General features: G+C 32.7%; 1 protein-coding gene and 1 non-coding gene across 2 annotated transcripts; both read left to right on the top strand.

Moving 5' to 3' along the window:
• Window positions 1-34,012: 34,012 nt before the first annotated feature.
• LOC129305585 (protein DOWNY MILDEW RESISTANCE 6-like) lies at window positions 34,013-39,922 on the top strand. The gene is made up of 4 exons (XM_054945580.1): window positions 34,013-34,385; window positions 35,470-35,720; window positions 37,681-38,002; window positions 39,535-39,922. Exons 1-4 carry the CDS (start codon window positions 34,164-34,166, stop codon window positions 39,766-39,768), a joined length of 1,029 nt encoding a protein of 342 aa, XP_054801555.1. The 5' UTR covers window positions 34,013-34,163; the 3' UTR covers window positions 39,769-39,922.
• Window positions 39,923-58,484: 18,562 nt separating this feature from the next.
• On the top strand, window positions 58,485-58,591 carry LOC129296792 (small nucleolar RNA R71). The gene has a single exon (XR_008589961.1). It is a non-coding gene; the product is annotated as a small nucleolar RNA R71 (small nucleolar RNA).
• The last annotated feature ends 13,498 nt before the right edge of the window (window positions 58,592-72,089 follow it).

Here is a 72,089-nt window from a genome sequence, read left to right as displayed (position 1 = left end):
GAGCCAATCCAGCTTCGTCTATATAATAGTTTTCTTTAAATAAACCATTATATATACATTATTTTTTAGTAGTGATGCAATCACAATAGAGCACCAAGTATGAAGCAACAAAAATGTGGTGAATATATAATGGTATACTACAAAAAAAAAAGAATTCAGTGGTGAATCTAAAAAGTCACTACTGAAAATGAATAATTTGCAGCAATAATAAAAGTCACCGCTAAAATTTTGACTTTCTGTAGCGATATTAAAAGTCACTGCTGAAAGGGTGACTTTTTACGGCAACAATATATAGTCACGACTGATTATCAGACTTTTAGTGATGACAAGTGCATGTTGCTACTGAAGGTCTAAGTTTCAGCTATGACTAATAAGTTGTTGCTGAAAGTTGACAATCAGTGGCGAATTTTTAGAGTCACCACTGATTGTTAACATATTTTAAAATATATTATAATTTTTGGAAAACTTATGCTATAATAAATATGTTATAAGGTGTCATTGCTAAAAGTTGACAATCAGCGGTGACTTTTTAGGGTTGCTATAGAAAGTGAAACTTTCAACAGCAACTTTTTAGACTTGTTGCAGAAAGTGAAACTTTCAAAGTCGACATTCAAAGTCGCTACTAAATGTTTGATTTTGTATTATCATCATTATTTTTTATTTTTTGTTTAATCAAATATTTAACTTTTTAAGACATTAATTTTATTGTATTATCAAAATTTCATAATGAATATATAAAATACATAATGAGTTTTCATTTAATATATTTATGATTAAATTGTAACTTTAAAATAATGAAATTATTTTAAGATAAAGTTAAGGTATTATTTAATGTTAATGAGCCAGAGTAAAGAATTAAGCTAAATCATATATTTTATGTCAATTTTTGTTATCAAGTAATGTTTGGTTTGATTTAGTCCAACTACTTAGGCAAGGTTGGTTAATTACCTTTGCTCAATTAACACTAAATCCAACTGAATTGATAAATGCATCTTGTAACATCCTAAATTTCATAATCCTAAGTTTAGAGGTTAATCGAGGGTGAAGTGGAAGTTAGTGTGGGATTAGAGATTTGGATGATTAATTGGTATTTTGACTTGTTTATGTGTTGTATGAACATATATGGGTGATAGGAGTACGTTTCGGGTCAAAGCAAGTGCTCGTGGTGAGAATAAATCTCACTGTGCCATGCGTCGTGGCTTGTGCTTCATGCACTGTGGTGCATGAACTAGAAAATCACTTCTTAAGTCGTGAAATTAGGTGATATTCATAAGTGAAAATTTAGAAACACACGAGATAGAGAGAGGAGAAGGGCTAAGGAGCTAAGACAAGTTATTTTAGAGCGATGAAAGGTGATTCGGATTGATAGCTTGCTAGGTAAGCTACATATAACTGTTACCTTTCATTCTACACAAATTTCTTGAAAAATGAGTTATAGGGAAATTGAATCAGTGAAATTTGAGGGGTTTGATTCTTGCCCAATAGTAATAAAAAGGTTCTCGAAAGTTAAATTAGAGCTTTGCGACTAGTTTAGAGTTGAACAGTAGAGCTTTAAACCGGTAGGCTCAATTTTAGCCTTTAGAGGGAGAAAGTTAAGGCCAAAATTTGATTTTATCAAAATAAGACTGGATGAGGTGATGTAAAGTAGTAATTAGATAGTCATAGATATAGAAAGGATAAATGAAAAAGAGTTTATATATGAATATAGCCCTAAGTAGTAAAAATGATTTTTTGGTCAAAATGGACCAAATGACTAAAATATGCCAAATATGTTCAGATTGGCATATTGGACACATGAGTAGAAAAGGGACTTGAGATAAGCTTGTGTGATAGTTGAAATCCACGAGTAACCTTTCTAGTGACAGAAGGGTTGAGGTAACCGAATGACTTCCTTTGTTTGACTATTTATTGTAAATGTATGTTAGTATGCTATGTAATGCATGAAATGGTTTTAAACTAACCATGTTTTATAGCATTGAGTAATTTTTGTATGTGAGAAGACTTTTGGTTGAAATAAGCATGAAAATGTGTGTTTTATAATGAAAAATATTACTTGTATATATTATGTAAGAAAATGTGAAATGGTAAATGGGAACCTTAAATAGTTTGAGAAAGCATGATCATAAGGGTGGGAGTTCACCCGAGTATAGGAGATGATAAAGACCATGTGGCAAGGTTTCCTTAATACATGGTAGGGTGCGATGTTGGAAACAATTCTCCTTAGTGCCTTGAAAGGTGTGGTGTTGGAGATGAGAGACTCCCTAGTGTCTTAGTAATATGGTGTTAGAGTCAACGACGCCCCATTGTATGTATTAGAGGAAACCATAGTCCGTATTATGCATTAGAACATCTTTGGCCAGGTGATTCTATCACTGCAGGTGAGCTCAAGACTAATGAGAGTGTACATTAGTCTAAGATGAGCTTATGGCTTCGTGTCAAGGTGATTTGGAGGTTCAGTTGGTAAAGATCATGCTAGTATGTTATGTGATATAAATACTATTTTATGAGGTCTTGATGATATACTATGTTTGCTTTCATATTATTGCATGTGATAGTCAATAAGAGTGAGTTATTTTGTTACTAAAATTTTTATCTCACCCCTATGGTTACATGTTTACAAGATCAAGAAGTGATCAGGGTAAGGGAAAAAAAGAACCTAGACCAGCTTGAGTGTGAAGCCGTGTACTTTGAGGTTGTGTAATGAACTGAACTGAGGTTGTATATATAAGTGGATGAGTTGCTATAGGGTTGAATGCATGTATTGATTGAGAATTTTGTGAAATCAAGCCCAATTATGTGTGTATATGTTGTTTGAGACAAAAAGGGCTATGATTTGAGTATATTATGTTGAAATAATTTTTTGTTAGTGAATCTTAAGCTAAGGGACAAATTATGATGAAATGAGTAATTTTAGGGCTAAGATTGTATTATGAATATGATTCTATATGTATGGGTTGAGAATAGCCAAGTGGGTTAAGTTATACCAAGAAATGGCAAAGTATGTGAAGTTAGTAAATGGTGGAAATTGGCCGTAAAAGGATCAAATTTTGATATATGAGTATGATTGTGATTAATTAGGGTCAATCAAGAGTATTAGATCCTTTTGAACCTGGTTCAAGGGCTAGTGTAGTCTATTGAGAAAAAGGGATCAATTTGATGCTTGGGTGCATAAAATTTTAAGAAAAAGTAACTTTTTACACCCAGGTGTCCAAATTTTGATCGGACCATTAGATTATGTTCAAACTTATCTCATTAGTTAGTATATGTAACACTTTCCCGAGTATTATCCAAAAATCACATAATTCAAATAAACTAAGTGTGGTTAAGGAGTTGATTCTCTAACCAACTTAAGAAATAAATCATTTAAAACCTTTAAAAACAATTATAGGTTCTACCTATAATGCACAGAAGCAAGCTAGACGAAAGTGGAATAAAAAGATGCTGTCATGATAGCCCTCCTGAGCCAACTTTTGGGAGGCACCGTTCTACCATTCAACCTCCGATTGAAATAATTTTAAAGCTCACACATTACATTTAAAGGATACTATAAGTGTACCAAATTTTAAAAAAATCCAATGATCGGATTAAAAATTGAACATGTTACAAGTTTGGTTATTTTTGCTGTCATGACACCTTTTTAGCTGTCATGACAGCACTTCCGGACTAACTTCCGGAGTGCACTATTTCATCATCTAACCTCCAATCTGAGCAATTCCAAAGCCCACATATTAATTTTTAAGAGTATGATTAGCATACCAAATTTTGAAAAGATCCAACGGACGGATTGAATTTCGTGCATGTTGCAACTTCATCATTGTTGCTGTCATGATAGCACTTTTACTGTTATGACAGCTCCTTTTGACCAAATTCTAGAGTGCGCCGTTTCTTCGTCCGGTGTCTGATCGATGTGATTCCAAAGCCCACTTAAAGCTTGTAACAAGTTTTACTTGTGACCTAAATTTTAGAGAGATTCAATAGTCGAATTAAGATTTGGACACCCAAATGCAAAAGTACAGTTTTTTAATAAAAACCATTTTCAAAATTGTTCAAATCTCATCCTAATGGTCACAAACCTATGAAAATACTTTGGACATGTCAAATAGGACTAAAAACACTTGATAGAACATTTAAATGATAGAAAAACCCTTTATACCAAAATTTGACTAGCCGAGTGCTATTTTCCAAAATGGACCCTAAGTCTTCAAAATTCACAAATCAAATAAGAGTGGTCAAAAATCATTCTAAATATCATATACACATATGAATACACACGCTAAATATTTTCACTTGGCTTAGAGATGTCCGTGGGGCCCACGCACTCACTCTCTTTATCTAAGGTGTATGTTTGCCTATAGCACACCATTTGTAATGCAACCACTTTGCATTTGCTTGTGGAATCACATATATACCAAACTAAATATTTGCTTGTAGTGAAAACTTGGTCTACTAAATAAATTCATTAAAACCACACACCATAGCCAAGTTTCCTAGCCACAAGTCTACAAAACAATCAAAAATTCATACACAAGCCATACAATCCACATATACTCACACACATATACATAATCACATCCTACTGGTACCCTAATCCTAAATACATTACAATAGATTTACTTAAAAGAAAAGGGTTACAGTTCTTTACAATTCACAAACAACCCTTGGCTCTGCTCCTTTCCCTGTCCTCTACTAGTTCCTTCGCTTGGACCTGTAAATATTGTAAAGAAAGGAGTGAGACAACTATAGTCTCAGTAACAGAGAAATCAATATTCCTTATTACAAGGAAAGCCATGGTCATGTAAATAAAAAATGGGTTCAAAATAATATATAATTAACCAATTAAAATGCTTGAATGCATGAGATAGGCCAATATAGCCTTTCCTGACCAATAGAATGCCCCCTGACACTCTTTAGCTTGTAGGTAAACTTTGTACCCACTGTACCTCCACAGGCACAACATCTAAACCAAGGCATGATCTGATCCACCGAACCGCCTATGCCCCTTCGACGTAAATCTTGAGCAGTCAAAGCTAACTCCCTCCTAGAGCCAGCCCAACTTACTCTCCATGTGAGGGCTACCTTAGCCTAGGCACTCAACCTCACACTTCATATGTCGGATTTCTTCCCCCATTAAGAGGTGTCGAACACTCAATCCACTAACCATTTTAGTGTACTGAGCCCACAATACAAAAGGCAACACTGAGTACTGATAGTGAGCCATAGAATATCACAAGACCACATCTCCCCAATGGTGAACTCCTTCCGAGATCATGCCTCCTACCCTTTTTCTACCTTTCCCGAGTATTGACCACTTCAACACTCAAGGTAGTATAACACTCATAATTCATTCCTTAAGCGGTTCCTTAGCCTATCTAAGGTACCAAACCTAGTTGCACTTACCTAAGTGCAACTCTTCATTTTTTTTATCACAATGCATTGTAATAATCTTATTTCCATAAGTAACATTATCATTAAATAGATAGTAAACATAGATGTATTATTATTAAAGCAATACTCCATAAACCCTTCTAAAACACATTTTATTTGCATTCAATTATTTAAAACATGTAATGCATGTTAGATAATATTATCTACTCAAAAATAGCTAAACGAAGTAATAAGAAATATAAATTCCCCTGTTACCTTAACCCTTTGGTACTAAAAGGGTTTCCTCTTATACAAAATAGGACTTGGCTTGTTCCTTAACTTTTCAATAAGTTTCACCAATAACTCCTTACAATATATAAGTGATCCACATCATGTATCATGACAAATAGCATTAATGAAGACTATAACTCATACCACATAACTTAAGTTAATGAGTCATAATCCATCCTAATGGTCCATATATTAAGCCAACCATTCACATAGGATCACTTGACCACTAAAACTATTTATTAGTCATCACTAGGCTAATTTCTAATTTATATAAATTTTTATCAATTAAAAACCTTCACTTAGTGTCACCAACTTTCACCATTAGCCCTTATAATGAAAACTAAATTTTAATTTAAATCTTATTAGGCTCAAATAGCAAAATTATAACTAAATCAATAGACTTAGACCATTGAGGAGCAAAACCCAATCTCTCAAGGTTTAATTTGTACTCAAAACACCTCTTTTCATCCAATTATCCACTCAAAACATTAGATCACTCTATATAAACTCAAAACATCCTCCCTAGGATCCAAAAAAACTAAAGCTTATAAGAATAAAGCCTTTGGGATCAAAATCTAGAAATTTTCTCTTCCAAAAATTGAAGAAAGTCAAGAGGGAAGGAAGAGGAATGAAGTAGGGAGTTTTTCTATGGTGTAGCCAAGCTCGCAATGATCGTAAAAGCTCCTAGATCCAAGCCTAACTCCCTCTCTTTCTCCTTTCTTCTTCCTCTCTCTCTCGTGCGTTTCCTTTACTTGTTTCATTTTTGCATTTCTGCATTCTATTTCCTCTTAAAAATGCTGATCTAACACTTTGGGGAAAATTACAAGAAAGGGCCCAACATTTTTATTATAGCACAAAAGCTCGGGTCAACTTTGGTAAATTTTTTCATAGTTAAAAATAAAATAAAACCTAACTTTTTCTTAGAAAAATTCAAACTCTAGACCTCTAACAAATTATTCTTAATTTTAATTTAATTATAGATATTTTATTTTATTTTTTTTTAAAATAAATTCAAGTCTTAAAATTTCGGAACGTTACAGTATACGAGCTAAGATTCGTGTGGGCGCTTGAATCAATTCGATCAGATGTCACATGTGAAAACGGCGCACGCTAGAAGTTCATCATTTTTGTTGCCAAAATGACAAAAAAAATTTTGGATAGGCATGCTGTGGTGTAATGTCCACCTTAACATTATCAAAATTGACCATACAATCATAACAAATAATCATACTTAGGAGCAAAGATTTGCTCCTAATCTCACATTATATATACAAGGGTTAAAATTAATAATCTTTTAAAAATAATTGTGGAATATTTAGGATCCCATAAAAACTCTTCAAATTTATAGTTTGAGCTCAAACTTAATGATTTATAAAGGTATTGGAAGCATGGAAAAGTTTTAGGAAGCAAAACACTTCAAAACAGGGCCAAAAATGTCATTTTTGAGTGTTTTGGTCCATGCGCCATGGCTCATGGTCCATGTGCCGCGGCATATGGCATAGAAATGCAAGTTTTCTCATTGTACCGTGCGCCATAGTGCATGTGTCCATGATAGCAATGTTGTCATGACAACTTTTCTAAATAAATTTCGAACACATGCCATTTTCGCATTCAATGTCCGATTGGAGTGATTCAAGCACCCACACAAAGCTTATTCAATAAGCTAACTAATGGTACTAGTTTGTTACAATCCGACACCGTATGAGAATTTTAGACACTCAGATGCAAAAGTCAGTTTATGAGAATTTTAGACACTCAGATGCAAAAGTCAGTTTTTAAAGTAATTTTCAACCATCCAAGCACCCAAAACTCATAACATATACCATTAACCCATTGTGAGGCTTGAACCAAGTCCAATGGATCAAAATACACTTGATTGAGCATTCAAACACACCAAAACATACCAAAAATAAAATTTGGCCACTCAATGGCCCTTTCGCCCAATATGGCCAAAATACACAATTAATACTACATGCACTATTTGGCCTCTATTGCCACATAATACACTACATATACATTATCATCACATAGATAAAACATTCCTTGCACTTGTATTAGTATTTTAGCCCATTACCATAAAAATTTTCACATATTCATATCATATATAATATTGGGCTAAAATACAAAATAACATAGTATGAAACAAGTGCAACCATTCAAAATGATATGCATCCCTAGTTGGCAACATATAATATCATCCATATAAGTTTATGTACACGACTCAAAATGAAATCGAGCTTTACAATGAGAATGTAGCAAGTATGCTAGCCCTTGCCCGATTCCCTTCCTGGCTCTATCTCTGTGGTAGAACCTGTAAAATGATAATCACAGGGTGAGATAAAAATCTCAGTAACTAAGATAATTTACATTATTGATTAACATACCAAGTTATAAATAAGCCTTAAAATAGGTAAAATAACCACAACATATCAAATCACCACACGTTACATGCATGACCACTAACCATCCAGTCCTTCAATACTCCTGACTAAACTGGTAGGCTATTTCATGAAACCAAACCATATCCATGGTCCCTAAGTTCACCATCCATGGTAGGACTACCCAGCCAAGGTGTCCTAAACCACTTCTGGACTACTGGTTCCCCCTATTACAAGTAATTGGGGTATCGTTACTCTAACACTACATCCTATAAATGCTAAGAAGCATATTCTCCAACTCCACACCCTTTTAAGTACTACGGAGAGTAAGTCTCCAACACCGCACCCATTTTCGAGTAATAAGAAGAGTAAGTGCTACACCTGGCGTCCCGAGGTACCAGCAGTGCTATATGGACTTAATCTTTACTAACTCCATTAGGATGACCTCCCACCCTCTAATATGCCACATTTCACTACATATCTCCACTTGACCATATATAAACCACTTTTCTAAATAAATATAACAAATCTTTCCATTTACTTCAAAAATATAAAATTTCATAAACCAATACTCCACTCATTTTCTAAAATAGTTAACCTTTACAAAATTTATACATATATACATAACAAATCATAGAAAAGAAACTTGAGAATAACTTATACAAGGTAATAAATAATGTAAATTATCTAGTTGCCTTAACCCTTTTGTTACTAAAATGGTTACCCATGGTACTAAATCTCTTGTGTCAAGGTAAGTCTTCCCGCACCACAATCTGTATCAACAAGTACTATATGTTAATTTTCAATTAACACAAGCACTATTAGCTACCAATAACCTCCCAATTCTCCCACTTCTCACTCATTTACTCAACAAAGAGGCTTGTTAAGATTAGAATTTGTTCACACAATCCTTTTAAGCTTCCTTCTAACTCTCTCACAACATAACACTTAATATCTCAACTTATCACACTTCAAAAACCCATGATCAAGTTAGGGCTTGATCTAACTTTCACTAAACAACAAAGTAGCTTCATATTACCACATATCCAAGATTAATAAACCTAAATCAAACCTTTAGAGTCAATAGAAACCTTTAAAACATAGACTCATGGCTTAATCCATTCAGAGCAACTTCTCCCACTTTCAAATCCTATGGAAAATGAGATGAAAAGGTAGAGGAGAAGGGTAGGAAACTTAATCAAGAGTTTGAAGACTCAAATTATCTTTAAAATCCTCCCAAATTAATGCCCTAGCAGTGCCCAAAACTTATCCCTTCGTGCTCTAGGTTTTCCACCATAAAAACTTTCATTTTCTGATCATGTATGAAATTTAAAGTTACCTGCTATGCCGTGTACTGCAACATACGCTACACAAGCTGCGGCTCACGACACAACGAGAAAAATGTTGATTTTGCTCCCCTCGATGCCACTCGACTTGATCCGACTTCCATCCTAACTTAATTTAGAGTCAAATATAACCCAAAAATTCAATTAGTAACCTAAAAACATAATTAAATAAATTAATCATATTTTTAACTGATTTATCCCTTAATTAGTCTATTTTTCTAGATTTGAAGTTTTTAGATGTTACACGCGGCACATGGTGACACATGCCGCAGTGCATGGCACAGAAAGGGTGAGCATGTGGCTCTATGCCACATGCCGTGGCACACCGACTATATGCCGTGGCACACAGACCAAATTTTAGTTTTATTTTTGTGTTGGAATGCATGCAATTAGGATAAGAATGCTGGTAGGTTATGTCCACTGTGTATTTGAGGAATGTATGATTTACTTTCACTGTGTTTTTCTCTGATTGTATTATGAATTGATTGATCTTACAAAATAAGTATTTGGTCAAAGCATTTGAAAATGAAATTTGAGTATTGTAATTGATGAGAGGCAATAGTAACACCTTATTCTTCTTTTATACTAAGAAATATAAGAAGAGGTTACACACACCTCTATAGGAAGTGATAAATTCATTCAACAATTTAATGTTTGATATTTTAATTTGGAATGCATATAATGTGGCAATGAGTCTCTATTTTCAAATGTTTTATGATTAAATTGATATTTTAAACAATAACACAACTTGTTTATAATATTTAGACATGTGATAGTTAAATTTATCATTCATAGAATGATATTTCATCTAATCTAATTTTTCAATTCAAATTCTACATTTAATACTAGTAACTTTGAAGGTTGATGCCAATTTAAATGTTTCCAATTTAATAGCAAATGTTAGGAAAGAGAAAGATGAAAAGAAAAAAATGAGATATTCTAAAATTCTACTTTTAACTTTTACAATATATAAAATATATCTATGTATGTGATGCTATATAATTTTTTATTTGATGCTATCTTGCCACATAAATATAAAAAAATTAGAAAATCTAGTGTATAATTTTCTTATAAAATTATCATTAAAAAATGAAAACTAATTAAAAAAGTAAAATGTAATCTAAAAACAAGTCAATTGCATTACTTAAGAGTTGTTGTTAATTAAAAGTAAGAATAAAATTTTAAATAAAACTAGCTAGAAAAATAAATAATTATGAACTAATGTATAATCATCTATATTTTTACTAGTTATTCTTAGATATTTTTTATATATTATAATTATAAATATGAATATTAAAATAAATAATATAACAACCTCAAGAACTAAAAAAAATAAAATAAAAAATACAAATGATATTGTATCAACTATATTTATAGTTTACTTTAGACAAAATAAATAATATAATTTGCAATTTTAATAAATTAAAAGAATTAAATTGAAGTATTTAATAATAGTAATGATATTTTATAATATTTAATATTTAAGATATATTTGTGTTTATATAGTTTAATAATATATATATATATATATATATTTAATTATGGAATAATAGACTATAGGTTCATTCCAGCTTCGTGGCAAAATAGTGGAATACAAAAGGAAGAGGTCATGGGTTCAAACCTTAGAGGAGGCAACTTGTGAAATGAAAATATAAATTTGTGTCATGATGACATGTGGCGTGAGGTGGGAGCAACACGTGGAGGGTGATATGGTGACACGTGGTGTGAGGTGACATGGCAACATGTAAAGGGTAATGTTGGGGCAACACAAAAAGGGTAACAAGGTGCCACATAGAGGGGTGAGGTGATGCCACGTGGGTAGGTGAAACAAAATTACTTCTTGTCACTGCTGATTGGTAGTTTCTACATTGACAAATGTAAAGTCCCAACTCAAACCGAGCTTTATCATCCCCAATCACACTATCAACATTTAACAACATAGTAATATCAGAGTAATAGCCCTTTATTTGTTTTCATCGTGGGATCCTAACTTCTTAAAACATATGTTCAAACAAGAGGGCTAGTGAAAGTGTAAAGACCTACACAAGACATAACAAAGCACAACATTCTACTCTGAAAATGGGTCATGCACCGCAACATGTACCACATGCACTACGGCATGTGGTACAGAGTAACAAGCTCTATTTTTGTTTGCGTCATGTGCCATGTCAAGCACATCGTGTGCCGTGGTGCATATGATAGCAGTTCTGCTGCCATATGATAGTTTGGCAGATGAACTTCTTCCGTGTACCATTTTCATATCCGACGTTTGATTGGAGTGATTCAAGTGCCTACATGAAGCTTATAATATATACCAGCTATGAAATAAGTACGGACTTGATCTAATAGTCCGATCTAAAATTGGACACCTTAGTGTAAAAAGTCACTTTTTCTTTCAAAACTTTCACCATAAGTGCTTAATTCTCATTTCTTATCCCATTAGACCACTTCGAGCTTTGAATCCAATCCAAAAGGACCACATATACCTAATTGACATCTCATGCCATAAATATCACATCAATTGCCCATTTTGGCATCTCAATGCCACATTACACAATTGTTGACTTATATATGAAATACACATATACAAATATTGGCATACATATAACTAGACTTGTTCCACTTCCAACCCTCTGACTCTTACATATGGGGCTTTATCTCACCATATGGTCAGGAATCACAACATACTCGACTCTTCCAACTAGGGCTCTGCCTCACCATTTGTGTCAAGTTCCCATAGAATAACACAATTTACAATCAATACATAAACACCACATCAATTCAAATTCAACATATATACATAAGTGGAACAAGTTACATAACGTCATATACTTGCTTGTTTATTATCTAAGCCTACCCACGTACCCTCTCATTGGGGCACCCTTGGCAAGATACAACATCATATACACATACAAGCAGGTTTTCGTAACACAATTCATATGCACAATCACATATGTATCCTAGTTGGCAACTCAAACTCTATACACAACTTTATACATTCATTTCATTCAATGGTAGCCATACCACTACTAAATGAAGCTATTCTTTCCGTACTTCCTTTACCATCCTTCTTGTGCTCTCTTCACATATGTTCAAATGTAATGAAGTGAGACATACATCCTAGTAACTCGAAGGTAACCCCAATTACTGGTTAGTAAGCAAAATCATAAATAAGCGATAAAGTACTATGTGTATTAGTAAAAGCAACATCATATGTATATATAGGAATCATTTTATCAATCACATTATACTCATGCAATACATTCCTAGTTCCACCTAGTAGAGTAACATCTACGCTCGAACCAGGACTTCCAGTCACAATGAATAGGGCCCACCATACTACTGTTCAAATTAGGTAATCCTCTTTTTACATATGGGTGGTCTTTGTAACATCCTAAAAACTAGCGCCTATTAAATTGTTTGTTTTGCATTAAGATAAATTATGACACTGGATATCTTAGAAAATATATTAACTAGCCAAGGTTGATTTTATAGAATTTTAAGTGGAGAGATTTATTTAAGGTAGATTAAAAGATTAACAATGCCTTCTTTTTTTCACTTGTGAAAATAAATAGAATAAATATCAATTAAATTAGAAATTAGTGAATGCTAGATATTAAAAGTTAGTTTTCATGACCAAAGTATAAATTGTAGGTGATAAATTATTATGTGACATTAGTACATTGCTCCTATCAAGTTATTGTTTGATTGTTACATATATGTCTTCATTCATTCATGTCTACGTTCAAAGAATATCAAAAGAAATAAACAATTAAAATAAAATTAATAAAGGAGGAAGAGAAAAGGAAACATTACTAGTTAGCCATCCATTATCATCTATAAAAAAATAAAAAATAGAAAAGTATAACCTAAGGTGGTGGAGTTAGATTAGGTGGTATGTTTTGATCTAGTAATAATAATAGGTGGCATTAAATGAAAAGCTTCAAAGGCATAAATGGGTTTAGGTGATAGCAAATGAGATTTTGAGGAGTCATTTCTGTAAAAAATTATTTACACCACCATTTCTATTTTTCTTCAAATATAATTACATATATACCCATTAGCCTTCTATTTCTTCATTCTTCCTTTTCCTCTACAAACCAAAACCAAAAGTGAAGAAGAGTTGGAGAATTACAAGAGGAAGAAAAGATTGAACTGAAGAAAAAGCTAAGAAGAAGGAAAGCAAGGTGAGATTACTTCTAATGTAGCATGTAACACTTGCCCCGAGTGTTATCCAAAAATCACACAATTCAAATAAACTAAGTGTTGTTAAAGAGTTGATCCTAAAACTAACTTACGAAACAAATCATTTAAGTCACTAAACAGATACATGATTGCAAAATAAACATTTAAAACCTTTTTAAAAAAAATTTATAAGTTTTACCTATAGTACACGGAAGCAAGCTAGGTGAAAGTGGCTTAAAAAGATGATGTCCTGTCATGACAGCCCTCCCAAGCCAACTTCCGGGAGGGCCGTTCTATCATCCGGTACCCGATCAAAATAATTTTCAATCTCACAAATCACATTCAAAGGGTACTATAAGTGTACTAAATTTTAAAAAGATCCAACAGTCGGATTAAAAATTAGACATGTTACAAGTTTGGTCATTTTTGCCGTACACCTCTGGACTAACTTCCCGAGTGCACCATTTCATCATCCGACCTCCGATCAGAGTGATTCCAAAGCCCACATGTCACTTTTAAAGAGTACCATTAGCATACAAAATTTTGAAAAGATCCAATAGACAGATTGAATTTCGTGCATGTTGCAACATCATCATTGTTGCTGCCATAACAGCACTTTTGTTGTCATGATAGCTCCTCCAGATCAAATTTCGGAGTGTGCTGTTTCTCCGTTTGATGTCTGATTGATGTGTGATTCTAAAGCCCACACGAAGCTTATAAAAGGTTTTACTTATGACTCAAATTTTAGAGAAATCCAATAGTCGGATTGAGATTTGAATATCTGGATGCAAAAGTGCAGTGCTTTAGTAAAAACTGTTTTCAAAATTGTCCAAATCTCATCCTAATGGTCACAAACCTGTGGGAATACTTTGGACACATCAAATTGGACTAAAAACACTTGATAGAATATTTAAATAATAGAAAAACCCTTTATACCAAAATTTAACCACCCGAGTGCCATTTCTAAAAATGGACCCTAAGTCCCCAAAATTCAAAAATCAAACAAGAGTGGCCAAAAATCAATCTAAATATCATATACACATATGAAAACACACGCTAAATATTTTCACTTGGATCAGAGATCTCCGTGAGGTCCACACACCCACTATCTTTATCCAAGGTATATGTTTGCCCATAGCACACCATTTGCAATGCAACCACTTTGCATTTACTTGTGAAATCACATATATACCAAAATAAATATTTGCTTGTAGTGAAAACTTGGTCTACTAAATAAATCCATCAAAACCATGCACCATAACCAAGTTTCCTAGCCACAAGTTTACAAGCAAACAAAAATTCATATACAAGCCATACAATCTACACATACTCACACATATATATACACATAATCACATCCTACTGGCACCCTAATCCTAAATACATTACAATAGATTTTCTCAAAAGAAAGGGGTTGCAGTTCTTTACAATCCACAAACAATCCCTAGCTCAGCTCCTTTAACTATCCTCCACTGGTTCCTTTACCTGGACTTAGAAATGTTGAAAAGAAAGGGGTGAAACAACCATAGTCTCAATAACAGAGAAATCTATATTGATTATTACAAAGTAAGCCATAATTGAATAAATGAATAATAAATTTAACATAGTATATAATTTAGCCATTTAAAATATATGAATGCATGACATAGGCCGGTATGGCCTTTCATGAACAATAGAATGCCCCCTGGCACTCTTTAACTCACAGGAAAACTTTATATTGTACCTCTACAGGCACAAAACATAATTTAAGGCATGATCTAATTCATCGAATTGCCTATGCCCCTTCGACGTGAATCCTGAGCAGTCAAAGCTAACTCTCTCCCAGAGTCAGCCCAACTTACTCTCCATGTGAGGGCTACCTTGGCCTAGGCACTTAACCTCACACTTCATATGTCAGATTTCCTCCCCTACTGAGAGGAGTTGAACACTCAATACACTAACCACTTTAGTGCACTGAGCCCATAATATGCAAGGCAACATTGACTACTGGCAATGTGCCATAGAATATCAAAAGTCCACACCTTCTCATTAGTGAACTCCCATTGAGATCATACATTTTACTCATGTCTACCTTTCTCGAGTATTGACTACTTCAATACTCTAAGGTAGTATAACATTTATAAATCTCCCTTAAATGGTTCCTTAGCCTATCTAAGGTATCTAACTTAGTTACACTTCCTTAAGCGCAACTTCTATTCCTTATGATTAGAATACATGCAAACAAATCTCGTTTCCATAAAAACATTGTTGTTAAACAATTAGAAAACATATTTGTACTATAATCAAAGTAGTACCCCATAACCCCTTCTAAAGCACATTTAATCTTTTAAAACATATAATGCATGATAGCCAATAATATTTATTCAAAAATAGCTAAATAAAGTAATAAGAAATATAAATTCCCCTATTACCTCAATCCTTTGGTACCAAAAGGGTTTCCTCTTGTACAAAATAGGACTTAGCTTGTTTCTTAACTTCCGAACAAATTCCACCAACAATCCCTACAATATATAAGTGATCCACATCACTTGTCATGACAAATAGCATTAATGAAGACTATAACTCATATCGCACAACTTGGGTCAATGAGTCATAATCCATCCTAATGGTCCATATAGTAAACCAACCATTCACATAGTATCACTTAACCACCAAAACTATTTATTAGCCATCACTAGGCTAATTTTCAACTCATATAATTTTTAATCAATTAAAAACCTTTACTTAGTGTCACCAACTTTACCATTAGCCCTTACAATGAAATCAAACCTTAATTTAAATCTTATTGGGCTCAAATGAAAAAATAATAACTAAATCAAAAGACTTTATCTACTAAAGAGCAAAACCCAATCTCTCAGGGTTTAATTTGTGCCTAAATCACCTCTTTTCATCTAATTATCCACTCAAAATATTAGATCACTATATATAAACTCAACATCCTCCCTAGGCTCTAAAGAAACCAAACCTTACAAGAATAAAGCCTTTGGGATCAAAATCCAGAAATTCTCTCTTCCAAAAATTGAAGAAAATTAAGAGGAAAGGAAGAGGATTGAAGTAGGGAGTTTACCTATTACGTAGCCGAGCTTGCAATGGTCGTAAAGCCTCATAGATCCAAGCCTAATTCCCTCTCTTTCTCCTCTCTTCTTCCTCTCTCTCTCTCTCTCTCTCTCTCGTGCGTTTCCTTTCCTTCTTTGCATTTTCATATCTATTTCTGCGTCTAGTTTTCTCTTTAAGATGCTGATCTAGCACTTTGGAAAAATTACAAGAAAGGGCCCAACATTTTTTATTATAGCACAAAAGCCCGGGTCAACTTTGATAATTTTTTCTATAGTTAAAATTTAAATAAAACCAAACTTTTGCTGAGAAAAATTCAAAATCTGAACCTCTATTAAATTATTCTAAATTTTAATTTTATTATAGATATTTTATTTTATTTTTAAAATAAATCTGAATCTTAAAATTTTCAGGATGTTACATAACAAAGCTTATATTTTACTTGAGTAGAATAGCCTAATGATGTTGAATGTGTACAAATGCTATCCATGAGTTTCTACTATTCCTTAATAAATGATTGAGTTATGGTTATTGAAGAACAAATCTAGAACATGGTCAATCTCTTAATGTTCTATGTGCTAGTGAAATTGCTTGCTAATCCACTTGAGTTAGCTATATATATATATATATATCTTAAGTAAGTGTATGTTTTGCTACTAAGATTTTCATAATCTCACTCCCCACAATTTACTAATCATGTCAGGACCTAGCTCAAGTAAAGACAAAGGAAAAGCTAATGAAGTTTGAAATTTATGGATTTATCCTAATGAGTTTTGTATAAATGTTATGGTACATGTATTTAAGCTTGGGCTACAAACTTTTGAACGTTGCTGTTGTAGTATGATATGAAGTATTTCTGGACTATGTTGAACTATTTTGGGTATGTAATGGCCAAAAACACAAAAGTCAACATAGTTGTAAATAAATGATTGTACAAGTAGAAAATGTGTATGCTTTCTATAATAGAGTTTTTGTGTTAGTACTAATTTTAGAAAACCATAAAATTTTATTACTAGTTAATAGACATTTTAAGCTTTCAAATGATACCAAATCACATTATTTGAATTAGTAAATCTTGAGATATTATTTTTCAAATATACAAGTCCAAAAATAAGATTAAAGTGTTAGGTCTAGAATAGAGATGAGGAGTCAGCGTAAAAACTGTATTAATTGGGCCATGTAAATATTTGTCCCTTATAAGGAAATTGTAGGTTTGTAATACAATAATACAAAAATCCACTCAATTTAATATTTATAGACTTAGTTAAGATTATTTCTCAAAATTCTTCAGAAAGTTTAAAAGAATTTATGAATGGTATTATGTGATATAATTATTAATTTTGAATGCAATTGATTCATATATAGCTTAAAATTATTTTCTATTTAGTCTAGAAATGCAAATAATGCCTTTAGAAATGAGATGTGACAATCTCTTAGGTCCGTCATGGCAGAGTTAAACTCTACTCCCTAGATCATCAGGACTTCCTTGCCTTATATAGCGTAGTACAACAACCCCTAACCCTAGTCTAGGGTAACCACGTGGATCATTCAATATCCTAAGTCTGTTATGGCAGAGTCAAGCTCTATGCTCTGGATCATTACGAATCTTCTCCTAGGTCCATCCTAGCGAAGTCAAGCTCTACGCTCTAGATCATTAGGACTTCCTAGACCTCCTTATGGTAGGAATGCGTCCTCCTACCATAATCTAGGGTATACTCGTGGACGCAATGCATGTCAGTGCACGTGCCTTCTCAAATTCATTTCAATCAATACTCACACATTCGTATGCATATTCTTTTCACAATGCTGCTACTCTATCAATTCACAACACAATGCACATAGTTATATTAAATTACTTGCAAACAATTCATAAACAAACAAGTAAAATGGTTGCTCCAGTTACCTTTAACCCTTCACTACTATAGAAAAGGGAATATTAGGCAATTATTTTTACCTATATTGGATGGTTATGAACCATCCAATATGAGATCATCATATATTGATAAAACAAATATTGGACGATTATTAGAACCGTCTAATATATAATATTAGATGGTTCAAAGGCCCGTCTAATATAGTGTTAGAATGGGTGTACTGGGAAATAATATATTAGACGGTTATTTTAAGAATTGTCTAGTATATACACATATTGGACGGTTCTGCTCATAACCGTCTAATATACTAGCACATATTGGACGGTTTTGATAATAACCATCCAATATAATTATATATTGGATGATTATAGTAAATAACCGTTGAATATATTGTAATTTTTTTAAATACACTTGCTACATTTCTTGCAACCCCCTGCAACAGTATAATACAAATACAGACCAATCTAATCCAATTCAGTTCAATCCATAATTATATTAAACTAAATTGAATTATAGTAAACTAACAATTTTATTAAAATAAAAAAATTTGTTGCCTATACAATTGCTCAACATATTACTTAGTAAAACAAAGTTCGTTGCTAGACTAAACCAAAATTATTCTAAATTATAAAAACTAAAATGAAAAAGTATAATTTACTTATTTCTGGCCCATAATTGAAAAATGTACTTACACCATTCCTCAATAACTTCGTTGATGTGACAATCCCTGAATTCTTCACAATAGAATCAAGATAATACTACAATAATGTAATATGACAACAAAGTTAATTATTTCAACAAATTAAAATTCATAATCACATATAATTTAATGTAACTAACATACATACTACAGGGGGGGTTAGAATCATCCCATAAATGATAATGTCTTTAAGAAATCTCATGTCGCAATAACCACAATCCTCGCTATATGCTATTTGTCATGGGCACTGCATAGAAAAACCAATAAATATGTTATTGAATTAATTAGAAAACTATAAATGATTGTTAAAATTAGTAGTGAAAAGTACCTTTATTATCTTCTAGTTAGGGTAGGCTAGAACATATGACTTGTACCTTAATGGTACAGGCATGTTCTTTTCAATGCGATAAAGCATCATAGCCCTAATAAGAAAGAAAATAAGTTAAAATTACAAATTTAGAATGAAAAATATAGAAATGTTAATCAAAATATAAACTTATAAATTAAATAATTCCATCATATCTAGCCCATTATCTAGCTGCCCACTAGCAGAATCCAAGTAGTAAAACTTTGCAATTTTAACAGCAGCCAGCATAATGCCAATCAGCATCTAGTAGCTCCTAAAACAATTTGAACACATATGTTATGAAACTTAAAATGACAAGATACATTAAATAAATTAGGATAATACTGAACTCACCCTTGTATATAAGGTACCAGAAATAACATCCTCACAGTAGGGTTTTTTGTCTCAAAGTACTTTACTAAAGTTTAAGCTTGGCTATACCACACCTTGGTAGTGATGTTGCAATGAGCAGAGACATCATGAGGACAGACAAAGACAAATTTTGATGCAAGATCACCAGGAACGATAAAATTTTCATATAGGTACCTAAATGAAAAAAATAAACAAATTATTATATTATATTAAGTTTAAATTATAATAAAAAGTCATATAAACAATATGTATCTCATATAAATATGAACCACGTTTTGGCTAATCGAAACACGCCTGAGGACTTCGTTGACCATTTCAACCCTAATCACATCATGTTGTTCTCTGCCGTACATGCTCTGGTCAAAGTTAATAAGCACTGTAGAATCAGCAAACAACTTTGCATATACCTTAAGTGCGCTCTGGTAGGTTTTTGGCAGTTGGTTTGGCACGGCTGTCTCAACCTTTGATAATTGGCCCGATTGTTTAATGATGCCCTTCCTTTTAGATTGCATACCAATTATATAGTTAGAGGCCAATTATGTGACATATACATGAAAAGGTAACTAGCATACCTGTTGATTTTGTGCTTCATCTTCTATACAGAAGCAAACCCTGAGTCATGCAATAAAGTTGCCACTTGCTTCTCTAATAGTAAACGTATCTAAGGTTGGAATGGGCAATGGGTAGTTGGCATCAATAGGTTCAAGAATCAACCCTCGCAAATAGTCTGCAGGCATCATCATATTGTGTATGGTATTTTCCCCAAGGAGATTAAACACACGGCCTCTTGCCACTTTGTGTCTACCAGGGCTATTTGCCACAAAAAAGCAATTGTGCTCGCCCTAAATAAAAATAAGTGTAAGTTAATAAAATAATGGTAAACCAAAGTTAAGGAATAAAAAATAATATATACCTCAGGAATTTGACCACACGGCTAGGCCACAATGCAACTATCTATCTTGCTGGGACTTATGTGCTCAAAGGGCGACTTCTCATAATCATTAGCCCTAAGCAGTGCCTCAATCAATTTTTGTTACGCTTTTACTTGTTGTTTTAGAGCATTAAATTCAGTTGAAGAAGGCAAATCTTTTGGAGTCTTTTTTCCCCTATTATTTGTTTCCTTGAGACCCCCATGCCAACACCTCTAACACGACCCAGGTGATCACAATTCCTCAATGCCTTTTCTATGACATATTTGTCCTAGGAAAGCTCACCTTTAGAAACTTCTTCTAAGATGATACTCTATTCATCATAATTTGGAAAACATAAGTTATTAAAATAGCAATTATTAGCATGTTATGCAAAGTTGAGAATGAAAATACTTACAACTTTTTTAGCAAGTTCTCGAACATGTTCACCCACATAGTTGCCATCTTTATCAGTCTGACCTAATATAAAAAGTTTGGCTCATGATATAGAGCTCTCTAGTGTGCCCTCTTTGTCAATCTATACATTAAAATACATTGGTGACATCACATATTGCATATCAATTAATGCATTCAAAACATACCACTTGTTGCTTGATCCCTGAATACCCTAAGCGTCCTTCTAGGAAAGGGAAAAGATTTTTTACCCTTAAATCTTTATTCTTCTGGCTCAGTTCCTAAAAAACAAACAGTACCATGATTTTAGTGATTAATTCATATAACATTATTACATAAAATGTCATGATCCTTACCAAGAATGATTTGTCAAGGTGCCTAATAAGAAAAGCATCCCAATGCTCTTGTTTGACAATAGGTCTTATCAACTCAAGGACTGTAGGACTAATATGGCTACCAACATAAGTAATGTATTTTGATCCTATAAAATATCAGAAGGCACAATGTGCCTCACATGCTATTCCATGACAAAATGCCTTCGACTGGTATCAATCTTAAATGTCGATTGCTCAATTAAAAAATTTAAGATATAAGTTAGAAAATTGACATGATAATATAATAAATCAATTAATATTATAAATACATATATATATTACCTCAACTTGTTCCCATATGAGATCCATGGAGGTTGAATCTACATCATGCAACTATTAATTGATAATCCTAAATGCTCTCTGGTCACAACCCCAATGTACTTGGAGAATTTATGCTTGTTGGTCCTAATTGGTTGACCCTTCGAATTTCATTGAAGAGAATATTTCTATCTAGCCAATCATCTTCGATTAACCTCACCCACCAATACCAAGCCTTTTCTAATTGATGTAGCTACAGTTTTTTGAGCATTTTTAGCCATAGGCTGACTGGTGGATGTAGAGGGATGATCACCCATCGATAGGTTAGGAAGTGGGTCAGTCGGCGAGTCAGGGGGTAAACTGTGGCACTGGGAGGATTATCAAGTAGGTTATTGGTCGGAGTAGGGTCACCAAGTCTCCTAAGTGGTATTTTGGGAGCCATTTACCTATAATGAAATAGTTAAAAGATAAAACAGAAATAGTAATTAAGAAAATTAAAATGCACAAGGCACAAATAAAACACAAATAGTAATTAAGTAAATTAAAATACACAAGGCACAAATGAAATAGAAATAGTAATTAAGTAAATTAAAATACATAAGGCACAAATAAAACACAAATAGTAATTAAGAAAATTAATTACTACAAGATTAAGTCGATCTTTTGTTTTCCTCGTCTTCTTTTGAACTTTTTCTACCTCTATAGCTCGATTTAATTTCATAATCTTCTATTTCATTCTTTTACCCCTTTTTAAAATCCAAATACCTTTATTGTGATCATGTCTTATATAGTTGGCACTATCTTTGATGAGATTGCTTTCAAGCACAGTCCCATCAAATGGATCATCCTCAACAACATCAATCATCTCTCCATTTTTTTGTTTGACAATAAAATAATGGACTAATTTTGTTTTGCAGGATCAGGAACATAGAACACTTGTTTAGCCTGCGATGCCAAAATAAAAGGCTCATCTTTATTTTCATGTCTTGTAAGATTCACCCGTATAAACCCAGATGACGCATCAATTTGAAGGCCACTTTTATAATCAACTCAATTACAACCAAAGATCGAAACTTTAAACTTAACATAATCCAACTCCCATATGTTTTCAATCATTCCAAAATATGACATTGATGAATATATAGGATTTTTCTCTTTCACACTAGAAATATACATTGTTTTAGCTATAAGAGTTATACCACTATTTGCATTATGCTCCGATCATCCAACTTTTTGATGTAGAATATGTATCCATTGATTACGTAGCTGTTATAAGAGACAATTGGTATGTTTGGACCTTTAGCCAACCATTTTACTCTTTCAGAAATAGAATTATGATTGAAATTGTACTTGTCAAAAACATGCTTTTTTAACTAACCTATGAAGTGCTTATTATGTTCCTTCTCATACCAAGTTTCAGTTGTTCTAAGATTATCCTTCCTAATGTCAGACTTTTGTTTGTCTGCATACTAGTCAACATCTTTAGAGCTATGCAATACATATAAGTGTGCTTACTCCCAATGTGTTTTTGAGATAGTGACTAATTTGACTAATGTAACTTTCAACAATGCAACTTTTAGGTCTACTTTAGTTTTTTACATATCCTTTTAGTACCTTCATATCACAATCAATCGGGTACATTCATCTCAAATAAGTCGGGCCACACATTTCTAGCTCGTTAACTAAGTGAATAGTTAGGTAAACCATTATGTCAAAAAATGCAGGCAAGAAATATATTTCAAGTTCACATAATGTCCTTATAATTTGACCTTGTAACCTTGGCAATTTGTGAGGGTTGATCACTTGCTACAAACAGACTTAAAAAGAAACATAGTTTTGTTATCGCATTACGTACCCCATTAGGTAAAATAGAATGTATGGCTACTGGAAGAAAATTTTCCATCAAGACATGACAGTCATGAGATTTTAAACCTTTCAACTTCAAATCTTTCATTGACAAAGATCCTTCACATTGGAAGAGTAACCCTCTAAAACTTTAATTGCACTAAAAAACTCACATAATGACCTTTTTTCTTTTTTGGACAATGTGTGAGTTGATAGATGAAGAAACATATGACTTCCATTCCCCTCTAGTGCTAAGTCTTCCCTTATACCCATAGAAACCATGTCTAGCCTCGCTTTTATGCCATCTTTGGTCTTTCTTAGAATTTGTGGTAACGTACCAATAATACTTTCACATACATTTTTTTCAATGTGTGTTATATCAAGAAAATATCACACATCCAAGGCCATCCAATATGAAAAATTAAAGAAAATAGATCTTTTCTTCCACCCACCTGTACTAATGTGCCTCGCAAAAGGCTTTCCAAATTCAATATCCAAATCCTTAACCTTTTCAAACAACTAATCACCGGATAAAAATAGAGGTGGCCCACCTTCTTCTGGATTACTATCAAAAGATTTTTTTAATCTTTGATAATAATACTATTGAGGCAACCATCTACGATGTCCCATGTAGACATTTTTCATGCCATGTTCCAATCTCACCGACTGTCTGCTATTTTCACAAATAGGGCATCCAAGTTTCCCTTTGATACTATACCTAGACAAATTACTGTACGCCAGAAAGTCATTGATTGTGCCAAACAACATGGCTTTCAAATTAAATGTTTCCTTCCTGTATGCATCATACACTTCAACCCCTATCTCCCACAATAGGTTCAAATCTTCAATTAAAGGAGCCAAGTATATGTCTATATCAATTCCTGGTTGTTTTAGCCCAAAAATTAATAGGGATATCATCAAATACTTGCGCATCATGTATAGCCATGGAGGTAAATTATAAATGATTAACATCACTAACTATGTACTATGGGTACTACTTTGCATGCCATGTGGATTCATTCTATCAGTAGTTAGTGCAAGGCATAGGTTTCTAGAATTTTTACAAAGTTTGGGTACTCTCGATCAACTTTTTCCCATTACATAGAGTCAATATGAGGCCTCAACATACCATCTCTAATCCTCTCGTTTGCATGTCATGTCAAATTTTTTGAATCTACTAGACTACTATACAAGCGTTTAAACCTAAGCACAATGAGAAAGTACCATACTATCTTCTCTGAACTCTTTTCATTATCCTTATAACATGATCCATTACATTTAAGACACTTAGTTAATGATGCATATTTATTCTGAAACAAAGCATAATCATTAAGGTAAGCATGTATCTTCTCATAACTCATACCCACAGATCGCAACACTTGTTTTGCATTGTATGTTCAAGTTGGAAGCTTGTTACCCTTTAGTAACATTTCATGAATAAATGAAAGAAATTCTGTGAAGATTGTATCAATCAACCTGCCTCTAGCTTTCAACTTTAACAATCTCAGCACAGCTGTCAATTTTGAGAATTCTGTGCAATTGGTATATAAAGATGTCCCTGCATCATTTCTCAACCTCTCAAGTATTTCTAGACAATCCTGGAGTTCCTCTTCAATAGCATTAGTCATCTCTTCAACATGATCATCCTTGTCTATACTTGTTTCGAAATCATGTGACATGTATGTATGATCAATTCCATGGCTTCTATCAATCATGTCCCTCAACTTACCATGCTTATGCTAACATGTACAAGTATGATCAATTCCAAAACACACTAAATGATCTTTCAACTTGCTCGTACTAACCTGTTTCAAGAGGCCACATTTTACACAAGGGCATACAATGCTATTATGGTTTGCCTCATTCTCTAGTACGAATCTAATGAACTCCTTCACCCTATTGACATTTTTTTTTGACTCTATTTGCAGACATCCATTTCTTGTCCATAATCTCTCTCAATTTGACGAGAATTATTGAAAAAAAATGATATGAGTGACTCAATCATATTGAAAGAGTTAGTTTAATGAATATATTAATTACTAACTCAATCAATCATGAGCCACATGCTTACACACACACACACAGATATATCATCCCTCTTTAAGATAATTAAATTTAAAATAATACTTACAATTATATTATATTAATTATTAGTATTTTATCTTATGTGAAAACTTGCCAACAAGTGAATTCTTTAATTTATAATTTATAAATAATTTATAACATTTATTTTTATAATTTCTTTAGGCACTTTAAAAAAATTAAGAATTATTTTATGTTGGTTATAATCATAAGAAATCATTTTTTTACTTATAATAATAAGTAATATATATATATATATATATATCAATATTAACATTAATATATAGGCCCAACTCTTATGTCATTAATTTATAAAAACTGATTTCATTGAAATTTTCTACCCCTATTCAAAACAAATAAAAAAAATTTTCTTATATAAAAAAATTACCTTTTAATTTTAAAAAAGTTAAACAAAAGGGCCCTTAAAATGCCAAACTATTAATTTCAAACAAAAATTTGGTAGCATAATGGCATAAAAGTAATAATTTTTTAAGCATTTTGCCCTTATTCCAATCATATTATCATCATCATCAAAAACAACAATATCACATATTATTTAAAACTACAAATTACACATAAGTAACAATTTTGAATAAGCTAAAAGTACTCATATATAATTACAATCACTATAAAACTTCATATACTACTCAATCATCAATCAAAGAATCAAATGACAAAAAATTTTCGTCAAACTAGTTAAATATTGTTCAAACAAAAAATACATAAAAAATAGACAATAAATTCAGATAAAAATAAAAACTAAATATAACTCTCTTCTAATCATATATTATTAGTTTAACATGAATTATCAAGTGACCCATAAATTAAATTTTATGTGGGTTCTTGCCAAAGGTCAATTTTTTTTTTTCTATGAAGCATTTTTCCAAACAGCTTGCGTGCAACACTAATAACACCCAAAATCAATATAATCTAATCTAACAAAACAAAAGCCTAATCAAGCATCAGTAATCCATACAACAATGAAATACAAAAACCAAGTTAAATCATTTCAGAAAGCAAGAGATTCAGAAGAAATGAGAAGAGAAAATGAGAGCACTTACATGTAAGAGAGAGCAGAGTAGGAGGAGAGACAAGATCTTCGGTGGTAGGAGACAAGTCTTCGGTGGCAGAGCAAGAGAAGAGAGTGGTGGGAGAGCAATAAAGAGCTTGGAAGAGATTAATGGCCGAAATGAGAAGAGAAGAGACTAGAGGAGACGGCTAGCCAAAATGGATCAGATCTGGAAATGGAGGAAGAGGCAACACCAAACTGATATAAACAGCATATATTGGATGGTTAAAATATTAATCATCCAATATTCATAAGCTTTATTGGATAGTTATTCATAATAACTATCCAATAAAGTCTAAAAAAAATTAGAGAGAAATGGAAAAATTCAAACATATATTGGACGGTTCTAAAAATAACCGTCCAATATATCTCTTATATTAGATGGTTATTTATTAAACTATCTAATATTATAATTTATTAGACGGTTAAAATTATAATCGTCCAATAAGGCCCGTCATATATACCTATTTCTATAGTAGTGCTTGCTACTAAGGGTTACTGACCATACTAAGCTCCCAAGGGTATAGATTCTCATGAGAAATCTACACAACACAATATCCCTCAGCCAATTCTCAACACTTAACATAGGCATTGATTCGGCTAAACTGAATCCCTTAACACATGAAACAGTTCAATTGAACCCTTTTAAATTTACTTATCTATTATTTATATCCATTAGCCCTATAGGCTACTCAAACAACCATAACAATCTCTTAACTCATTTATTCAACCAAAATCTTACTATTAACCTAACTTTTAGGCTATTTTGACCTTAAACTCTTAAAGCTCAACCATTCAACTCTATACTAGTCACAAAATCATAGTTCTGTATTTGATATCCCATTCTAAAACTTTCTATTAGATTATAACACCTAAGAACTTTGTGATTCAATTTTTCAGCTGATGATATTCAATAAAAATGGGGTAGAGATGAAGCTTGGGGTTACACGATACCTACCCAGTAAGTTACTAATAGAAGCAGTTCTCAAGCTCTAGATATCACTTGCCCTAACAGAGAAGAACTTCTCCACCCCTTTAGATGCATTTTTCACACTTCCTCTTCTGATTTCATAAGTTGATCATGTCAACTTAAGTGATCCTTGGATAAGATAATGCACTGCGGCGCACGTAGCTTCCACTACAATGTGTGGCATAGTGAGTCCAATCTCACTTGTTCTCACACGTCATGCCTCGAATTTTCATTCTATCCTTCAATCCTATCAATACAACATCCAAAAAATACAAAAAATTAACTCAACACCCAAACCACAATCAATCTACTAATACTAATTTACCACTGATTAACAACTAGTTCCTGAGATTGAAATTCAGGATATTATAACAAATGTCATTGCTGATACTTAACATTCAACGATGACTAAATAGTAGTAGTTAATGTGTGGTTTCTATTGCAACATTTGTCATTGCCAATTCCTAACTTTTTGCAGCGATAGATAGAATCAACAATAAGAGCTATTGTGGTGACTTTTTGTTGCTGCTGAAACATTTTAGCAGTGACTTTTTGGCTTTCAGCATTGAAAGTCAATTCTTTTATCGTGGTAGTCCTATTATGTGCAAGTAGGAGATGTTGAAATTATATATACGCCCTTAATGGGAATCAAATATATATATATATATATATAATATCGCATTGATAAGTGATAATTCAATTGTGATTTAATAAGTTGACTAGAAATCAAGAAACTTACTTCCACACTTAAAATGGAATATTTCATTAAATCAATTCCCTCTATTATAAGGAAAATTATGATGATTGGAATTTCCTTATTCATGGCAGCCTCCTACATTATAAATAGCAACTGGCAATTAAACAGAAAATTCACCCTAGAACTAATACCCCTAACTTGTGAAAATGGAAATATAAATTTGTGACAGGATGACACGTGGCAAGAGGTAGGGGTGACACATAGAGGGTGACATGGCACCACATGAAGGGGTGATGTGGCGCCACATAGGTAGGTGAAACTAACATTACTTTTTGGCGATGACAGAAAAGTCACCATTGATTGGTATTTTCTGTGGTGATAAATGTCACTGCTGATACTTAACATTTAGTGATGACTAAATAGTAGTCGTTGATGTGTTATTTCTACGGTGACATTTCTCGCCACCGATTCTCAACTTTCTGTGGCTACTTTTATTGTTGTTGTAGATAGAATCAATGACAAGAGCTCTTGCGTCGACATTATGGTGACTTTTTGTTGCCATTAAAAACTTTCAGCGGTGACTTTTCAGCTTTTAGTGGTGACTTTTATGGTTGCTAAAAGTTAATTTTTTTTATAGTGGTCCTATTATGTGCAAGTAGGGGATGCTGAAATTATATATGCGCCCTTAATGGGAATCAAATATATATATATATATAATATTGCATTGATAAGTGATAATTTAATTGTGATTTAATGAGTTGACTGGAAATCAAGAAGCTTACTTCCACACTTAAGTGGAATATTTCATCAAATAAATTCCCTCTATTATAAGGCAAATTATGATGGTTGGAATTTCCTTATTTATGGCAGCATCCCACATTGTAAATAGCAACTGGCGGCTAAAGAGAAAATTCATCCCAGAGCTAATACCCTCAACTTGTGTAATGAAAATATAAATTTGTGATATGATGACACGTGACGAGAGGTGGGGGCGACACGTAGAGGGTGACATGGTAACACATGGCAAAGGTGACATGATGCCACGTTAGTAGGTGAAACCAACATTACTTTTTAGCGACAATAAAAAGTCACTGCTAATTGGTAGTTTCTGCAATGAAAAATGTCGTCGTTGATACTTAACATTCAGCGACAACAAAATAGTGGCCGCTAATGTGTGGTTTCTACGGTAACATTTGTTGCCGCCAATTCTCAACTTTCTACAGCAGCAAGAGCTCTCACAGCTGTGAAAATTTTTAGCAGTGACTTTTCAACTAAAAGTCAATTTTTTTATATTGGTCCCATTATGTGCAAGTAGGAGATGTTGAAATTATATATGAGCCCTTAATGGGAATCAAATATATTAATGAGTAATCATAGATATATATATATATATATATATGTAATACCACATTGATCAGTGATAATTCAATTGTGATTTAATGAGTTGACTTGAAATCAAGAAGCTTACTTCCACACTTAACGTGGAATATTTCATCAAATCAATTCCCTCTATTATAAGGCAAATTAAGATGATTAGAATTTCTTTATTCATGGTGGCCTCCCATGTTATAAATAGCAATTGGTGGCTAAAGAGAAAATTCACCCCAAAACTAATACCTCTAATCTCTTCTTGGCACCATTCTTCTATCCATCTCTCTTTATGGTGCATCTGTTGCGCACTAAGAAAGGACTCTAGTAGTCCTATCTTGTATGGTGTGGGTAGTCAAGTAGACTCTACATTGACTGACTGTTTATATAGACTCTAACCTAACTCTTTTTTTTTTAATTATTATTTTGTTTATGATATCCTTCACTGTTGCTAAAGCATGAGAAAATTTTTTGAAACACCAATTAAATAGCACCGGAGGAAGTATGAAACAAGAGTCCCGTATAAAAAACAAACCAAAGAGACAGCGTAATGACACTTGGCATGCCATCAAAATTCCATTGAGTACATATTGTGCCGCCTACATGTTGTATCTAGATAGAAATCATTCGGTTTACGACATGCATGTAGGTCAAGTGGAAACTAACAACAACAATAAAATTAAAATCAGGTGTCTCGATGTTTAAACCTATAAAACGTCCCCCCATACCTCATGTTTTGTGAGTTTGACAGACACTTGCCAATATTTTATTTAAATTATAAGATTGATCAATTTGCATTTATGGATTTTACTTTAAACGTATATATGGCAAAGGGATTTATTTTGATTCAGGGTACTTATATTAAACTCTGTATTTAATATATATATATATATATATATCATATCCAAGTCTAAAGTGAGACTTTGGGACTTTATAAGGACCTTAATTATAGTTAGGGATTGTTTCTAATTTATTGAATCTTTGTGTTTTCCAACTGAAATTCCATATTTCCAAATAAATTTCCTCTCTTTCCAAGTCAATATGTTTTTCACTATGATTAATCTCCTTACAAGGTTCCAAAGTGTCATATTCCCTATATTATATCTCAATTTATTTGAAATAAAGATATTCAGATTTAATTAAAAAATCAATTAGAAATAAATTAGTTTAATCTTAGACTGCCCATATTAGACGTGTTTAAATTTTGATTTTAAGGTGGTGGCCATTTTGCTATATAGTATTAGGAGAATGACATAGAGGTCCCAAAAAGATTAATTAATTCAAGGTAGGTTCCAAGTGTCAAATTTTAGGAATTTATAATTTAATCTCTCAATTTTGCAACTTCGTTATAATAAATTTATAATTTGTATTCCAAATTTTAATAAAAAAATGATTTTTATTTGTTCTTCAACCATATTAAAATTTTAAAATTAAGTTACAAATTTATCATAATGCATTGTAAAATTGAGAGATTGAGTTGTAAATTTTTAGAGTTTGGCACTTAAAACGTAACTTGAATTAATTGATCTTTTTGGGACCTCTTTGTCATTCTCCCTATATTATTCCCTCCATTTCTAAAACATAATTCTTACAAGATTTTTGTGTTTTTATTTGTAAGCCAATATATAATGTACAATAATTAATATGCTTTTTTAAAAAAAAAAATGCCCTTAATGAATGCTTTTAATTAATTAAGAGTGTGTAAGTGAGAGAGAATATTATTAACTGAAGCGTATTTGTAGAAAAGATGAGATGGTTTTAAAATATCAGCTAGTTTTCTTGAGTTGTTTAAGGAATGCAATTTTTTTCTTATGAAAAGGAACCGATCGAGTAAATATGGATTTAATATATCACTGGTAAAGATGGATCGATTCAGCACCATAGTTATTAAATATGGGTTTCGTGTTTTTTTTTTCTTTTTTTAAACATAAATCGGTAGGAACTAGGAACCGGAGGCTGTACTCATAGACTCAGACTCTGCTCATCCTCTATTAAATATGGGCCGCCCAGATTTAAGCTAGACGATGCAGATTAAATGTTTCAATTTTAATTTTAATTTTAAGTTTATATCAGATCAAAAACTTTAAATTTTTTTATTAAATATGGTCAGCAATTTGCAGAATTCAGATTTAATATAAATTTTTTTATAATTTTAATATTAAATATGCATTGTCCATAGTATATCAAGATAATCAAATTTATAAAAATTATAATTTTTTTATTAAACCTAAACACCAAGATAGTCCAAATTATTATTCAATCTACACTGCTAAATATATCTGGATAATCAATTCATAAAAAATATAAAAATTTAATATTAAATTTTGACTATTCATATTGTTGATCAGATTAAATTTTTATTATAATTTTTTTCTTTTAATAAAAATAAAATTAAAATTAAAATTAAACGTTTAATTTAGGTTGTCTAAATTGAATTTGGATCAACAGAGGGTGGGAGGGAGAGTGTGAGGAAAGAAGCTAAGTCCAATAATACATTATAGTGACAATAACAAATGACACTTCTTTTTCTTTTTTCCCTTGGGATAAATAAGAAGGGAAACTTTGATTGATAAAATGATAATTTGATTCTTAAACTATAGGCTTAGAAATGTTTGAAAATTCTAAACTCATTTTTTATTCTTTTTCACCCTGAACCTCTTAAAATCATGAGAATATTCCCTCTACCATTAATTTTGACCGTTAGTTATATAAAAAAAATTATAGAAAGAGACCTCATCACAAATTACAGAAAAATGACTTTTCCTGTAATTTTTTAGTTCTTTTCTATATTTCTTTTAGTCCTTTTCTGTAATTTTTTAAAATTTTTTAAAATTTTCTAATTGACTAACTGTTAAAGTTATTAGCAAGGGGGATATTGCCTTGATTTTAAATTTTAGGGAGTGAAAATGTACCAAATTTAATTGATGCCTTCGGAAATTAATTGAGTATGGGTTTTATATTTTAATCATGTTTATATTATAAGTATTTATGATTTCTTTATAATGCAGAGAGATCAGAGATAGAGACTGCACCCCCCGACGACCATGTGGGGAGAATATCAATGAGAAAATTATAATACATTGGCACTAATTTTATTCAATTTTCTATATTATTTAAATCAAGTATGCATGTGGTAGGCTGTTAGTTGACTTCTGATTAATAATGAATCTGCCTTGCTACAATAGCATCATTCAGTTTGATTCATGATTGCAGAGCTCCATTGCAGGAAGTTACAAGTCAAAACCTTCATCCGCCAATCTTGATTTTATTTTTATTTGTGTTTTTAAATTGAAAACAATTAAAGGAAGGAAAGGAAAAGTCAACTCGTATTTTTATTTATTTCAGAATTCCTTAATGGAAAGAGATGATTTAGACTTCATATATTACTCACGCCCTCCCAATTTATAAGATACCAAATCACGTATATAAATAAAATTCATTAAAAACACTTTATAAATTAATTTTTTTTAAAACAAGAATATAAACTTTTAAAAACACCCTTCATTTAATATTTTGTTTGTGAAAAAAATGTTAAAAAGAGCAAATATAATGTGAAGAGTAATATTAAAAAAGTATTATTAATGAAACCTTACTTATGTCAAAGTATTTTATATTTTGAAATACCAAATCTTCTTTAAAAGTATATGATAAATTGGGATGGAGGGAGTATATTATACTCCCCCAAAATCATCATACTCCTTGTCTATTTCAAATATATTTGAGTGTGTGTATATATATATATAAATTTTTCTTATTATTCTACTTTTCTGCGTTGTTGTTGTATCTAAAAGAAAACATTTTGATTAAAAAAATTCAAACTCAAATTCAATAAATTCGTAATTCCAACCAAAAAAAAAAAGAAAATTGGCTCCTTTAATATTTTAAACTTTCGTATTTTTGAAGTCTAAAATTTGTTTCCCAAACAACGCTTTGAAAGCAGCTCCACCATTACGTAATCGTGTATATCGAATCAAATTATTGAAGATAATGATGATAAACAATAATATAATTATATCCACATTAATATAATCAATATCATGACATACATACATACATACATACATACATATATATGCATTTCCTTGTTCTACAATGTCTGTCTTTATTCCAGTGAAGAGAGAGGAGAAAACAAAGAAAAAGACTCCTCACATCACTATATATAAAAGTGAGCATCTTGGAAGATCTATATATATATATATAGAGCCCAGCTTAGCTTCTTGGTTCTTGTTCAAATTCGCAAGAAGACAGTATTGCGATAATTCAGAGGGATGAGCATCGAGACGTTGGATGAGATGCTTGTGTCAAGCTGGTACAACGCTCGTTCCTCGGTGCCATCACCGTACATACAGCCACCGGAATGCAGACCAGGGAATCTCGTCGTCGCTGCAGCTTCCGGTGAGACAATTCCTGTGGTTGATCTTGGAGGACATGATCGAGATAATATTGTGAAGCATGTCTTGAAAGCTTCCGAGGAGTATGGGTTTTTCCAGGTTTCTTATATATAAATCTCTCTCTCTCTCTCTCTCTCTCTCTCTCTCTCTCTCTCTCTGATGTCTCTCGTTCTCTCTCTCACACACACAATCTCACACGCACAGCAAGTTTTCATTCTTGATATTATGCAATTAGGACTGTATTGTCATACACATACTTTTTATGAAGGATTTTTTTTTTGTTTTAATCAATTAAAAGTCCTTATTAAATTGGTATTAAATTATCTTGAATTTTTTTGAAACTCAAAGATTGCTTCCTAACATGGAAGGGGGTTTTTTAAAATATAAGAAACATTTTTCTAATATAAGAATATATAAAAAAGATATGTGTCGATGTTATAAAAAAATAGACAAGAAGTCCATGTTTTCTACAAAAATAATTGAAGTACTTAATATAAGATCTTGTTTTTGTAAAAAATATATAACAAATATATATATATATATATATATCATAAGTACAATAACAATTTCCCTTCATTAAGTACTTGATATTTCGAAAAGCAAGTAGTACTTACCATCTATATATTTCTCATAATTAGTAATTAATTTACCCATAGAAGTGGTGGCACCGTTGAAGGTTAGTGCTTTTTGATCTGCAAGACCTGATCCAATTTTGGTAAGCTTTTTTTAGGACCTAACTAACCGCAACTTATATAGATTGAAAAAAGGGGGAAAAAAACCTTCTGCTGGTTTCTATAACAAGGCAACTCTAAATAACTTACTCATACCAATGAGAAGTGGTTATATGTCATTAACTTTATTTGAAAATAGAATAAGTCAATAAACTTTTAATTTTACCCCTATAAATGAAAAAAAAATTCAAATTTATATTACATTTTCTCATATAATGAAAGAGTTTAAATAAGGAAAATATTGGAAAAATGTAATTAATACTCCATCAAAAGTCTTATATTAAGGACTCCGGAATACATTTAAAAAGCGCCCTATCATAATGACGGGAGGGAGTGGATGTAGTTTCATTATGTTCGTGTATCAGATTTTACATCTCGACTAAGAAAGAATAATGCATACATGATTTTCATCATTCCTAATGATTAATCCTTATAAATTAACTGTGATGTAGGTGATCAGCCATGGAGTTTCGAAGGATTTGATGGATGAAACTCTAACTATTTACAAGGAATTTCATGCGATGTCTGGGAAACAGAAAGTGAGTGAATGTTCTAAGGATCCAAATGGAAGCTGTAAGCTGTACACAAGCAGTCAGAAATACAATAAAGAGGCAATTCAGTATTGGAAGGACTCATTGACTCACCCATGTCCTCCTTCTGGAGACTGCATTCAGTATTGGCCGGAGAAACCAACCAAGTACCGGTAATTTTCACATCTACTTCAACAAGCTTCGGATTTACCACTAATTGGATCACCCAAACAAAAAAACTTAATATATGGTTTGGATTATTTTCATCTTCTCATTTTGAAAAAATTCTTGTATGGATTTAATACACCACGTCATTCATGCTTTATGTAATAAAATTATGTCATTTCAATCAAATAAAATATTCTATATGGTTTGGATTATTTTCATCTTTTCATTTTCAAAAATTTTTATATGGACTTTGTGCATCACATCATTCATGCTTTATATAATAAAATCATGCCATTTCAATAAAATATTATTTCTATTGATTTTATTTTTAGAATCTATTTATATTCATAGTCATTTGACATGGCATGTTTTTATTAGATGATATACAAATAACACGATACAAGGGTCTGTGCAAGAATTTTTCTTTTTCATGACCTCTATTGCAACTTTGTTTGATAGGTTTTATAAATTATATTAAGGGTAAAAGAGTGAATTGGCCATAAAATAGGTCTAAGAATATCAGAGGCTCTAAACTCATTTTTGATGTAATGTTTTCTTTTAACTTTTGAAAACGATGCAATCTAGATCCTACCTTTAACAAAAAAATAACTTTAATCATTTCTCTATAATTCTTAGATCCTTGTATTTAATTTTTAGGTCCTTTATATGATCTTTTTGTCATTTTCTGCAATTTTTGAGGTTATTTTCTCTCATTTTTTGATCAACTAATAGTCCAAAGTAATTTTTATCAAGAGCAATCAGATTGTACTGTTTTCAAAAATTGAAAGGAATTATGTTGCATCAAAAATGAGTTTAAGATTCCAAACTCTTGAGCCTATAGTTTAGAGTGTTTTTTTTAAACTCTTTTACCCTTATATTAATTACCAATTTGCAATATTTTACAAGTAACATTATGTCTAATTTATGGAGATCTATTAGATATATGCATTTAATGGTGGTGGAAATTTTAATATGTTCATTTGACTTCAATTGCCTTTAAAGGACACGTCATGAATATTATATTATATCATCACGAAGTGATGAGCGTTAAACATGATCTTACACAATTGGATGCTATTCTGTTAATAAAAAATTGACATGACCTAGAAAATTAAACTTAGACAGCATTATAATAATTCAGAACATATATAATATAAATATCGTCACCGTTTTGAGTTTTTCATTGTAGTTCTTTTCGACCAGATTCATTGTAGTTCACCTTCCCTATAATTATTTAATTCTTACATATATCATTACGGAAAATAATCATACATCATTGATATATTCGTCCTCAATTAGATGACGAAACATTTAATTTAAAATACTAAATATGCTACTGAGAAAACCCAGGTCACATGCCCACATCAATGCTGTCACAATTATAGATAGGGAGAATTAGGTCCAAGTCTCAACACATGAATTAAATATCACAAAGTTTATTGAAAACTAGGTCTAGCAAAATGAAAACTTAAAAGCTTGACTGTTAATGGACCTTATATTAATTGCTCACTCTGGTTTTATAATGACAAGTCACTTCTAGCATTTAAATTTGAATCAAGAAAAACCTTAAACTCTATTATCTCAATTTAAAAAGTCAACAAGTTTTTAATTTTACTCCTATTAAATATATATATATATATATTTTAAAATAAAATACTCTTGCATTTAATATCATTTCAAACACTTAATGAGAGCAAAAAGATAAAGATAAACACAATAATCATTGTGATATCTTATAAATAGAGCCAAGACAATACTCTCTCTCTCTCTCTCTCTCATGGATAGGACATGAGGAATATATTCTGAGGGACCTGAAAGTAATTCTCTCTTATTAATATATTTGAAAAACCGAATGAACCTATCTTTGATATATTTATATCTTACACAACCTATGCAAGGAAGCCACTAATTTCCCTTGATTAAACAATTTTATCAACCAACATGTTTTGTTTCGGTTTTCTTCAGCGAGGTTGTTGGGAAATACACAAGAGAACTGAGAAAATTGGGGCTGAAAATTTTGGAGTTGCTTTGTGAAGGTTTAGGGCTAAACCCTAGTTATTTCAGTGGTGATCTCTCCGAAAATCCTGTGATACTGGTTCATCACTATCCTCCTTGCCCTGAACCAAGCTTAACCTTGGGTTTAGCAAAGCACAGAGACCCTACAGTAATAACAATTCTGCTTCAAGAGGTTCATGTTCAAGGACTTCAGGTCCTCAAGGATGGACACTGGATTGGAGTTGAACCTATGCCTTATGCCTTTGTGGTTAACATAGGGCTTATCTTACAGGTATTTATATTCAATTTCTTAATAAAATCTGCATTATTCTTGCAGTTTGCTCAGTTTCACATCAATTGGTAGCGTGTGTTAAGGATGTACTCCTAGTAATCCTATTCCTAAGTTGTTTCTAACATGTTTTACTGAGAAAGAAATTTAAAATTTATTAACTATGTCTAAAATTTAATAAGCTTCTAACTTTATCCCTATTAAATATACATACTCTAATAATATATTTTCTTTCACCAATATTTAATAAGAGTAAAGGAGAAAACTTATAAAAAAATTTAATGACATGACTTATAAATATGATCAAAAAATTATTCTCTCTCTGCCTTATAAAATTTATGCTTATTTTAAAGTATTATTTATATATATATATACATACACATATCATGTTTTGGTGAACTTATAAATTTTAAATGTTAATGCAATTTTAAAAAGTTATAATTTTGATAATAATTTGCTTATATCTAGTCATTATAATAGTAAGTTCCTTAAAATTTAGTAGAAAGTCTCTTATACACGCAATAATAGCTTTGTAAATTATTATGATTTTTCAAATTACTTGACTTATAATTTTTTTATAGCAAAATGTTTAGTTGAGTTGATCTACTTGACTTATAACTTATAGTTTGCATATCTTTAGATATAAATTTCGCAATTAAACAATAGGATAAGGGTTAAAGGGCATTTTAGCCACTCAATTATTTACATAGGAGCACCTATTATCCTAAACTTTCATGTCGTGCAATTTTTCTTTCAACTTTTGTAAATGGTGCACATAGCATCCTATCATTAGAAAAGTCAACTTTGATTGTTAATTACATTAAAATTGTAGGAAAGGATCTCAAAAGTTACAAACAAAGACTCATAAAATTACACAAGTACCCTATAAAAAAATTAATACAATCAATTAAGTTTCCTAAATTATATATAAATAACAGGATGTAAATGTTATTTCTTTCCCATGTAAAAGGCCAAAGTTTTTAGTTATTTATAATTTTATGGGTTATTTTCTGTAATTTTTAAGTTTTTTTGTAAGTTTTCAATAAATTAATTGTTAGAGTTAGCTTTTTTAACAACAGGATATTTAATGTACCATTTGTAAAAATTAAACAAAAAATTACACTATATGAAAGTTTAGAATATTAGGTAGTGCACAGCGAATAGTTGAGGGGTCTTTAACCCATAATGTAAACAAGGTATATGGCAATAATTTACATAAAAAGAAAAGTGGAAAACTTTCATTAAAATTCAAGAAGATATAATTGTTTTTTGATTTTGATGAAACTCCTCATTTGCGACTGATGTGTTTCATTATTTTAATTCTCATTGTCATTATTATTTTTCATTGACGTACTGAAGTTGAACAAACATGGAAGGAAATGTTTTCCGAACATAATTGATTACGTCAATCACTTTAATATCAAAATAAACTTTTGACCCTTCTTTCAGTTGTGTAAATGATAAATTATAGATTAGAAGTCATAAACTGATTGATCAACTTAATTAATTACATATACGCTATTTGACTGAAACAGATAATCAGTAATGGGAGGCTTATTGGAGTTGAACACCGAGTAGTGACGAATTCAAGCAGTTCACGAACAAGTGTTTCCTATTTCATTTATCCTTCAAATGAAAGCATTATAGAACCTGCAAAAGCTTTAATCAATGGAAGCACCACAACAATTTACAGATCCATGACTTGTGCAGAGTTTAGAAGAAATTTCTTCAACAAAGGTCCTAAGGTTGAAGATGAACTGCAGTCTTAAATAAATCTGACAAGCTAAGAAACTGAAGCAGAAAGCCAAACAGTTTTGACTTCTCAGACAAGAACAACTGCTTCATGTAATTGTCTTTGAACCATTAAAATAAGTTAAAGGTAAAAAACAATAAAGCTTGGCTACTTGGGTTTTTAAGTCCATACGATTATGCTGTCTTGGACGGTAATTATTTTCTTTTATAGCGGTGGGAATGAGCGAAATCCGTGAGCACATAATGCTTGTTTTTTTATTTGGATAAAATACAATGCACTGTGTATGTTGTTCTTGTTGAAAGTATCCCATTAATTAGTCAAAATAATTATAGAATGGTTTATGAAACGAACCTGTGAAATCCATGATTGTAAAGATACAATATGGTCTCAAGTAAATGTCTTGATCAACCTCGAGACTAGGCAAATTTACAAACTTCTAGGGCCCCAGGCCCTAGCTTTAAAGAGAGTATAGGAGTTGAGAGAGAGAGAGAGAGAGAGAGAGAGAGAGAGAGAGAGAGAGAGAGAGGAACTAGTCTGGCTAAGCACTTGTCATAGGGTCTCATGTTTCAACATGCAAAAGACCAATTCAAAAATCTCATCAAAATTATAATTAATTAATCCTTCAGTCATTCTCTCATAAGTTTTGACTCTATCGGCTTTGCCATAGGGAGAAAAAAAATATTGCTAAAAAGTTTAGGTAGGGTTGGAAAAAAGCATAACCTTATCATGGGCCTATAGCCTAACTTATTTTAGGGTCAGCCTTACCTATTTACTAAATACTTTCAGGCTAGGTCCATGCCTTCGATTAGACTTATTTTTATAAGACCTAACCTACAATGCTAACCAGTTAGCCTAATACACACACATATATATGGGATTAAAGGGCAAAAATGCCCTGAAACTTTTTCTCCAGAGCTGCCTGATATACTAAACTTTTTTTGGAGCATTTTTGCATTGAAGCTTTTAAATATTGAAAACATTGACTATTAAACTGAAGTTTGACTAAGGATATTTTTATATTTTGCCCTCCTTCCTTTTATGTTTAGTCTCCGATTTTTGTAACATCCTTAATTTTAAATCACAATTAATTAAGTTCAAATAGACTAATGAAGTGTATTTCTGAGGTGTGTTGTCAGAGAGGCCTAACTGGTATGTTTGGTCTCGATTTCAGTTCTAAACGTGAGTTTAAAGGAGAATCAGTCACTCGGGAATGGAAGAGAAAGAATTTCTGAAAAGATTCTGTGTCACGTGCCGCGGCTTATGGTTGGTCCACCGCGGCGCATGCGTAACAACACGCCTAGGAGAGGCTCTCTGTGCCATATGCCATGGCGCATTGTACGTCTGCTGTGGTGCATGGTCAGAATTTTACAGTATTAAGTCATAAACTAAAAGTGGAAGAGAAGAGAAAACAAAAGGAATCGAGGGAGTGATGAAAAAGTTGAGCTAGGGCTTGAAGAAACTGATTATTGGGAGTAAATTGGAGCTCATAAACACTAAAGGTAAGCTTCTTTGCTTAAATCCTCCTCTCTTCTTCTATTTTCTTGATGGTAGAGGTCAGGGTTTAATTATTAATGGTGATTTTCAGTCCATGAAAATTATGAGTCCAAATCCATTGACCTAAATAGAGTCAATGGGAGTAGATTGAGCTAAGTAAACTTGATATTTATGATTTTATAATGATTGGTGGTTGGAAGATATTAAATGTTTGAAATTCCCATAAATTTAGTAGTTGGGAATAATGTTGTTTCATTAATGCCCATCTAAGAGCTCAATGTTATTAATGAGAGTTAAAGGAAGCTAACAAGTCTTAGAGATACTTTTACATGAGTCTAGAATAAATCTTGAGTATTAAGAAATGATGAAATATTAGTGAAAAATAGCTCAGAAATGGATATTGATGTTTTGCATGGTAAATGCTTGGCACCATTTAAGCTTCTTGGAAGCTTCAGGAGTGAGTAGTTGAGAGGTAAAACTTTTGATCTCTCAAAAGTTTAAGGTAACCGGGAGAATTCTATCTTATACTTGTGTGTGTTTATTAGTTTATTGATTTATGATCTATCATTGAAATGTATAAAATAAAAAGAAATGCAATTGTGGCTTAATTTATTAAGAAATCCACTAGATCAAATTTGTGAGTTTTATGCTTTGTGATGTAAAATTTCCTTGAGAATAATAGTGGTGGATTTCCGTATTAATATTTATTGGGAGTTCAATGATTTTGCAAATTGAGAAGTAACATGAATCTTTTTTAAGAGAAGTTCAATGATGTTTTAAAATAGTAGAGTTCAATGATTTTGAAAGTGTGAAATACATTGATTATGAAGTTGGAGTTCAATGACCTATTTGTTTTGAAGTTCCATGAAATGTGATTAAGAAGTTCAATGATTGTGTAATGACGAAGTTCAATGAAAATTGATGTGTGAAGTTCTATGAACTATATATGTGTGAGTTATGACATGAATGTGCATGGCATGATCTTGAGAGGCGGGAATTCGCCTAGGAAGCGGAGTTGATGATAAAATTCACGTGGTAAGGCCCCATATGTGTAATGGTTTGCCTAAATTGATTCTATCAATATTGTCCCACTTGTTCAACGAGGGACTATCTTACTAGTTCAACGAGGGACTCGAACCTAACTAGCTATTCGCCGGTTTAATGAGGAGGCTAGTCTAGGGTGTATGACACCCCATAGTGTGAGAAATGGGGGAAACCATGATCCATAAGTGAGTTGGGTGTGCCTTGAACGAGTAATCCCCTCACAAGTGTCCCATTGAGTTATAGCCCACGGTTTCGTGTTAGAGGAATAAGGAGGATATAAGGGAGTGTGATCACACACATAGTGAGTAAAGGCACTTGTTGTCTATATTGAATCCATAATGATAACATTTTAAGTTGAGTATTAATTTATGCCATTATGTTTGTCAATAATTTGTGTGACCAACTCTATGTATATAAAAAAGTGCTAAAAGCATTGTTTTCCAAATAGATGCTATTATGTGAGCTAAATTGTGAATAACTAATTTCAATTGTCTCATATAGGTTAAAATATTAATATTAACTACTACTTGTATTTAAACTAATTGATATGCATTAGTATGGGTTAGTTAGACCTCGATTACTGAGTAGTTGTACTCATTCCATTATCTTCAATATTACAGGGAATAGCTCAGGAGGTGTGGACAGAGGAAAACACCCAGAGGCTTAAGATCGTGATCCTTTGTATTAGACCTCCTTATTTTGGGTAAACTTATGTGTATGACAATCTCAATTGCCAACTAATATTTTTCTTCTGTCACTTACTTGCATTAAGTGAAATGTAAATTGCAATGGTATTTTAGGCCTTAGGGAGAGAGTTGAATATTATGTGTTATGGTGATAGGGCCAAAATACTAATGCAAGTGAGGGTTGAGAATATTATATGATGATCTGGGAGAACTTGATAAAATTGTGGTAAACTCCACCTTTCTATGTTTTTAAGTTTAAGGGGTAGAGTACTGGAAATTTAATCTGGAAATATTCCTTACATTATGGTGCATTGCACGAGTTGGTTTTGATGATTTATATGTGGTCATTTTGGTGTGGGTAGCTGTTGGTCCTTGTTATTTGGTTTAGACACTTGAAGTTGTGAAATCTATTGCAAAAGTGTAAGTTTTGAAAAAAGTGTCCAATTTTTATTTTAAGAAAAATTTGAGTCTGAAACTAATTTCATTAGTTAGAGCCAGGAAAGCGCTTTCTATAGGCACCTAGTTCGCGTTATTCAGATTTTGGACGACTATCAAATAGAGCCTTCAACATGAGCCTTATTTTTTTACCTTCCGCTTTAATGTGCACAAAAATCTTTCAAATGGATATATCTACCTATATTGTACAAGTCTACCAACAATAGCTTCATATACAAGTGAATAGGTAGATGCTCCATAACATCAAAAAAACTTGGACAAAATATCTTCTCAAGATTGCACAAAATAATAGGAATGTTATGCTCCATCACTTTAAGGCTATCGACACGTAACGTTGGAGCACAAAGATCTCGAAAAAAATGGCTTACCTATGTCAAAGCTTCAAATGTTGAGTTTGGCAAACCATTGCATATTATTGGAAGTAACCTCTCCATAAAAACATGGCAACAAAGACTTTTCATTCCACCTAATGTATAACTTTTAAGTTTTCCCCCATCCACACACTGCTTGCTTTTGCTCCATGTTAAAGCCATATGGAGCATCAAGTTTTTTTTTCATTTTTTTCATTACCTAAATCTTTCATGTGTAGAGATGGTCAGTTACAATATTTGGCAAAATCTAATCTTACTTTTTCATTGTCTTTTGTCTTACCTTTCACATCCATCATTGTATTGAACACATTATTAAAGACATTTCCCTCAATATGCATAACATCTTAATTGTATGGATTTTTTTAGATCACGCCAACAAGGGAGATCCTAAAATATATTGCGTTTAGTCAAATTATGTTCCACTTGATAGCCCTCTAAATGCAAGTTCTATTTATCAGTTATTTTTAAGAATCCCCTAACTTATATAATTCATCTCTTAAATACCTTAGTGGAGGTGGTGAATTTTCTATAATATTTTTTTTTTGAAAATTTTTTTGTTCCTCCTATAAGCATGATCTTCAGGCAAAAATTACCTATGACAGTCAAAATAGCAAGTTTTTATCCCATGTTTAAAAAAAAAAAGCCTTTGAAGAGGCCATACAAATTGGACATCTTAATTGCCTTAATGTTTGCCAACCACTTAACATGCCATAAGTTGGAAAGTCATTCATAGTCCACAAAAGGATAGCCCTTAAAGTGAATTTTTTTTTTTGACGAAATATCATAAGTTAAAACTCCATCTTGCCAAAGCATCTTCAACTCATTAATAAGAGGTTACAAAAAAAATCAATTTTACTCTTTGGATTACTCGGCCCAAGTATTATGATTGTTAGGAACATGTACTCATGTTGCATACACATACGAGGTGGAAAATTATAGGGGGTAACAATCACTAACCAACATGAGTATGGCCTTGAACCCAAGCCAAATGAATTGAAACCATCAGCATAAAGCCCTAACCTGACATTTCTAGGCTCTGAAGCAAATTCTGGATGAATTTGATCAAAATGCTTCCATGCACTACTATCTGATAGGTAAGACAACGCACTTTCTTCATGATGATTATCAAAGTGCCAATTCATATGCTTAGCTGAGGCATTAGATGAAAATAACATTTGTAGTCTTGGAATAAGTAATAAATACCATGTTCGTTTGGTTGGGATCTCCTTATTCAACCTCCCTTTTCTAACTCTTTCTTCCTTAAACCTTGATTCTTGACAAAATCGACACGATTTATCCTCAATTGCATCATCGTAGTACAACATGCATCCTTTTGCATAGCAATCAATCTTTTGATAACTACAACCAAGTTATGAAACCAATTTCTTAGTTTGGTACAAGTTTGTTGGCATGCAATGATTAATAGGTAATATCTCATTTATTAGTGCAATGATTTCATCAACACTAGCACTTTGGATGTTATAATTAGATTTTATGCTCAATAGCCTCACAACTACTGAAAACACCGTGTGATTCTCACACCCATCCCATAGTGGAGACTATGAAGAGCAAAGCATGTCATAAAACTTTACAGAGTTTGGATTAGGATCCTCCTTTGAAATGTTATGTTCATCAAATGATGGTCTAGCAGCGTCCATAATCATTTGCTCATATGGATTAGAAGTTGTATGAATGTTGACATCAATTAGAGCCACTCGGGGGCATTCCTCTCTGTGGAAACACCAATAGTAATAGTCCTTGGTAAATCCTTTCTAATATAAGTGCTTTCTAACATCATATGGTATGTGGTTCTTTAAATTTCTACATGATACATATGGATATCTTATTTTCTTTCCTTCGTCCCCTTTGCTAGAAAACTTGATAAATTCCTCCACCCTATAAAGGAACTCATTAGTATGCTTACTTCTTTCATCTACTCTATTATATACCCAATGATGATGGTCAAGAGGTTCCATCTAACAAGACAAATTAGTTATAAGCAAGGGAGATAACCTAAGTTGTATATAACATATTATAAACCTAACTTTGAAGTTGTATCTAACAAAAGAAATTATAACTTTTGATAGAAAGCTCCAGTTTATACAAAATAATACTTGCTAAAAAGATCTACTAAAGAATTACATGATATAAAATTTTTTATGGCCATTGGAACACATTTGGTCCTCAAAAATACAGAAAAATCAGGTCTGCACAGTAATGAAAATTTCTAATTTTGACAGCAGTTCCGGATATTTTTTGAAATTACATAACTCTTGACATAAAGCTCTAATTTCTACAAATTAATACTTCATAAAAAGCTCTTCTCATGAACTAAATGCTGTCAAAATTTCAGAACCACTGGAACTCATTTGGTCCCCAAAAACACAGAAAAATTTGGTATGCACAGTAATGAAAATTTCTAATTTTGATAGTATTTCTGGGTATTTTTGAAATTACATTACTCTTGACATGAAGCTGTAATTTCTACAAATTAATACTTCATAAAAATCTCTACTTTTGAACCCAATGCTATCAAAATTTCAGAACCACTGGAACTCATTTGGTCCCCAAAAACACAGAAAAATTAGGTCTACACAGTAATAAAAAATTTTAATTTTGACAGCATTTCTGGGTATTTTTGAAATTACATAACTCTTGACATAAAGTTCTAATTTCTACAAATTAATACTTCGTAAAAAGCTATACTTATGAACTAAATGCTATCAAAATTTCAGAACCATTGGAATTCATTTGGTCCCCAAAAACACAGAAAAATCAGGTCTGGATAGTAATGAAAATTTCTCATTTTCACAGCATTAAAAATAGAAAAGCACTAACACATGAACAATATATTCGAGCAATTTGATCACCCAAAATCAAAAATCCAAGAAACATAACCTCTATCAAATTTCTACACTTAAATGGCAATCGCGAGAGTCATTACACATAAAGAAAGCAAACACTCAAATCAGTGGAAGCTGATGATGATAAACATGATCCACACAAAGCAAAAATGCAACTAAGAAAAGGAGATAAAGAGAGCAGAATACATCATCACTCACCGGGTGAGATTTCTTTTACATGTGCAATAATATCTAAGAGCCTCAAAAGGATCAAATTTCACTTGGGATGACTCCATTAAGGCAGTTACTTTGCAAATGCAAATATCCGTAGAAGCAAAAATAAAAATTTCCCACAAAAACATTAGTTTAGTTTTCCCAATTAAAATCTCAACGCAAAGAAAAAGATTTAATTGTTCTAACTGAACCATGGTTATACAAGTGGAGAGCATGAAAAGATGACAAAATAGGGACCCAAATCCAAAGAAACCCGAAACATCATAGGAACTTGGTGAATGCAAAATCCAAGAAGCATTCAACACCTTTAATGTCAGCATTTTCAAGCAAGAATTATGTCCTACAAATAGCCCAAAAAATAGCCTAAGTAGTAGCAAATTTACCTTCTGCATGATTAAATTTTCCTGCACTTCAATGGGTGAAAATAAAATTGAAACTGTACAGAATTCTTACTTTTAATAGAATTATTTTTTTCCTACATTTTAATTATTTCAGCATGTCGATCCAACAAATAAAAAATACCCCAAGTTTCTGCACTTCATTGGGTGGAAACAAAATTGAAATTAGAAATTTTTTTTCTTATGATAGAATTATATTTTTCCGCACTACAATGACTAAATTGTAGTTAGAGACCACAACTTGAATGGTTAGATTTTTTTTCTTCTACAGATCAAACAGAGAAGACATAACGCAACGCTAAGATCTTTTAATTAGTGCCAACTTACACTCACATTGCATGCTCAACTATCAATGCAATACAGTATAGCAAAAAAAAAAAAATAGAACTTTATAATAGAAAAAAAAACTCCAATTTCATCACATTAATAAACCAAAAACATATCCCCTGTTTCAACAACTGTGGATACTATAACTGTTTTAAAACAGAACCAAATATGCAGCTCAATAAACTAACCTTATAAAAATCCACATTTTAAAATAGAACCATATATGCAGCTTAGTGAACCAACCATCCAATTGATTCTTTCTAATATGTCAAATCAACAAGTGCAGAAAAAGAAATCCAATGTTCCATATATTTTACAATAATATCAATAAATATGAACATACACTACCCACATAAATAAGGGGAAAAAAATACTTCTTCCAAAATGTTTATGGGATCATATATATTAAATAGATTTTGCTTACACTACTTTATGAGCTATTTTTTTTTTATTACTAATTCACAATAGGTTTAGTGCCCTATTTCTTGAATCTATCTTCTACAAGTATATTGATTCAGGGACAATCAAATTGCAGGTGGACTTAAACAAACCCCATCCTCACATATGACAAGTGGGACCTTTGTACACCTTTCTCATCTCCCAACCAATGTAAAACATTACAATAACAGAGTTGATTTTTCAAAAAGGGGATAAGATCAAAACCAAGTAATATTATAAAAAAGACGTACAGTAGGCGTAACAATCCAATGAAATAAGACTTCGAGATAGCTAGATCCAATTAAAGAATATAGCTCTCACCTTGTTATGGACGATTTTCGGTTTCAAATGATCCTTTGCTATGCAAGGATGACTTCGTTTTCAAAGCAAGATGAAGACTTTGGTTCTGGACGTTTGGAAAGTTTCAGAGAGTTCCTTTTCAGTGGCCATGATGAAATTTTGCATTCGGTTGAGTGTGGTGATGGAGCAATTAGGCTAATCTGATTTGGGCTTAGGGTTTTTTGTGTTATTAACTTCTAATTTTTTAGCGCGCACAAAATGACAAAGAAAGATGCAAATGGCGGTAAACAATTTTTTTTTTTTTTTTGGATTGAACGGCGAATAAATTTATAAGCCTAAAACACAATTTCTCAAAAAAATATTAATTAAAATTAAAAATAATTTGAACCTAAAAAAAGATTTTTTTTTTCAAAATGTTTTTTCAATAAGAAAATAGGTAACAAGTGCATTGATCTGCCACATAAAAAGTAATTTAATTTATAGGGAACAAGTAAATAATTTTCCAAAAAAGAAGAAATTTTAGGCTACAGGTATATTTTATTCCCTATATAAAAAAATACAAGGCAACAATACATAAGCATTGCATTTTCAATTTTAAGGTATGGTTTATAGGCGTTACAAAGTATTTATTCTTTAAAGTGGTAATATAAACTTATAGTCTGAAAACTATTCTCAATACATATATTAGGTTTCACATTTAGATCCGTTGGGATATTAATCGTTGCTATAGACCAAAAATATTGTAGTGCTTTGAAAATGGTACATTAACTATCCTGCCATTAAAAAATTTAACTTTGATCATTAGTTGACTTCAAATTATGAAAAAAGACCTAAATATTTTAAAAAAGAGCCAATAAAATTGTACATAAGAAAATTAATATCAATTAAGTGAATAGTTGCATCACATGTAAGTTTTAGATTCCAGACACTCTTAAGTAAATAGTTGAGGGGCCAAAAAAAAAACTTGGGTTAAAGGTCCTTTTTGTCTATCAACCTATTACTTAAAGGGTCACTAGCACCCTAAATTCAACTATGGGCTAATTCTGTCCCTTAATGTTAAAGATTTCCTCCCTTGTCATCCTTTTGTTAACATGCCATTTTCTTCACCATTAGTGGGCCCGACAATGCATTTTTTATATATTTTTATTTTAAAATATTGGGTTAAAAGTTATTTTTTCCCTCAACTTTACCCCAAAAGGTCAATGGGCACTATGAACTCAAATATTTTATAATAAAAAATATCAAAATAATAATGTGGGGCCCACTAATAGTGAACAGATGATGAATTAATTACAGAATGATGAGGGAGAGAATCTTTAATGTTAAGAGATATAATTGATTTATAGTTGAGTTTAGGATGTCCACAGTGTCCCTTCTGGTAAAGTTGGGGGGGCAAAAATGACACTTAACCTAAACTACTCCTTGACCCAAAAGAGATATACTTTAGTGGACATTAGTAATAGAATACATTACATTTTGAAAAACAAAAAATAGTTATTTCTCTCCAATAAATCATAGTGAAATATAACATTTCTCTTGAAATATTCAAAGAGAAAGTTTCTCTTGGACCATTTTGAGAGAAACAAAAGCATTACTTCTCATGATTAGGCTAAGTTTAGCTTCCCTTTCCTCTTGACTAAAGCTGTCATGACTTAAGAAAATTATCCTAAGCCAATTAACCTAATTAGCTAACCTCCCTAGGTCTTAGATTAAAGTCCCTAGTTCAATTAACCAATTGGTGAAGACATTAGCCAAGTGATTCACTCAAAATCCTCTCTCAACAACCATGGTCAAATACATAAATTGAGCAACCACAAGATTATGTCAAGCTACTCAACAACACAAGCATTAACACCACAAGATTATGCAATATTAACACAAGATATTCACTAATTGAAAAACACAAGATTATGTGCCAAACAAAGAGTGGCAAAATTCAGTCATGGCTGTCCAAGGAAGAAATTAAATGAAACAATCCTCTCTCTTTACATCAACATCAAATTCAAATTAGAATTTATAAGCTAAGATGATTAAACCCTAGATTAAGGAATCTAACCATCTAGTAAAAAGAGAAGAGGATAGGAAACAAAAGAACTTAGCCAATTTGAAGCTCAAGACTCATCCTCCATCTTCATCTCTCTAGGATTCCACAAAGAAACTTAGCCAATCTTCATCTTCAAGAACCCTAGTGATTGCTTGTGAAGGCCAAACTCCATAGCTCTTGAATGATGGAAATGAGCTTCAATCCTTGTGAAAATGGAAGGGATGGAACGAAAATGAAGAGAGGAGAAGAATGGTATGAGTTTTGTGGAGGTTTGGTGGCTGAAAATGGAGGTTAGGGTGCTGGAAAATGAAGAACAAAAGAGAGAAAATGAAGAACACTATGAACAAGAGAGAGAGAATGTGGAAGATGAATGAGATATGTGTTGGATCCCATTTGGGACTTAAAATGGCATGCTCCTTGGTGTCTCCCATCAGCTGAAGCTTAATTAAAATAAGAAAAAAGAAATTAAAATGTAAATGGGAGCCTTGTCGCACTTGCAAGGTGGCAACTTCCTATTGGTTTGTAGATGATTCCAATGTGTGCCTAATTTCCATGTGTTATCCACATCATTTTAGCTGATCTAATCCCTCAAAATAATCATAATTCACGTGCAAACCATCAGCCATTGTCCTCAAGGAGTGTTGACCTCAATTGCCCAATTGATGCACAAGTCACATGCCACCTATGTCACATAAATCACATAATTCAATTAAATAGCATATGATATAATAAAATCTAATTCATGTCCAGAATTAAATTCATAATTAGAAGGGAGAATTTATTAAATTAACCAAGTTTCAGGCTGCACAAAATTATATAAAAATTTTCACACAAAGGCAAACCAAAAACTAGGACAAACTAAGACACTTAAGAAAGTGTTGACTTTTTTATTTAATTACTCCCAAACTAAAATGAATTTTAAAAATATAATTTCACCATTCATCAACTGGACATAAAATGCATTTGTCAATTTTTCTTGTACATTTTCTCAAAAGTTCATTTTTTGGACCAAAATGCCCCTAGTGCACTAATCTTAGAAACTTAGGCAAAGTTCCAAATCTAATGCAATGTGTGCACTTGAAGGTGATAAATCATTAATAAAATGGTCCTAATTGACAAATAAAAGTGGGTAACAAATGTGTTCTATCAATTCCCCCACACTTAGCTTTTGCACTCCGGGCAAAATCAAGTGAAAAAGGTCCCAAAAGAAACTATAAGACAAAGAAATAAGAGAAAAACATTGTTTCAAGTCACTAAAATACTAGCTCATGAACTTCTACAAATTATCAATCAATGTGGCAATAATTACGAAAGAATTATGCACATCACAAACAAACCCTTACCAAGAATCAATGTCAAAGAGTAAGCCTCTCTAGGTTAAGTGTTTGCTCTCATCACTCAAAGTGTATAAGGTATTAAATTTCACTCAAAATTTCTTAGGATAAACCTACTATGAATTTGTAATCCTTCTACATCTCCATCACTAAATAGCACTTGCAATCAAGAATCAAATGGACTTTATTAGGTTGTGATATAGGTAATGAAAGGATGTCTAAGAAATGCATGTATATAAAAAAAAATAGGGTTAGCATCAAAATAATGCTAAATCAAGATATATCCCCTTAATATGCAAAGCATAACCTAACTCAATTGAGTGAACACCTTAACACAATGATGATGGAAAGAAATGATAAGAAATAATAAAACAAATGGAATGGATGAGCTAGGCAACTTTTTATTTTTATTTTTATTTTTTTTCTTTCTTTTCTTTTTTTTCTTCTTTTTTTTTCTTTTTCTAGCAACTTTATTTCTTTTCTTTTTGACTATATTTTTTTTTTTCAAATCTATCTTTGTTGTTTTTTTTTTTGGTTGCCCCTAACTCTTTGAAAACAATGGAAGTAATGGATAGAGAAATGATAATAGGCATCCACTCATTTGATCTAGGACATGCAATGAATATTAAAAAGACATATAAAAGTGTAACATGCATTCCTTGGGGAAAAATAGGGTGAATATTTTTTTTTAAGAATCAAACCAAAGGCTCAAAGTGGCTAACAAAGGATAATAAATAATAATAGGTTGGCTATTTGGCTCTTGGCTATTTTTTATGAATGCCATCTCTCATCTCCTATCAAACAAGTGCAAGATATATGGTCTTAATTAAGAAGTGAAACAAATTCTAGAGGGTAACATCACTAAGGAATTAATCACACATGAGTGTTTAGCCTCTTCCATGAATGGGTAATATGCCACTCTAATCCATTAATTCAAGGTAAAAGAATGTTCACTTCACACCTATTCAATCCTAAAAATTACCACATCTCAAGAATCAAAATATCCATTCAAGAGCTAGGTAATTAAGTAACCTCAAACAAAACAAAACAAAGAAATTTTTTTTTGAATTTTTTTTTTTGCAAAACCAAACAAAACCAAACAAACAAAACAAAATGTTTATTTCTCTCCCCCACACTTAAATCATGCATTGTCCTCAATGTATGTATAGACTAGTGATAAAATAAGGTGAGATCAATAATGAATGCATAACAAAAGTGTGGTGCAGATTTTTTTTTTTCAAACTAAAACACAAAACAAAGAAGTCAAATAAAGCAAATAAACTCTAATTTTCCTACTAGGTTCATCTCCCCCACACTTGAACTATACCTATCATTAAATATATCAATTAAAGGAAGGTAAAAGCTCAAGGTTAGAGAGATACAACCTTATCATGGTGGTTCAAAAACATGTTGAGAGAAGTCCTCCTCCTTTTGAAGTGATTTGGCATCTTTGTAGAGCTTGCATAGGTGACCATTGATTTGCATAGTGGAACCCGTGGCTTTATTCAAGAGTTGCAAAACCCCATAGGGAAACACCTTGGTCACTAGATATGGTCCCTCCCACTTAGACTTCAACTTGGCATGCTTATGAATAAACCTTGTTTGGAACAAGAGGACTTGATCTCCTTCTTGGAACTTTTTCCTCAAGATTAGCTTGTCATGAAGGATCCTTGTTTTCTCCTTATAGATTCTAGAAGACTCATAGGCATCCAACCTAAGCTCCTCAAGTTCTTGCATTTGAAGAAATCTCTCCTTAGCCGAAAGATGGAAATCCAAGTTTAGTTTCTTGATGGCCCAATAGGCCCTATGCTCTATCTCCACAGGGAGGTGGCAAGCCTTTCCATACACCAATCGAAAAGGAGACATGCCAATGGGAGTCTTATAAGCGGTCCGATAAGCCCACAAAGCATCCTCCAAGTGTAAAGACCAATCCTTCCTATTTGTGTTCACCACCTTGGTTAGGATTTTCTTGACTTCTCTATTTGATACTTCGGCTTGGCCATTAGTTTGGGGATGATATGGTGTAGAGATTTTGTGATGCACCCCATATTTAGCCAAGAGAGCCTTCATCATCTTATTGCAAAAGTGGGATCCTTGGTCACTTACCAAGGCCTTAGGAACTCCATACCTACAAAAAATATTAGATTTGAGAAACTTCAAAACAATCTTAGCATCACAAGTTCTAGTAGGAATGGCTTCAATCCACTTTGAAACATAATCAACACCAAGTAATATGTACTCAAAACTAAAGGATGGTGGAAAGGGACCCATGAAGTCAATGCCCCAAACATCAAAAATCTCACAAAATAAAATGGGTTGTTGAGGCATTTCATGTCTCTTACCCCAACTACTAACCTTTTGACATTTCAAGCATGCTTTACAAAATTCATAAGAGTCTTTAAACAAGCTAGGCCAATACAATCCACAATCTAAAACCTTCCTAGCTGTCTTATTTGAGCTAAAATGACCACCACATGCATGAGAGTGACAAAATTCAAGAACAGAAGGCACATCAACATCATCAACACACCTCCTAATCACTTTATCACTACAAATCTTCCACATCAAAGGTGGTTCCCAAATGTAAAATCTAGACTCTCTTTTCAATTTTTCAATGGCAAAACGTGAAGCACAAGGAGGCAAGACTCTACACTCAATATAGTTAGCAAAAGAGGCATACCATGGAGGCTTAGATGAAATGGCACACAATGCCTCATCAGGAAATGAATCACAAGGAATAGTAGGGTTAGAGTTTACCATAGTAGCTTTTAAATGAGGTAGTCTAGACAAATGATCCGCTACTTGATTGGTAGAACCACTCCTATCCCTTATCTCCACATCAAATTCTTGCATTAAGATCACCCATCGAATCAAGCGAGGCTTAGAATCTGTCTTCTTAAACAAGTACCTCACAGCAGCATGGTCAGTGTACACAACAACTTTAGAGTTAAGAAGATATGATCTAAATTTATCAAGTGCAAAAACAATAGCAAACAACTCTTTCTCAGTTGTGGTGTAATTAACCTGAGCTGAATCTAGGGTCCTAGATGCATAAGCAATCACATATGATAACTTGCCCTCTCTTTGACCAAGCATAGCTCCCACAGCAAAATTAGAAGCATCACATGACAACTCAAAAGGTAAAGACCAATTTGGGGCTTTAAGAATGGGAGGGGAAATGAGCATGCTTTTCAAAGTGTCAAAACTCCTTTTGCAAGCATCATCAAAAACAAAATCAACATCTTTTTGTAAGAGTTTAGACATAGGCAAAGCAATTTCACTAAACCCCTTTATAAATCTCCTATAAAAGCCTGCATGTCCCAAAAATGATCTCAAATCTTTCAAACAAACAGGATATGGCAAAGAAGCAATCACATCTACTTTGGCCTTATCCACCTCTATGCCATTGGAAGAAATCAAATGGCCTAAAACAATTCCTTTATCTACCATGAAATGGCATTTTTCAAAGTTAAGCACAAGCTTCTTTTCAATGCACCTACCAAGCACTTTATCTAAAGAATGCAAGCATGAATCAAAGGACTCACCATACACAGTAAAATCATCCATAAAGACTTCCATGCAATGTTCAATAAAATCACAAAATATGGACATCATGCATCTTTGAAAAGTACCAGGTGCATTGCAAAGACCAAAAGGCATCCTCCTATAGGCAAATGTACCAAAGGGGCATGTAAAGGTAGTCTTATCTTGGTCACTAGGAGCTATAGGAATCTGAAAATACCCACTAAACCCATCTAGGAAGCAATAATGGGACTTGGAAGCCAATCTCTCAAGCATTTGATCAATAAAAGGCAAAGGAAAATGGTCCTTCCTAGTCACATTATTGAGCTTCCTATAGTCTATGCACACTCTCCAAGCATTTTGAACTCTAGTTGGAACAAGCTCTCCTTTCTCATTTTTTACCACAGTAATCCCCCCTTTCTTAGGTACAACTTGGGTTGGAGACACCCACTCACTGTCAGCTATAGGATAGATGATCCCAGCACTAAGTAGCTTAACAACCTCTTTCTTTACCACATCTAAAATCAATGGGTTAAGTCTCCTTTGTGGTTGCCTAATGGGCTTAGCATTGTCCTCAAGAAAAATTTTATGTGTGCACACAATAGGGTCAATACCAGGAATGTCAGCCAAAGTCCAACCAATAGCATGTATGTTCTTTCTCAACACATCAAGTAATGCATTTTCTTCCTCAAGAGATAAAGAGTTAGAAATTATTACCGGAAGCTTCTCATTCTCAATGAGATATGCATACTTGAGATTGGATGGTAAAGGCTTCAACTCCAAGGTAGGTGGCTCTACACAAGAGGGAATGAGCTTCTTCAAGTCTAATTTGGTGGAATATTCCATGGTACTATCTTGTCTTTTAGGCTTCTCACTTGTTTTTGATTTCTCCTCTTCTTTCTTTACAGCCTCCCCCTTTTCTTGCAACTTGTCCTCAAGTGCTTGGACTTGAGCCACGGCCTCGACATGTGAAAGTGTAGAATTTTCCTCCAATAGCTTGGGAATCCTAAGAACATCAAGCTCGAGTGGAGAAAAACTCATAGATTCGGCCTTAATGGCTTTAGTACCTACAACACAAGAAGATATACCCTTCTCAAGCATTTCAAGATCAAGCATAGGAGATATTTTAAACAAATCATGAGAAGAAGTAGTTGCATCATTCAAGCATGCATCAATCTCTAAACAAATAGGACAACTACATCCATCAATACATGTAGTAGTAACAAGAGACAAATCATCATCAACATGTGAGAAAGAATCAAGCATGTGAGACTCACAAGCATCATGAAGCAATAACTCAATGGAACTTACACCTAACAAAGAATAATCCTCAAAAGGATGTTTCATTGCTTCATATATATTAAAAATAACATGATCCTCTCCACATTTCAAAATCAAACTACCTTTTTCCATGTCAATCAATGTACGGGCAGTCCTCATAAATGGCCTTCCTAAAATCAAAATATCATCCCCACTCCCTTCTTTTGACATATCAAGCACATAGAAATCCACAGGAAATAATAGACCTTTAACACAAACCAACAAGTCTTCTACTACTCCATGTGGTCTTCTAACACTTCTATCCGCTAATTGGCATATCATAGGTGTCTTATGCATGCAATCAAGACTCAAGGCATGATAAATTGAAAGAGGCATAACATTAATGGCTGCACCTAAGTCTATCAATGCATGAGAAAAATGTGTGTTGCCAATCTTGCATGGAATTGTGAAGGAACCGGGGTCCTCACATTTTATAGGGAGTTGAGGCTTCATGATAGCACTCACAGATGAGGGTAATTGTACCCTTGCATTAGGCCTAAATTTTCTTTTATTTGTACAACAATCTTTCAAAAATTTGGCATACTTAGGAAAGTTCTTAACTACATCCATCAAGGGTACATTAACATGAATCTTGTGGAAGAAATCATATACCTCTTGATCAAATTGTCCCTTTACTTGCTTAGGGACCACTTGTGCTTGTGGAAAAGGAAGCTTCTTCATAATCTCTTGACTTTGCTTTCCTTCTTCCTTCCTTGAACTCTCCTTTCTTGTTTCACTTTGCTCGGCCTCTCCCTCTTTTTCCTTACTAAACAACTCGGCCATAGTCCCCTTTTCCACCTTAGATGGTGGTTGCTCACATATGATCTCCTCAATGTTTTCATCCTCATCATCTCTACAAAAAGATGCATCATTAGGAGCAAAAGAAGAACTAGAAACATTAACATCAATTGAAGAATTTAAAGAGGGCTTCTCGGCCTTCCCTTGTCTTTTGTCTTCTTGTACTCTTTCTCCCAACTCCTTGCCACTCCTCAATGTGATAGCATTAAGATTAGCTTTAGGATTAGCAACGGTGTTGGATGGTAATGTAGAGGCTTGAGCATTGGCTGCACTTAATTGGTTAGCAAGCATATTCATTTGAGAAGTAAGGGCATCAATTTTAGAGTTCATGTTCTCACACTTGTTACCCATACTCTCTACCTTGTTCCCTAAGCCATCATACATGTTTTTATACAAAGAGTTCATTTCAATCAACTGCTTACGTAACACATTCACATCATTAGAAGAGTTCGAATTAGAAGAACTCTCAATTGGAACAAGCCTCCTATCACTATAAGAATTAGAAGAAGGTGTAAGAGAATTACCACTTGGATTGTAGCTTTGAGAAGAGCTACCTTGAGACAAATGAGGTGGAGGGTCACGGCCAAAGGTGTTTTGATAGGATCCTCTTTGTTGATTGTCTTGTAAAGCCACATTTGGATTTGAATAGGAGAAATTAGGATGGTCTCTCCATGAAGGGTTGTAAGTATTAGAATAAGCTCCTTGCCCTTGCCTCCCACCATAGGATTGTTTTCCATTGTAGATAGCATTTACTTGTTCAAACTTAATAGGACAATTGCTTTCTACATGCATAGGTGAGTCACAAAAAGTACAAGAATAAGGGACAAGTGCTTGAGAAGTACTTACATTGCTCACTTGAGATATTTGTGGAGCCAACATTCTCCCAATCTTGGCAGCTAGCAAGTCCACATATGAATCATTAAGAACTGAGGAACCTACCATATTCACATTTCTCTTTTCCCTTGTAGAGTATTGAGCACCACTTGAAGCCATCTTGTCAATCAGTTCCCAAGCCTTTAAGGAAGTGAGGTCAATCAAGCATCCACCACTAGCGGCATCAATGTTAACTTTGTCTCTTGGAATCAAGCCCTTATAGAAATATTGGACTAAATTCTCACTAGAAATTTGATGGTGTGGGCATTTAGCCAAAAGGCCTTGAAATCTAGTCCAATACTCATAGAGACTCTCATCCTCTCCTTGTTGGACCCCATAGATTTGCTTTCTCAAATTGGTGACCTTGGAATTTGGAAAGAATTTATCTAAGAAGAGTCTTCTTAGCTCAGCCCATGTGCTCACTTTCACATAAGAAGGGTAGTTGAAATACCATTCCTTTGCTGAACCTTCAAGAGAAAATACAAAAGCCTTAACTTGAACATCATCAACATTTACATGCATAGGCTTCATAGTATCACAAACCAATAGGAAAGTATGCAAAAACCTATGACAATCCTCTCCTGGTAACCCATGAAATTTAGGCAATGCATTAATCAAGGAGGATTTAATTTCAAATTGAACATTAGTAGGAGGAACATATAAGCCATAAGGATTATCATGCCAATTAGGTTGAGTTAATTGCCTAATGCTCCTCTCCTCTCTAGGGTTATGCAAGCCTTCAAATTCATTATTAACATGGCCATCATCATGCAAATTCTCATTCCCATTCCCATGGCCCTCATTATGCACATGCTCATGTCCTAAGATACCTTCCATTATTGAATTACAAACCAAATGAGAATCAAGAATAGGTTGTGATCTTCTCAATCTAGAAATAGTTCTTTCAATTTCTAGATCTAATTCAACAAAAGAGGTATGTTTTCTTCGGGTCATGCACTAATCAAGCTCAAGAAAATTAAGAACAAAGAACAAACTAAACTAAAATGCAAATCAACATGAAACAATTCAAAACACACAAAAGCAAGAGAAATAATTTTTTTATTTTTTTTATTAAACTCAATAGCAACAAAATGAAAAAAAAATAACAACAAACAAGTAGAAAGAGAGTTAGAAATGCTCAATCAAGAAGCTTTGGCAATTCTGGAATTCGCACAGTAGGCTCTCTGGAGACAGTGAACTTGTGAATTTTCTATCAGCAAATCCACATGATAAATTCCCCTGAAACTTTTATGAGAAACACAAGAGATATACAGGCAAAATATATAAAACTTTTAGATTAAAAATCCTTCCCAATCGTTCCCAGAAGTTTTCACAAGTTGGTCCTCAAGTCTGGAGAAACAGGATTTCGTCCAGAAGACCTTTAGAGATTCTAACAAACTTTCAAATAGGAAAATGGAAAAATTGAAGAAAATTGTAAACACAAGAAACAAATATAAGACAGTGATAAGAAAAACGAAACTAGAATCAATCAATTTGAACGCACAAAGAGGAAGATATGCTAACTCAAAGTTGAAACAGGGTTTTGGGAATCCTCTGTAATAGCTCCCTGGACTTTGTTAGATTGTAAAATTTCCACAGGACACTTCCCACGTCCAAAATTGACCAAACCAATTTTAAAGTGAAGCTAAGATATAGAGCTTTCAATGAAATAAATTTCAAGTTCAAATTCCCACAGACTCATTCCCAGTTAATTTTTCAATTTCAGATAGAGATACTAGAAACAGAGTATTTTCAGCTCTACACCAAACCAACGAAAATTGCACTAAATTTTTTTTTCTTTTTCAAAACAGAATAAAAACACTCAAAACACACAAAAAACACTAAACAAAACACAAAACACAAATTTTTATAATTTTTCAAAAAAATTTCCAGGAACACAAAAAATGTAAATTAAGTACTAAACAACCTTAAAATTAAACTTAAACCATTCCCCAGCAACGACGCCAAAATTTTGATAGGAAATTAGTCGCTTATCCTCAAAATTACACTAAAGCTAACCCTAATGCAATATAGGGCCAACCCTAGGTCATCTCCCAAGGAATGGTTTTAAGTCTAATTGAAAGTTATCTAGTGAAATAAATCAACCAAAGTTTGTAGGAATTTAGTTACCTAGCTAATTATCTAAACTAATTATCTAATGTGCAAGTAATTAAAATGCTAGTGAAGTGAGTGAAATGAACTTCCCTTTTCACAATAATAGAACCCTAGAGATTAGTTGATTTTGGACTCATTATCTTCTCATGATTAGGCTAAGTTTAGCTTCCCTTTCCTCTTGACTAAAGCTGTCATGACTTAAGAAAATTATCCTAAGCCAATTAACCTAATTAGCTAACCTCCCTAGGTCTTAGATTAAAGTCCCTAGTTCAATTAACCAATTGGTGAAGACATTAGCCAAGTGATTCACTCAAAATCCTCTCTCAACAACCATGGTCAAATACATAAATTGAGCAACCACAAGATTATGTCAAGCTACTCAACAACACAAGCATTAACACCACAAGATTATGCAATATTAACACAAGATATTCACTAATTGAAAAACACAAGATTATGTGCCAAACAAAGAGTGGCAAAATTCAGTCATGGCTGTCCAAGGAAGAAATTAAATGAAACAATCCTCTCTCTTTACATCAACATCAAATTCAAATTAGAATTTATAAGCTAAGATGATTAAACCCTAGATTAAGGAATCTAACCATCTAGTAAAAAGAGAAGAGGATAGGAAACAAAAGAACTTAGCCAATTTGAAGCTCAAGACTCATCCTCCATCTTCATCTCTCTAGGATTCCACAAAGAAACTTAGCCAATCTTCATCTTCAAGAACCCTAGTGATTGCTTGTGAAGGCCAAACTCCATAGCTCTTGAATGATGGAAATGAGCTTCAATCCTTGTGAAAATGGAAGGGATGGAACGAAAATGAAGAGAGGAGAAGAATGGTATGAGTTTTGTGGAGGTTTGGTGGCTGAAAATGGAGGTTAGGGTGCTGGAAAATGAAGAACAAAAGAGAGAAAATAAAGAACACTATGAACAAGAGAGAGAGAATGTGGAAGATGAATGAGATATGTGTTGGATCCCATTTGGGACTTAAAATGGCATGCTCCTTGGTGTCTCCCATCAGCTGAAGCTTAATTAAAATAAGAAAAAAGAAATTAAAATGTAAATGGGAGCCTTGTCGCACTTGCAAGGTGGCAACTTCCTATTGGTTTGTAGATGATTCCAATGTGTGCCTAATTTTCCATGTGTTATCCACATCATTTTAGCTGATCTAATCCCTCAAAATAATCATAATTCACGTGCAAACCATCAGCCATTGTCCTCAAGGAGTGTTGACCTCAATTGCCCAATTGATGCACAAGTCACATGCCACCTATGTCACATAAATCACATAATTCAATTAAATAGCATATGATACAATAAAATCTAATTCATGTCCAGAATTAAATTCATAATTAGAAGGGAGAATTTATTAAATTAACCAAGTTTCAGGCTGCACAAAATTATATAAAAATTTTCACACAAAGGCAAACCAAAAACTAGGACAAACTAAGACACTTAAGAAAGTGTTGACTTTTTTATTTAATTACTCCCAAACTAAAATGAATTTTAAAAATATAATTTCACCATTCATCAACTGGACATAAAATGCACTTTGTCAATTTTTCTTGTACATTTTCTCAAAAGTTCATTTTTTGGACCAAAATGCCCCTAGTGCACTAATCTTAGAAACTTAGGCAAAGTTCTAAATCTAATGCAATGTGTGCACTTGAAGGTGATAAATCATTAATAAAATGGTCCTAATTGACAAATAAAAGTGGATAACAAATGTGTTCTATCACCCGACAATGCATTTTTTATATATTTTTATTTTAAAATATTGGGTTAAAAGTTATTTTTTCCCTCAACTTTACCCCAAAAGGTCAATGGGCACTATGAACTCAAATATTTTATAATAAAAAATATCAAAATAATAATGTGGGGCCCACTAATAGTGAACAGATGATGAATTAATGACAGAATGATGAGGGAGAGAATCTTTAATGTTAAGAGATATAATTGATTTATAGTTGAGTTTAGGATGTCCACAGTGTCCCTTCTGGTAAAGTTGGGGGGGCAAAAATGACACTTAACCTAAACTACTCCTTGACCCAAAAGAGATATACTTTAGTGGACATTAGTAATAGAATACATTACATTTTGAAAAACAAAAAATAGTTATTTCTCTCCAATAAATCATAGTGAAATATAACATTTCTCTTGAAATATTCAAAGAGAAAGTTTCTCTTGGACCATTTTGAGAGAAACAAAAGCATTACTCTCAAAATGTATTGAGAGAATATTTGTATTTTCTCTTGGACATGACTGAGTGAAAGTTTCTCTTAGAATAATTTGAAAGAAATGTACCTGAAATAAGTGTTATTATTTTTGTTTAAAATTTTTCATTTTTGTCAACATGTTTCTCTCAGTACTTTCCATGAGAATGTTTCTCTAGGGTCACTTTTGAGGGAAAATTAAGAATTTCTCTCAGTACATTCTGAAAGAACATTTTCTCTCAGATTTTTCCAAGAGAATATTTCTCTCAGAAGATTTAGAGAGAAGTTTCTTTCAGATTTAGCTGAGAGAAACATCTCAGTCAGAGAATACCAAGTGAATATTTATCATTTCTTTCAGACTCAATCGTGAGATAGTTTCTCTCTAAACAATCCATGAGAAATATTAAGTGCAATTATTTTTATCATTTTTGTTTTAAATTTCTCACTCTTGTCAAATGTTTTCTCTCAAAAATGTTCAAGAGAAAACGTTCCCACTATTATGCTGTAATCTTCTCTCAAATTTCTCTCAAATTTTCTCTTGAAATTCTCTCTTTGCTAAAATCCATGGGAAAATCCAAGAGAAAACTAGCAAGAGAGATTATTAGAGAGAAAATCCAAGAGAACTTCTCATTACATTTCGGTTCATGAGAAAGTTCCAAAAGAAACCAAGTGTTTTGTTGTAGTGCCTTAAATCTCCTTAATTCAATTTCTTTATAACTTATACTAAGAGAAATTATAGTAGAATTAAAGCTAAGAGAAGTACAAGACTTACCTAATAGGCTATCGATCGAAAATGCCTTCCAATGCTTCGAAAACCTATGCCCTAGCTAAGACACCTCTCTTTTTCCTCTTCCTCTCATATTTTCCTTCATTCCTCTCTAAACTCACGAGCTAATCCATGACTTATCATGTCATTTTCTATGCCATGTGCTACGGCGTATGCATTTTTATGCTGCGGCACGTGATATAGCAAGGAAAATCCTTATCACATGCACATGCTTCACTTTAAGACATGGTTTTTCCACCCATATCTGTTCATTCAACATCCCAAAATGTCAAAACATCAAATTGTCATTCAAAATTCTAATCACTTACTAATTACTAATTTACCCTTAATTAGTAATTAGTTTAAGGATTAGAAAACTAGGATGTTACAGGAATCAAATGGCAAGGAACAAGGGAGAAGATGAAGAGCTATAATAGGGTAAGTTAGTTTCAACTTATCATCTTCCAAGTAAACTTTATATTTTTTTTCCTCTTCTTATCTACTCCACTTTCTCTAGGTTTGAGATGTGAGAAAAATGATTTATGAATTAATAAAGATCAATTGTTATTTATTCCAATGACCATTATAGGGTTATTGGTAGTTCAATTAAAGTTTTGCAATGAGTTTGGTGGTTGTTGATTAAGTTTTGAAGTTTTGGTTGAGTTTTAACTTTAAATGGAAGGTCTAAAGTTGTGAGAATCTTATAGGGATCATAATCTAATTAGTGGAAGTTGTATGAAGCCTATAAAGATTGAGAAGCAATTAGAATTGTCCAATAATAGAAGTTAGAAGTTTAAGCTAGTTTAGTAGTGTTATTAAGTGCTTGTTTTAAGTTGAGAAATTAATATGTAATGCTTATTATTGTAGATAGTGGTGCGTAGAACCTCGATAAGGTTAAGGAAGTAATTGTGTGCCATGGGTAACCCTTTTAGTGATAAAAGGGTTGAGATTGTTGGATAAGGAGGTGCAATAGAAGATTAAAATTTTAAATTCCCTATCCCAATATGGAATGAACGAAATCATTTAAATCAAGGTGGAAATAAGAGTTTCCTTTTTCTTTGTGCGCTTCACATGCATTCTCTTCAATAGTCTAGATCTTAAAAGCCGACAATATAGATATGCTCCCTCTATCGATATCCACACGAATAGCTCTCTAACTCAAACAGCGTGTTAGCACTCTTAACGTCCGTTTTTCTTTGAACATTGGTTTTCCTTTTGATAGGAAATTAGTCGCTTATCCTCAAAATTACACTAAAGCTAACCCTAATGCAATATAGGGTCAATCCTAGGTCATCTCCCAAGGAATGGTTTTAAGTCTAATTGAAAGTTATCTAGTGAAATAAATCAACCAAAGTTTGCAGGAATTTAATTACCTAGCTAATTAACTAAACTAATTACCTAATGTGCAAGTAATTAAAATGCTAGTGAAAGTGAGTGAAATGAACTTCCCTTTTTGCAATAATGGAACCCTAGAGATTAGTTGATTTTGGACTTATTATCTTCTCATGATTAGGCTAAGTTTAGCTTCCCTTTTCTCTTGACTAAAGCTGTCATGACTTAAGAAAATTATCCTAAGCCAATTAACCTAATTAGCTAACCTCCCTAGGTCTTAGATTAAAGTCCTTAGCTCAATTAACCAATTAGTGAAGACATTAGCCAAGTGATTCACTCAAAATCCTCTCTCAACAGCCATGGTGAAACACATAAATTGAGCAACCACAAGATTATGTCAAGCTACTCAACAACACAAGCATTAACACCACAAGATTATGTAATATTAACACAAGATATTCACTAATTGAAAAACACAAGATTATGTGCCAAACAAAGAGTGGAAAAATTCAGTCATGGCTGTCCAAGGAAGAAATTAAATGAAACAATCCTCTCTCTTTACATCAACATCAAATTCAAATTAGAATTTATAAGCTAAGATGATTAAACCCTAGATTAAGGAATCTAACTATCTAGTAAAAAGAGAAGAGGATAGGAAACAAAAGAACTTAGCCAATTTGAAGCTCAAGACTCATCCTCCATCTTCATCTCTCTAGGATTCCACAAAGAAACTTAGCCAATCTTCATCTTCAAGAACCCTAGTGATTGCTTGTGAAGGCCAAACTCCATAGCTCTTGAATGATGGAAATGAGCTTCAATCCTTGTGAAAATGGAAGGGATGGAACGAAAATGAAGAGAGGAGAAGAATGGTATGAGTTTTGTGGAGGTTTGGTGGCTGAAAATGGAGGTTAGGGTGCTGGAAAATGAAGAACAAAAGAGAGAAAATGAAGAACACTATGAACAAGAGAGAGAGAATGTGGAAGATGAATGAGATATGTGTTGGATCCCATTTGGGACTTAAAATGGTGTGCTCCTTGGTGTTTAGTACCTACAACACAAGAAGATATACCCTTCTCAAGCATTTCAAGATCAAGCATAGGAGATATTTTAAACAAATCATGAGAAGAAGTAGTTGCATCATTCAAGCATGCATCAATCTCTAAACAAATAGGACAACTACATCCATCAATACATGTAGTAGTAACAAGAGACAAATCATCATCAACATGTGAGAAAGAATCAAGCATGTGAGACTCACAAGCATCATGAAGCAATAACTCAATGGAACTTACACCTAACAAAGAATAATCCTCAAAAGGATGTTTCATTGCTTCATATATATTAAAAATAACATGATCCTCTCCACATTTCAAAATCAAACTACCTTTTTCCATGTCAATCAATGTACGGGCAGTCCTCATAAATGGCCTTCCTAAAATCAAAATATCATCCCCACTCCCTTCTTTTGACATATCAAGCACATAGAAATCCACAGGAAATAATAGACCTTTAACACAAACCAACAAGTCTTCTACTACTCCATGTGGTCTTCTAACACTTCTATCCGCTAATTAGCATATCATAGGTGTCTTATACATGCAATCAAGACTCAAGGCATGATAAATTGAAAGAGGCATAACATTAATGGCTGCACGTAAGTCTATCAATGCATGAGAAAAATGTGTGTTGCCAATCTTGCATGGAATTGTGAAGGAACCGAGGTCCTCACATTTTATAGGGAGTTGAGGCTTCATGATAGCACTCACAGATGAGGGTAATTGTACCCTCGCATTAGGCCTAAATTTTCTTTTATTTGTACAACAATCTTTCAAAAATTTGACATACTTAGGAAAGTTCTTAACTATATCCATCAAGGGTACATTAACATGAATCTTATGGAAGAAATCATATACCTCTTGATCAAATTGTCCCTTCACTTGCTTAGGGACCACTTGTGCTTATAGAAAAGGAAGCTTCTTCATAATCTCTTGACTTTGCTTTCCTTCTTCCTTCCTTAAACTCTCCTTTCTTGTTTCACTTTGCTTGGCCTCTCCCTCTTTTTCCTTACTAAACAACTTGGCCATAGTCCCCTTTTCCACCTTAGATGGTGGTTGCTCACATATGATCTCCTCAATGTTTTCATCCTCATCATCTCTACAAAAAGATCCATCATTAGGAGCAAAAGAAGAACTAGAAATATTAACATCAATTGAAGAATTTAAAGAGGGCTTCTTGGCCTTCCTTTGTCTTTTGTCTTCTTACACTCTTTCTCCCAACTCCTTGCCACTCCTTAATGTGATAGCATTAAGATTAGCTTTAGGATTAGCAACGGTGTTGGATGGTAATGTAGAGGCTTGAGCATTGGCTGTACTTAATTGGTTAGCAAGCATATTCATTTGAGAAGTAAGGGCATCAAGTCACATGCCACCTATGTCACATAAATCACATAATTCAATTAAATAGCATATGATATAATAAAATCTAATTCATGTCCAGAATTAAATTCATAATTAGAAGGGAGAATTTATTAAATTAACCAAGTTTCAAGCTACACAAAATTATATAAAAATTTTCACACAAAGGCAAACCAAAAACTAGGACAAACTAAGACACTTAAGAAAGTGTTGACTTTTTTATTTAATTACTCCCAAACTAAAATGAATTTTAAAAATATAATTTCACCATTCATCAACTGGACATAAAATGCACTTTGTCAATTTTTCTTGTACATTTTCTCAAAAGTTCATTTTTTAGACCAAAATGCCCCTAGTGCACTGAACCTAGAAACTTAGGCAAAGTTTCAAATCTAATGCAATGTGTGCACTTGAAGGTGATAAAGCATTAATAAAATGGTCCTAATTGACAAATAAAAGTGGGTAACAAATGTGTTCTATCACCTTTCTCTAAAGTGTTTCTTGGCTCTCAAAGTGTTTGGCTATCAAAATTTTTTCCAACTCATATTTTTCACATCTCCTTATATCTATTATATATGGATTAAGGTTTTTGCCTTCTTCTTGAGCCAACCGAAATTTAGATTAAATTTATCTCATAAATAAAATCTATAATATCATATCTAATTTGATTTTATCTTATAAATTCAAACTATAAAATTGATATGATATTCTTTCATATCATGTTAGCCATTAAATTTAATCTATCATATCATATAAAATTAAATTTAAAACTAACACAATATAATATAATATATATATATATATATCACATATACATATTTTATTATATATATATACAAATATATATACATATGTATTTCAAAAATATATATATGATATTATATATATAACTTTATATATCACACACATATTAGATACACACTCACACATGAATATATATTTCAAATATATATATAATTATATTTTAACTTTTATATTTCATATAAATATACATAAATATTTATCAAATAAATATTCAAATATATATATAATTCATTCACCCTATATTACGTTCATTGAATCTAGACATATTCTAGATTCAATGGGCCTGGATATTATAGCTCGAGTTGGGCTATTCTTGTATGTGACCTTGTAGGCCCATATGAAATTAGTAGTAGGCTAATTATGCTATTAGCCCATAAGTCACAAGTGGCCTCTAACAAGGCATTGTAACTACCTAATTCGCATGGGAATTGATGATCTGATGTAACATATCATACAACTATATCACATCCTTTTTGTCACACGATATTTCGGTCAAGTGTGAGACATGAAATTGTCATTCTCCTTTACCTGACCATTACTTTTTTAATCTCTGAGTGGACTGACTATATAGCAATGGAAAAAACCCTTTCCATTATAGTATAGTCATACATTTTCTTAGTCTTACTCATTGAAGAACTAAGTAATATTTCTCACTCAATGTAAGGGACAAATTCCATCTTGATCACTCATATTCCCCTGCATGAATATCAACTAAACTCAATCATAGCTTTTATGATGAATCGGTCAAAGGTGACTTTTTACTAGGTCAAAGTTAAGTGGTTATCATGTAGGAACCCATGATGATCTTAGGTTAAAGGGCTTAGTGATATGGTTACATATAAGATAAGCTTATAACTTGTACCATGCAGCTTTCTCATAGCGGGTTAGTCCAGCATTTTGTACTCTTTCAAGTGCCAACGACTTTGATTTATGTCTCTAGAATTAATTAAAGTCATAATAGTCTTGTTTCATCTATGATCCCTTATAGATGATTGACCAGTGACATTTAGGACAATCACTATAGTTTGTCTAAGGATACAGTTATCATAGTGAACATGCAATAGATATGATAACAAAAGAGAAATTCATTAAATAACAACGTGCATAGTACAATGATTGGTCCTAGGGCACAATTTCCAATAGAGATAACAAGATAATTTATATTACTTATTAGTTTGTAAAGTTGTTTACAAGTTAGTTGTATAACTATGTAGTGAATTATATATGTATATGTATACGCACTTTACAAAGTTAGAAGATTTTTGAAAGAAAGGTGGAAATCACATGTTAAATTGTATTTTAAATAAAAAGGTAAAAGTATTAGTTTTATGTATGTTTTGAATGGATACTAAAGCATGTTATTTGGCAAGATAATGTGGTGATTTTCCTATGCATGATTGTGTGGTGAATTGATAATGATTATGTGGTAATGGCATATGCATGATCAAGTAGTGATTAATGGTGCATGTTTAGTAAGGGTGATAGTTCATCCTAGTAGAGATAGTGGTGATTAAAATCTATATGGTACCACTAACATCTCGTGACACCAGGTGTAACTTATTCCTCCATGGTGCCCGAAAGAGTGCAATGCTAAAGGAATTACACTCCCTAGCATCTGTGGGATGTGATGTTAGAGTAACGATAACTTGATTACTTGTAATAGAGGGAACCTATGGTCTGAAAGTGGATTAAGATGCCTTTGGCCAAGTAGTTTAACATGGAAGTGACGTCTGGCCAGATATGTGGTCTAGTCTTGTGGGGCAGCCTATAGGTTTAGTCAGTAGTAGTGGAGGTTTGAGAGAGTATGTTGCTTACACCCTAAAATAGCTAAGTTAACACTAATATAGTACCAATGGCAACCTAGGTCATTCTTCACTAAAGAGGCTAACTAAGGTTAATTAAGGATAACTAGTAGACTAAACTAACCAAGATTGAGTGATTTTACTTAATTAAACTAATTGGAAAGATTCAATTAAAAACCTAATTAACTAGTGAAATGGAATTAGGAGTGTTTTAACCATTTTTAAAGTGGAGTCCTAAGAGTTATAGGATGCTAGATTCCTTATCTAGTCTTTTTAATTAGGCTTAGGTTAATTTCCACTCTCGACCAAATTAAACCCCTTACACAAGTTTCTATAAGTTACCTTTCTAACCAATTCAATTAACTAAGTCCTTGTACAATGTGCAAGTCCCTAATCAATTCCATAGTTAAGTACAGAGTAATTAAAATTCCTCTTAGGTTCCCTTTTTGTGCAGCTCGGCCTATAGTATGTCTAATGCATAATTTTACATACAAGACATTTTATCAAATACCAACCAAACATATTTATGCATAGCCAATGTAAGACACATTCAACACACATAAAACATATATTTATATGAATTACAATGTATTAGAGAAAATTTCCAACAGCTACACAAAGGAGAATCAAGTGGAAAAACACTATGCAAACAAGTTAAATACCAATTTTAGTCAATAAAAACAAGATATAACAATGTTCCTAATTTTAAGAATAAGATTATATCTTAGGTTTAATGGAGAGTGGCCATAACCCTTAACCTTCCTTGAGACACTTCAAGACTCCTCTAGCATCCTTCTCTCCTAGCACTTCTTGTAGATTTAGCCTTTAGTTCTTGGAACTCACTTGAGTACAATTTGTCCACCATGGCTGAACTAAACTCATGAACACCTTGAGGATTTTGAAGCCAAACCAAGAAAATAAGGCTTAGGGTTTGAAGAGTGAGATAGAAGAAGAAGAAGAATAGTGGATATAGATTAGGACTTTGATGGTTAGATCATGAGATATGGAGTAGAGAAGGTGAGATGGAGATGAAGAACAATGGATAGAGAATGGAGAACATGGCTACAAAAATGAGAGTAAATGAAAGAATGAATGTTGAAAATAAAATTAGGGTAGTTTGATTCAATCATAAGATGAATGGGCCCAACTCTTGTGTTAAGAAAAATGGGTGAAAAATGCTTTAGGGTAATTTTATTCTTTACCATGGTAAAATGCACGAAAATTCAAAGTAAAATGGTCAAGAAATTGAATTAAATAAAGCTAAAGACAATAGGAAATTAAGAGAGAGGGAGAGTGGAATCAAAGTGTGGTGCAATATGTGCAAGATCATGTAAGGCTCATACTTTCACCCCAAAACTCAAGTGTTTTACCTCTACAATAGTCCTCATATGCCAAATCCAAGGTGTGTAAACCTATACAAATAAATGTGACACACAAGTCAAAGCTCGAAGCATATAGATAATATTTGTATTTTTCAATTAAAATTAATTTCCAAATATGTGGCACAATGTAAATTAAATAATAAAAACTAATTATGACATCAAAAAAAAGGGCAAAGGGGTGTGCTAAATAGCCCAAAAATTGTAAGTCACACCTGCACAACAATAACCTAACCCAAGTGCAAGAAAACAAGTCAACCCAAAACTTTGACTTTCTAAAACAGTCAAATTGTGAAATTAATTATTCTCAATCTAAGATGAATTTGAAAAATCTAATTGGACCATTATTCTTTTGGACTAAAAATTTATCTTGAAAAATTTTGTCAAATATTTTCTTGAAAGTCTAATTTTATGACCAAAATGCCTCCAATGCACAGAATCCTATACTCAGGTAATTTTTCACAATTAATGCAATAAGTGTGTAATTTGGATAAATATAACATGATTTTCAGTCAATGATAACAAGGAAAAGTATGGAATAAATGTAACTTATCAAGGTTCAGATGGATATGATCATGCATGGTATGGTGATGATTGTAATGCCTACCCTGACATTGACAGGACACTGCACAATCATTATTATGATAACCAGGATTAAGTAAATCCCTATATTAGATTACCATAATAGTCAAGAATTTAAAAAATCCAAAGTTAAAAAGTCAACATCCTAAAAAATCCTTTTTTAAAGCATATTTGAACTCAAATAATAGTTTAAAACATGATTAAAGAAAGCATAGAAGCATGGTAAAAGAAAACATCATAAAATCTATGGGCTAATAACATAATAGGACCAAGTTCATGTGACTGAACTGGTGTAAGCTTACCAATCATGGGAGGCAGCCTAGCCTAAAACACCTTCACTCATTTTCAGACCATAGATTCCCCCTTCTCAAACATCAGGGGTGTCTATGCTTAATCTATTCATAATTAGTATTAAGACTTCCAAACAAAAGAACTGAGCAGTAGG

Source organism: Prosopis cineraria, unplaced genomic scaffold (genome assembly GCF_029017545.1).
Source record: "Prosopis cineraria cultivar Desert tree isolate PC_DT_omini unplaced genomic scaffold, ASM2901754v1 PC1, whole genome shotgun sequence".
Lineage (NCBI taxonomy): Eukaryota > Viridiplantae > Streptophyta > Magnoliopsida > Fabales > Fabaceae > Prosopis > Prosopis cineraria.
This window is presented reverse-complemented; position numbering and strand designations above follow the sequence as displayed.

Coding starts and splice junctions, on each gene's coding strand:
- LOC129305585 (XM_054945580.1), top strand. CDS start 34,164: ATGAGCATCGAGACGTTGGATGAGATGCTTGTGTCAAGCTGGTACAAC. Junction 34,386..35,469: donor AGGAGTATGGGTTTTTCCAG/GTTTCTTATATA, acceptor ACTGTGATGTAG/GTGATCAGCCATGGAGTTTC. Junction 35,721..37,680: donor GAGAAACCAACCAAGTACCG/GTAATTTTCACA, acceptor GGTTTTCTTCAG/CGAGGTTGTTGGGAAATACA.